The 72,089-nt window shown below is 41.5% G+C and overlaps 1 protein-coding gene across 3 annotated transcripts; it reads left to right on the top strand.

The window, feature by feature from the left end:
• Positions 1-13,834: 13,834 nt before the first annotated feature.
• Positions 13,835-67,027, top strand: Lamp2 (lysosome associated membrane protein 2). 3 transcript variants are annotated; one of them, XM_085684544.2, is made up of 9 exons: positions 13,835-14,042; positions 28,227-28,342; positions 30,296-30,509; positions 38,175-38,333; positions 40,186-40,379; positions 41,585-41,707; positions 47,945-48,008; positions 48,869-49,033; positions 64,635-67,027. In XM_085684544.2, the coding sequence occupies exons 1-9, from the start codon at positions 13,850-13,852 to the stop codon at positions 64,775-64,777; spliced, it is 1,371 nt and encodes a 456-aa protein (XP_085540670.1). In that variant the 5' UTR covers positions 13,835-13,849; the 3' UTR covers positions 64,778-67,027. The 3 variants fall into 3 exon arrangements, with proteins under 3 accessions (XP_085540670.1, XP_048295255.1, XP_048295256.1); XM_048439298.3 differs by lacking the exon at positions 64,635-67,027 and adding an exon at positions 61,316-61,827; XM_048439299.3 differs by lacking the exon at positions 64,635-67,027 and adding an exon at positions 51,530-53,894.
• The last annotated feature ends 5,062 nt before the right edge of the window (positions 67,028-72,089 follow it).

Below are 72,089 nucleotides of genomic sequence, written 5' to 3'. Positions count from 1 at the left end.
ATAACACCACTACCAGGAGTTGTTGTATTTATTCGCTACTAAATACAAATTGAACACATTTAAGGTATATGTCATGATATTTCGATGGCTTCTTTTTTTTCTAATTTTGTTCACATTAACAGTGAAGAGGTTGGCTAGATGAACTGTCTTTCTGTTTTCTTTTCTTTTCTTTTTTGGTTTTTTGAGACAGGCTTTCTCTATAGCTTTGGATCCTGTCCTGGAACTAGCTCTTGTAGACCAGGCTGGCCTTGAACTCACAAAGATGTGCTTGCCTCTGTCTCCCGAGTGTTGGGATTAAAGGTGTGCACCACCGCCCGGCTTGGACTGTTTTTTTAAAAGCCTATTGCAAGTCAATAACCATTTCCATGAGCTTGCACCAGGAAAGCAAAACATCTGCGGAGTGAAGTTGCTAGGAACCTTCTGCATTCGTTTGCTGAGAGTGCTAAGGTGACCATCCACTAAATTCTGCAGCAGAAGTGTGCTGGGCTTTCAGCATTTCCTGCGCCTTTCTCGCTCACATGAAACTTTAATGAAGGGAGCCTTTTAGAGCACGGAGCTAGAGCCAAATGAGAACAGAACAGGGGGCAAGAAGTTCCGAGGTAAGAGTTCTGTTCTCAGCTCTGCTGCCAGCTTGAGTAAGCAACTTGACCTTGGTGAGCAAAGTGGCAGGGTTGACACAGATAAGGGCCCTTTCTGATTTCAAAATATCTGCTATTCTGTAGCAGGAAATCTGCAGCATGTGGCTACCTTCTATGTCAAAGAGCTTGTTGCAGTCATTTCAGTTAGTTCTTTGGTTAGGTGACTATCATCAATGGCGGGGGTGGGGGGCTAAGTCTTTCTCAATCTGATTTCTCGCTCTAAACCGCCACTAAGAAGGAAGGGAACAATATGGCATTATTTCCCAGTGTGCCATTTCAAAACTTGTTAGATTATAATGTCTCAGGATCTATCTCTTCCATAGCCGATTGAGTATAAAGACAAATATTTTTTTTTAAATTTTTTTCATTGGTTAATGAATAAATAAAGACAAATATTAAAGCCAGGCATGGTAGGCTTCACGTGGAATTTCAGCATTTGGGAGCCTAAGGCAAGAGGATCACTTCAAGTTCAAAGCTATCCTGGGTTCTAAAGTAAAACAAAAGCTATGAAAATCACAGAGAAAGGCACGGTAGTACATGCTTGTAATTCTAATACTGGGAAAGAGTGTTCAAGGCCAGCCTAGGCAGCAGCACAAGATGCTTTCTCAAAAGAAAAAAAATTAGAGGCTGGAGCGAAGTGTCAGTGCTTAAAAATGCTTATTAGTTTCCAGAACCCACGTCAGGCAGCTTATAACGACTGGTAACTCTGGTTCCGGGTCATCACCATACATGCATACATATATATTGGAGAGCACACACCTTTCAAAAAAGAAGAAAATCAAAGAGGAGAAAAGACAAAGTCTGTCTGTAAGTGTGTGTGCACGCACACACGCACACAATAGAGGGAAAGACGCAGGAATAGACAGAGAAATAAAGATTCCAAAAGAAAGAGTATGATAAAGTTATGTACAGGTCAGACGTCGTGTCAGATGATAAAGTTATGCTTACGTCAGACACCATCTTTTAGCCTAAAAGACTGAGGTTGGGGAGATATAAACTCAAAGACAGCAGGGTGTGGTGTCCCATGCCTTAAATCCCAGTCCTCAGAAGGCGGAGGCAGGTGGATCTCTATGCATTTTGAGGGCAGCCTAGTCTACATAGCAGAGTCCAGGCCAGGCAAGACTAACCAGTGAAACTCCATTGCAAAACAAAAGAAAACCAAAGCACAACAGAACAAAGCAGTCCATGGCCAGCCTTGGCTGCAGGCCGAGACCCAAACTCAACAACAAAAGGACACATTAGCAAGGAGAAAGTCGTCAAAGTAGGAGTCAGAAGTGTGTTACTGCTGGTTAGTCAACAGGGAAAAAAGAACAAACCCCGCCACTTTCCCTGATATACTCAGCTGGAAAAAAACAGGAAGTAGGCTGAGCTAATTCCTCCAGCTGAGTGCTGACATAGTTGTGCTCTCTGATATTCCTATAGCCTCTGTCTACTTATTAATTCAAGAAACATTTGCTGAGCACAGATTATGAGAACAGATTGTTGACAGATGTGGCCACCTTCTCTGCCCTGAAGCAGCTTTAAAACGGCTTCTTCATCCGGCTAGTGAAGACACACACATCTGTTTTGGGGAAGTCCCGGTTGCTGGGGGAAACACAGGCTCAAGGCCTTCCTTCCTCGCTGGCTTAGGAGGGAAACAGGTCACCTGAAGGAGGAGCAGGAGCCATCCTGGGGAGGCAGAGGTGAGGGAAAGAATGTGCTTGGCCTAAGTTGTGGGCTATAGGTGATTTCAATCTGCTTATGTGCTTAGCAGTGGCTTTATAATGGTCTACATTTAGCTCAATTTGTATAGAATAACTATAAAATAGGAAAGTAAACTTGGATGCAATAATTTATGTGTGAAGAGGAAGAGATGCACAAAGGGACAAAGCGAATTTCTCAGTGTTGCATGATAATTTATGAGTATCATTTTCCCAAATTTAAGGAATTTGTAATTTTCCTTTTTTTGTTGCTGTTATTTGTTTTTTTGAGGCAAGTCTCACTATGTAATCCTGGTTGGCCTGAAACTAGCAGCATATAGACCAGGATGACCTTAAACTAACAGAGATCCACTTGCCTCTGTCTTCTAAGAGCTGGGACTAAAGGTTTGTGCCAGCGCTCCCAGGCCCTTTCATTTCCTTTCTAGTGCTACTTTTAGCATATACTATAGTGGCTCTCAGCCTGTAGGGCTCCACCCCCTTAGCAAACTGCTCTCTCCAAAAATGTTCATGTTACAATTCTTAACAGTAGCAAAATTACAGTTATGAAATAATAAAAAATAATTGTATAGTTGGGGTCGCCAGAACATGAGGAACTGTATTAAAGGTTGCAGCATTAGGGATGTTGAGAATCACTGATACACTACTTAAGAGCCATGGACTGGTGGTCCAAGTATAAAAACCCAGTCATTTGGGATGCTGTGGCAGAAATTATTAGCTTCAGGCCTGCCAGAGCTACAGAGGGAATTTAAGGGCAACCTGAGCAACCTAGTAAGACTGAGTTTCAAAAGTAAAAATATAAAAACAAAAAGGGCTGGGGCTATTGCCCAGTAACAAAGTGCTTGTCCAGAATGCACAGAACCCTATGCCCAACTCCAGTACAAAATAAACGGTCCTATCTAAGCACACATAGATGTATCTTTAAACTGTCCATTCTGTTCCACGGATCGAACTGTCTTTGAAACAATACTGTTCTGGCGATTTTTTCTTTTTTTAGAGACAGGGTTTCCGTGTTTAACAGTACTAACTATTCTGAAACTAACTCCTGTAGACCAGGCTGGCCTCGAATGCACAGGGATTCACCTGCCTCTGCCTCCTGAGTGTTGGGATTAAAGGCGTGCATCACCACAGCCTGGCCTCTGACGGTTTTTTTTTTTTTTTAATGAAAGAGCATGCTCCTTTTTGAGAATCTTTTGATGTGTCAGTGAGGCTAATTCATCAACCTAACACTAGCCTCGTCGTTGCTGTGACAGCATTGTTCATATGCTATTAAAGTTTGTTAATCTGTTGACTTTAAGGAATGGGAGTTATGCCAGATAAACTGTGGTCATAATGAAACTAGTGCAAAGGTATTCAGAGGAGAATGGCTGCAGCTCCCTAAAGAAGAAAGGTGGGCCCGATCCAACTCGTTGACGGCTTTGAGAAGTTGCTGTGATAATCTGAGGCCCAATGGGTTCCAGAAGTCTAGCTTAGCATTGCAACAGTCAGGATCAGCTTTGCTCCCATCTCACCAAGTACGTACCTTGTAACACATTTCCAGATGTCAAAAAATGAACACTAAGTCTAAAGTTGTTGATTAAAATTCCCTGTGAAGTAAAATGGCTACGAGGCAGATGTGATGGCGTATGCTTAGAGCACCTGTTCAGGGCTCTCAGGCAGGAGGATTGCTTGACTTTACCTAATCTTTCAAAACCAGCCTAGATAATGCAGTCAGATCGAGCCTCAGATTCATAAAAAAAAATAAAACAAAATTGTGCTGTCCTGTAATACAATTTTTGGGGTTTTTCCCAAGATAGTGTTTCTCTGTGTAGCCCAGGCTGTCATAGAACTTGCTCTATAGACCAGTCTGTCATCAACCCTCAGAGACCTGTCTCCCAGATGGGCCTCTTGAGTGCTGAAATTAAAGGTGTGCACCACGACTGCCCAGTTGTGATACAATTTTTATACTAACTACATATGAGTTTGGGGAGTGTGGTTTATGCTGGGCATGGTGGCACACACCTTTAACCCACAACTGGGAGGTAGAGGCAGGTGGATCTCTATGAGTTTGAGGCTAGTCTAGTCTACAAAGAGAGTTTCAGGACAGCCAGGGCTGACAGAGAAACCCCGTCTTGAAAAACCAATATATTGCCGGGCGGTGGTGGCACACGCCTTTAATCCCAGCACTCGGGAGTCAGAGGCAGGTGGATCTCTGAGTTTGAGGCCAACCTGGTCTACAAGAGCTAGTTCCAGGACAGGCACCAAAACTACAGAGAAACCCTGTCTCAAAAATCAAAACAAAAAACAAGAAACAAAAAACCAATATACTTATACAGCTTCTTTTCTTATGCAGGGTCTTGCTGTATAGCCCAGACTGATCTTTTTCCTGCTGCGAACTCCTTCATGCTGCGATTACAAACATGTGCCACTATGCCTAGCAAGAATGTTTGTTTGTTTATTTATTGGTTTATTTTGTTTTTGGTTTAGGAGGGTGTTGCTTGCTTGTTTGTTTAAATTTATTTCATGTGCATTGGTGTGAAGGTGTCAGGTACCCCTGAAACTGGAGTTATAGGCAATTGTGAGCTACCAAGTGCTGGGAATGGAACCCAGGTCCTCTAGAAGAGCAGTTGGTGCTCTTAGCCACTGAACCAATCTCTCCGGCCCCTTATTTATTTATTTTTTTAAATAAATCATTGTAAAGCTATGCAAATAAAGTTTACTGAGCCCTTTGTAAATTGGGGTCTCGGGAGGTAGAGGTAGAAAGAATGGCCTCTAATGGTCATCCTCAGTGGCATAGGAAATTCAAGGCTTTGCCTTAAAAGAAAAGAATGAGGAAAAACTATGTGACTTTTTGTTTGTTTGTTTTCAACACAGGATTTCTCTGTGTAGGCCTAGCTATCCTTGAACTCTCTCTGTAGACCAGGCTGGACTCAAATTCAGAGATCTGCCTGCCTTTGCCTCCCAAGTGCTAAGACTTTTAAGGTCTGTGCTATCACCTGCAACATGAGGGCCTGCTTATTGGGGTTTCTGTCCTGCCCAGTTCCCACAGCCAGTAAGCCCCAGAGAAAATCACAAAGATCTCCATAAGTTTTAAACGGATTGGCCCATTAGCTCGGGCTTTGTATTAGCTCTTATAACTTATATTAACCCATTATTCTTGTCTATGCTAGCCACAAGGCTCGGTACCTTTTTCGTCAGGGCAGGTCACATCTTCCTTCTTCCGTATCTGGGCAGGACTGCAGAAAGAGCTTCCTTCTTCCCAGAATACTCCTGTTCTCATTGCCCCACCTCTACTTCCTGTCTGGTTGTCCCGCCTATACTTCCTTCCTGGCTACTGGCCAATCAGGATTTATTTAAAACATGATTGACAGAATGCAGACAATTTTCCCGCACCAAGTACCACCCCGCTCTTTTATTTATTTATTTTTGGTTTTTCGAGACAATGTTTCTCTGTATTTCTGGCTGTCCTGAAACTCACTAGACCAGGATGGCCTCAAACTCTCAGAGATTCCCCTGACTCTGCCTCCTGAGTGCTGGGATTAAAGATATGAGCCACCACTGCCTGGCTTGCAACTTAAAAAAAAATTGAACAAGGTGGTGTCTGACTTCAATACCAGCACTCTAGGAGACAGAGGCAGGTAGTTCAAGGATAGTCTTGTCTAAGTAGCTGAGAGTTCCAAGCTGGTCAGGGCTACATAGTGATATCCTGCCGAAAAAACAAACAAACAAAGAACAATAACAAAAACCCCAAGAGAGATGACAAAGTGGCTCGGTGTGTTGGCAGCACACACCTTTAATCCCTGCAGAGGCAGGTGGATCTCTGCTTCTATAAAAGTCCACCACTACGAACAACAAAAAGATAAGCCAAAGGATGGAAGGAAGGAAGGAAGAAAGAAAGGAAGGAAGGAAGGAGGGAAGGAAAGAAGGAAGGACACATTATTTAATGCCCAATATTAAGGAAATGATTTTCTTTAAACAATTTTTTTAAAAGATTTATTATGGATATAGTGTTCTGCCTGCACATATGTCTGCAGGCCAGAAGAGGGCACCAGATCTCATAATGGATGGTTGTGAGCCACCATGTGGTTGCTGAACTCAGGACCTCTGGAAGAGCAGGTAGTGCTCTTAACCTCTGAGCCATCTCTCCAGCCCAGAAATGTTTTTTTAAATTATCATATAATGTCAGGAAAGTCACTTTCTCTCTTTGTTTATTTTATCATCCTCTCCACACATAAATTATATCACCCAAACTGACTTTCATATTTTATAAATAAGCGTCTAGATCAGTAGATTTCCTTATTGCTTAGTTTTTGGTATTCCTTCCCCTTTTCATCATCCTCTCCCCCTTTAACCTCTTAGAGTTGTGTGTGCTCAGTATCTTCTCTCTCCTTGACCATCTTCTTTTTCTGTAGCAGGCTTTTTATTTTGGGCACCAACCAGCTCCCAAATCATGAAATGGAGACTTACTATTTTTGAATGCTAGGCCTAGTTTAGGCTCATTTCTGGCTAGTTCTTTTGACTTAGCTCATTTCTCTTTATCTACCTTTTGCCTCAGGGTTTATTACGTTTTAAATTTCTGTGTATATACTTTCACTGCTTCTTGAAGTCTGGCTGGCTAGTAGCTGCCTAGCTTCTTTCCCTAGGCATGTCACTCTTTCTTGCCTCCTTTTTTTCTCTCTTGTCCTTCCTTCTCTCTAGCCTAGATTTCTCCTCCTATTCTCTCTGCCCGCCAGCCCCACCTATCCTTTCTCCTGCCCAGCAATTGGCTGTTCAGCTTTTGTTTAGACCAATCAGGTGTCTTAGGCAGGCAAGGTGAAACAAATGCTACACATCTTTACATAATTTAACAAATGCAGCATGAACAAATGTATCACATCTTTGCCAATTTTCCATGCACTCTGAAGACCCATCTCCCTCTCTCCAATGGCCTCTTGCTATCTTTTTCTTTTGGAGTATACCAACTCTCAATGGTAAGCACTTCATATAGGAAAGAACATATGGTGTTTGTCTTTTGGGGCCTGGATTACCTCACTCAATAACGTTTTCTAGAGCCATTCATTTTTCTGCAAATTTCACATTTTCATTCTTTGTACTACTAATTATATATACATATACATACATACACACATGTATATCACACATATACATAATATATACATCACATATATTTATATCACAATATATGCATACACATGTTTTCATTATCCAGTCATTGATGAACATCTAGGCTGATTCTGTTTCTTTGTTACTGTAAATAGAGCAGTGGCTATAGAAGTATTGGCATTGCTATTGTAGGGTGTGGGCTCCTTGGGCCATATGTCGAGATATGGCATACCTGGGTTATATGGCAGTTCGGTTTGAGCTTGTTGAGGAATTTTCAAATTGATACCTTGGAATTGAAATTCCAGGTGACTGTGAGCTGTCTTTTGTGGGTGCTGGGAATTGAACTGGGGTCATCTGGAAGAGCAGTGTATTCTCTTTTCTACTGGGCCATCTTTCCAGATCAGATCAATGTTATAGTTTTAAATATTTATTTATTTAATTTGGCGTTTGGAATGGAGTCCAGGGCTTCACACATGCTAAGCAAGAGTTCTACAAAAGAGCTATACTTGCAGCCCAAGTTTCTTAAATTGTTTTCATTAATTAATTTAAGAAACATCACTATAAACCAACCAACTTTTTTCTACAAATTTGTTGACGTTAATAAAAGTCTTTTCTCGGCCTGGGTGGTGGTGGCACACATCTTTAATACCAGCACTAGGGAGGCAGAGGCAAGTGGAGTTCTGTGAGTTCAATGCCAGCCTGGTTTACAAAAGGTGTTACAGGACAACCAGGACAGTCGGGACTGTTTCACAGAAAAACCCTGTCTCAAAACAAAACAAAACAAAACGTCTTTTCTGTCCTACTCTTGGTCTTAGTTTTTTTTTTTTTAAGACAGGCTTTCGCCAGGCAGTGGTGGCACATGCTTTTAATCCCAGAACTCTGGAGGCAGAGGCAAGGGATCCCTATGAGTTCGAGGCCAGCCTGGGCTGCAAGTTACAGGACAGGCTCCAAAGCTACAGAGATACCCTGTCTCAAAAAACCAAAAAAAAAAAAAAGAAGAAGAAGAAAGAAAGAAAGAAAGAAAGAAAGAAAGAAAGAAAGAAAGAAAGAAAAAAGAAAAGACAGGGTTTCTCTGTGTAGCCCTGGCTGTCCTGGAACTTGCTCTGCAGACCAGGCTAGCATGGAACTCACAGATATCCGCCTGCCTCTGCTTTCCGAATCCTGGGATTAAAGGTGTGCGCCACCACTGCCCGGCCTCTCCTACTTCTTAATTCCTTTCTACAGAGGAAAGAGAAGAACCGTTGATATTCTCTCATGTGCATAACCTAGATTGTACACACACATGCATGCCCGCACATCATATCATAAGATATGGGAGTAGGAAGGACTACTTAGGAAAAGGAAGAGGATTGGTGGGAGACAGGAAGAGAGACAAGACGAGGAAGTATAGATGAAATTCATGATCTATTTTGGAAAGAATGTCAGCATGAAACTCATCACTTTGTAGAATGAACATACACTAATAAAAATACACAGGACAGGGGTAGTGGTGCACAGTTTTAACCCCAGCACTGAGGCAGAAACAGGCAGACTGCTGTGAGTTCAAGGCCAGCCTGAGCTACAGAGGGAGCTCTAGGCCAGCAGAAGCTACCTACATAGTTAGACCCTGTGTAAAAAAAAATAAAAAGTTAGTATTTCTGACTGGAGAGATGGCTCAGATGACTCAGTGTTTAAGAGCCCTTCCTGCTATTCCGGAGATCCTGAGTGCGTTGGGCAGCTCATAACTGCCTGCAACTCCAGCTCTGGGGAATCCAATACCTTTTTATGGCTTCTTTGGGCACCTGGACACACATGGCATACACCCATTCACATGTGAATAAAAATAATAAATGAATAAATAAAAACTCTGTCCAAAGAGTTTGAGATATTATTATTCCGAGTGTGGTCTCCAGTACGACAGTCAGAGAAGTTGCTAGAAAGGCAGATTTTCTCTTAGTCTACCTCAGACCTGCACAAAGTCCAGTGGGGTCCAGGAACTCTGTATTGTGATGAGCCTTCTGGATGATTTTAATGCCCCGTTGGCCTGAAAACCATCGTGTTTTAGCAGATCTTTTCGCAAGGGGACCCGAGGAGAATGCAGCAGGGGAAAACTTAAAACTCAAAATGGCACATCTCCACTCATCCCAAGAACCTCAGCTCAGGGTTTGGCAGCTGTCTGAGCCCACAGTGACTTCTGTGTGGGTTTCAGTGATGGCCATTTGCCACGAATTGTAGGCATTATCCAGAAGAGAGCCAAATTCGAGGAGCGTATGGAAATGAAAATCAGTTTTGGGGAAATGGTTAGGTGGGAAAAGTGCTTATCATGCAAAAATGGGGACCTGAATTAGAATTCCAGCACCCATGGAAAAGCCGGGCACGGTGCATCTGCAACCACAAAACTGGAGATGGCGGCACCGAGACAGGTAGATTCCAGGGTCCCACTGATAAGCTCCATGTTGATTGGAAGTCTCTGTCTCAAAAATTGTAAGATAGAAGAACAATAGAGCAAAACACCCAACATTTACCTCTGGCCTCTCCACACACATGCAACATGTGAGATATGTACATACACATGCATACAAAGGCATCCATTCCACAGGAACAAAGAATAAAAGGAAAATGTAAATAAAAATAGTTAACATGCCAGGCAGTGGTGGCACGCACCTTTAATCCCAGCAGTTGAGAGACAAAGGCAGGTGGATCTCAGTGAGTTCGAGGCCAGCCTGCCTGGTCTATAGAGCCAGTTCCAGGACAACAAGGGTTGTTACACAGAGAAACCCTGTCTCAAAGAACAAAAAATCAACAAACAAACAAACAACTAAACGTGATCATTACAAAAACAGGGATGTGCTATTTTCAGGAAAACAGATAAAAGCGAAAAAAGCCACACTCAAAACACCCAAATATCAAACCGGGAGGTGCATGCCTTTAATCCCAGTACTCAAAGGGGCCAACCTGGTCTACAAGAGCTACTTTCAGGACAGACTCTAGAACTACAGAGAAAAAATAACCAAAACCAAAACCAAAAACCCAAAACACAAATACCACATGAAGATTCTATATCTAAAAATGAAAAAAAATAAAGTAGAGGAGACATGTCTGGGAAGATGAAGGGACCAGCAAGAGACGGTGAGCATGAGCAAAGTACTGTATGTACAGGTATGAAAATGTCATCATAACAAGGCCATTATTTTGAACAATTAGTACATGGTAATAATAGAGATCACATGGTAACAAGTAGATGATAGCAATAGTACTTGTTGATTTCTTTAATTTTTTTGTTTGTTTTTTAATTCCTTTTTTTTCTTTTTTTTTAATTCCTTTTTTTTTCAAGACAGGGTTTCTCTGTGTGGCTTTGGAGCCTGTCCTGGCACTGGCTCTGTAGCTCAGGCTGGCCTTGAACTCCCAGAGATCCGCCTGCCTCTGCCTCCCGAGTTCTGGGATTAAAGGCATGCGTCACTACCATCTGGCTTTAATTCGTCCTTTTAATACATAATTTATTTTATGTTCATTGGTGTTTTGCCTGCATGTATATCTGTATGAGTGTTTCATATTTCCTGGAACTGGAATTACAGACAGGTGTGAGCTTCCCTGTGAGTGCTGGGAATTTAACTCAGGTCCTCTGGAATAACAGCGCTCTTAACCACTGAGCCATCTCTCCAGTCCCTGTTTCTCAATTCTTAATCTCTGTACCTGTAAATTCAGTTCCTTCCTCTAAGGTCTGGATTTCATCCTTTACCAAATCTAGTGTGTTTCTTTCTTTTTGAGACAAAGTTTACCGTTCACTACACAGACCAGGTTGGCCTTGAACTCACTGAGCTCCTCCTGCCTCTGCTTCCTGAGTGCTGGGATTAAAGGCGTGTGTCACCACAGCCCGGCCAGTGTGATCTTTTCATATGTGCATATTGTAAACGTAAAAATAAAATGCTACAGATCATCAAGTGGCTGCAGCAGCAGAAACGCTGTAGGTTCCCCAGTGGCTGCAGGCAGCATCCTGGGCAGGGATGGTGTGTGAGACCATGCTGCAGGTCTCCAAAGGGACACCAATGCAGAATGAGGTTGGATATTTATTTAGTGGGTTATGGAAGTATGGAAGGGAAGGGGGAGAAGGAGAAGAGCAAAGAGAGAGAGAGAGAGAGAGAGAAGAGAGAGGAGAGAGAAGGGATAGATAGAAGCTGCTTCTTCGAGAGGGAGATAGAAAACAAAGAGTTTCAGGCTACAAGCAGGAAAGAAGGTCTGCCTGCCTCAGTTGAGAGGGGGAGGGAGAGGGAGGGGGCATGGCTTGTCTCTTAAAGAGACGGGACAGACCATTACACATTTGACAAACTTTGATGTCTTCCATCATTCGTTGTCCTGATACTGGGGAAAGGGTTTATCAATGATCTTCCAGCCAGGCTGGTTGCACATGCCTTTAATTCCAGCAGTGGAGGCAGAGGCAGGAGGTTCTCTGTGAGTTCCAGGCCAGCCTGGTCTATACAAGGTCCAGGCCAGCCAGGGCCACATTAGTGAGATCCTGTCTCAAAAAACAAAACAACAACCAAAAAAGCAAGCAAACAAACAAACAAACAAAAAAAACAAAAAAGAGAGAGTTGAGGAAATGACAGAGTTCACCAATAAGGATTGGTGGGGCAACTTCTGAGGCCTTGATTCAGCCATGTATTCTCTACAGATCCAGGACACAGCTCTAGCCAGGGAGGGAGAACAGTCAAATGACATTTTGCTAAAGCTAATGACTAATGCTGTCGTGCATGTTAGTCCCATGTTCAGCAAGTCACTTGCTCATGACTTAGTTTCGCCCATGATGGAGAGCACTCGTCAGCTAGTGTTCTGATCTTCAGGAACTAATCTCATTAAAGGGAATAACAGTGAATGCAGATCTATGGCTATTAATATCTGTGCTGTAGTAGGGGCTAGGATGGGTAGTCGTCAGTTCCATTAGAAAATTAACTAAGGCCGGGCGGTGGTGGTGCATGCCTTTAATCCCAGCACTCGGGAGGAAGAGGCAGGAGGATCTCTGTGAGTTCGAAGTCAGCCTGGTCTACAGAGCAAGTGCCAGGACAGGTTCCAAAACTACAGAGAAACCCTGTCTCAAAAAACAAACAAAAAAATCTATAAAGTTCCACAGACAAATCCTCATCAGTGTCTCAGGAGTTTGTGGGATTTCACTTAGCTGACCCCTCAGCTTTTGCTCAAGCTAACTTATGAACAGAACCCTCAGATTAAAGATCTTCTGAACTGTAAGTTTTTGAAGCTATATTTTAGTGTTTGTCAAAGTGTGGTCCATGGACCATAGCGACAGAAGCGCTCTAGGTGTTTAAGAAAGTAGTAAGACAGAACTCGAGGCAAAAGACTGCAGTCCCAGCTTCTTGTCATGTTGAGGCAGGGGAATCATGTGTTCAAGTTCTGCCTGAGCTACAGCTATACTGTGAGTTTAAGGTTAAACTAGGCAACTTAGTGAGATCCTCTCAAAACAACTTTCAAAAAGGACTCAGTGCTTGGTGAGCATTGTGAGCAGACCCTGGGTTCAACCTCTAGTATCGTCAAAAAGAAAAAAATAACAGTAAGTTTGTGGGACAGACATAGGCCATTTATTTCACTGTGAGGTATCAGATAAGAAACAACAAACAACCTTCTAAATCCAAGATGATTTTGTGTGTGTGTGTGTGTGTGTGTGTGTGTAGTGTAGAGTGCATTTTGAAAACCAAACACTGGAGGGTCAATGTTTTATTCCGACTTTAGAATTTTATGTTTGAATGTTTTCTTAGGTTGGTTTAAGTTGTGTCTGTTTACTGTTCATTTGGCAAGTGTACAGAATATGGTTCAGTATGAACTCATTAAACAACATTTGTTATATATGCATAGAAAAATATCTGGAAGCTTATGATGTTTGTAAACAGCGCCTCTGGGTAGTAATGGGGGATGTTCTTTATTTCCTTTTAGCCTTGTTTTATTTCTCTCACTTTTTTCTTCCTTGATTTAAAAATACGCTTTCTCTTTCTGGCTTCAATTTTCTCAATTTGGTAAAGAGAGTTGTAACTTTGTGAACTTCAAGAGCAGGGTCTGATCGGGTGGTCAGTGACTCCACACTAATCCCTAGCTTCTCTGTCCACCAATAGCATAAACTGAATATATAAATAACCATGTTATATTTTTGCATATATTTACCTTGAGATACCCAGCAACCGTTTTGATGCCAGAAAAATGATTCCGTTTGTTCTCAAGGACCGGGAACAGAAATAACCCACTATCTACAAACCTCAAAAGTTCCTCCTCTCCTGTAAGCCTTAAAAAAAAAAAGCCCTCCGCGCATATCTCTTCCTACTGCAATAAGACTGTGAACCAAAAAGTCAGGGCGTGGCCACCCCGTCCTCCCGCCCCGACATCACCGCCCCTCGCATTGTTTTCTCGCATGGTGATTGGCTGAAAGGAAGAAAGAGCCCCGCCCCTGGTCTTATGACTGGAGCCCAAGCGGCGATTTCTGGCTTTCGCGGTGCTGTGGTCGGTGGTCATCTGTGCTTTCGTTTTCCCCGGGTCTGCGAGGGTGTTCGTTGCCATCGCCTGTCAGGTCGTCGCCTGCCCCGCAGGATCATGATGCGCTTCCGCCTCTCTCCGGTTTCGGGGCTCGTCCTGTTCTGTCTGCTCCTGGGTGAGTTTTCGGGCCCTCTCCTTTAGTGTTTTCAACTGGGCCCGGGGGGAAGGGAGGGGGGGTTCAAAGGCCACAACCTGAAAGACTGGTCTGCGGGGAGGCGTTGAGAGACTGAGCAGCTGACACTGGGCGGCGGCGGCAGCCCGATGCGCGGGGCGGAGGGAGGGGGGCGGCGGGGAGCGGGGGGGGGGTGCCTTGAGCAGTGACCTAGAGAAGACCTGGCTAAGGAATGGCCGGCTAGGAGGGCCCTTGAGAGTAAAAATCTTACAAGTAAAGGGATGTGGAGGAGGACGGCATCGGATTAGGCCAGATGAGTGAAGAGTTCCAGACACCTGGCATGGAGGGAACAACTTGGAAAAGAGTCTGGGGGAGCAGGGGAGCAGACACCGAGGAGTCTGGGTTATTTGTCTCAGGGAAGAGTTTTGAAGATGGTGGAAAAACTGTAGCCTGAGAAAGGAAATTTGGAACCGACGGATGACACTGTACCCCAGGGAAATTGTTGGGGGTCAGAGTACAGGGTTCAGATATAGGACAGTAGGGCCTAGGGGGCCAGAGACAGCGTTGGGGGCTTTCTAAGTGAGATCCGAGGCTAGGAGAGACCTGGGTGACAAGATGGGGAACGGTGTGGGGGTTTAAGGATGGTCTTGGAGTTTTGAGAGCAGGGGGATCTAAAGTAGCTGGAGGAACTTAACTGCAAAGAAAATTTATACCTAACCTCTGGAGACAAACAGGATGAGGGAGAACTTTGGGGGGTGGGAGTTAATATCCGACTTATAGGTGTTGAGGATCTTGTGGGTTTTTTTTTCTTTCCCCTGTAACTTTTTGCTACTTCCTCCCCGCCAGACTCCGACAGAGAAATCCCTCCTAGATGCTAAAGCCGGGGGAGCTTCCAAGATGGTAGTTTGTGTATCTGACTTTTGTATCCTACCTACTTTTCTTCAGAGCCTCTTGTTTTTTTTTTCCCCTCTTTTCCCATTGCAATTGGCTTATTTGTGGTAGGTAATAGCCTAAGGATTGGTGGTAAAAGTAAATGGGTTAAGGTTGGTTGTGATCCACCCCAGTAGACTAACATAATAGCCTAAACTTGAACTTTGATCACAGTGTGTTCTCCTGACCTGATTTACTCTGCTTGTTGCTACTCAGTGGCTCTGGCTCTTTGTCCTTTAATAAAGGGATAGAAGGTAAAGACCCAGATTGAAACGGAATAGAGATAGGTACATTTGTAATTCACATTTTGGTGGAATAGAATCCGCCAGAACAGTCTGTTCTCACCCAGTGGGCATTTGGCAATATCATGTAGAGACATTTAAAAAATTTTCCATAGTAGCTTTTAAATTTTTTTTATTTTTGAGATTGTATTGAGATTACATTTTTCTCTTCCCTCATCTCTTCTAAATTCTCCCATATACCTCTCCCTGCTCTCCTTCAAATTCATGACCTCTTTTTAATCTATTCTAATGTCATGCATATATGTATTTGTATATACATCTATACCCTAGAGGCAGTTTTGCATGCCCCTCAGGGCAGTGTCTAGTTAACAGAGGCCCGGGATCCTACTAACCTGCCTGTAAGAACAGCGCCTCTCAGAGTTGTCTCCAGCTTGGTGTGGTGGCACCTCCTTTAATCTCAGCACTTAGGACATAGAGGCAGGCCGATCTCTGAGTCTAGCCTGGTCTACAGAGTGAGTTCCAGCACAACTAGGGATGTTACGCAGAGCAACACCAAAAGAAAAGAAAAGTTACCTCGTTTAACACATTAGTAGTGGCAAGTGTAAGGAGCCCAGCTTTGGAGCATGGCATCAGATGAGTTTATCCAGTAACCAACCATGAAGGACCTTGCGAGGTAGCCTCTGCAATCACAACTTTCCCCAGCAGTACTGAGCTTTTTCTCCTTTTCACTCTCAGCCTTTTGCTTATATACAGTAGAATTTTCCAGAAGCTACATAATACGTGATGATATCACCCCCGCCCCATGACTCCAGTGTTCTTAACTTCCATTTCTAATACAGAAGTGCCAGCAAATATAATTCACCTAAACCAAAACTCTGGGAGGTCTTCCAGAGATGGGTCATTCTGACTCTAAAACATTTGCAGGTCCTTGATCTGGCCTAGCTGACCATATTGTGTAAGCAACTCCTTGTATACTTCTGAAATTGGGCTGTGAGGCTTGGCATGGACACTTCATTCTAACCCTTACATGGGGAGCACTTGCTGCAGGCTGGCTGACCCCACGAGAGGCTTGTTTACAGTGGAAAACACCTTATCAGCAACAAGAACACGTCTGACAAAAGCAGCTATTAACCAGTAATTCCCTGCCAATTGAATCTGCACCAACACAGTGCTGTTATTGTTCAGAGAAAGAAACATAGTTGACCTCCATGTTTGCTTTTGTGCCATTAATTTTTTTTAATGAAACCTTTCGGTTTGTGTTTACAAAAGCAGTCTTTGCTCACTGCAGAAAGTTAACAGGTGAAATAGTACATAGAAGAAATGCTCACACCTAGTGATTTTGGAGTTACTCGATTCATCCTTTTGGGTGGTTTCCAAAGCTGACTCCCTCCCTTCCCAAGTTCAGAAAGAAATCTACAGGAGCAATGTGTAACAACATAGGATTCAAGGGTAAACATTTTCTTGAGTTATCTTTTTTTTATTATTTAATGTAATGTTTTGTCTGCCTGCGTGTCTGTATAGTACAGGTGTGTCTAGCACCCATGGTAATTTGAAGACGGCAGCACTTACGTCCCCTGGAACTGGAGTTTACACAGACGGTTGTAAGCTGCACTGGGAACCAAAACTGGGTTCTCTGGAAGAGTGACCACTAAACCATCTCCAGCCGAGGATCGAGTTTTTAAGTCTAGCTGAAGCCAGGCAGTGGTGGTGCACACCTTTAATCCCAGCATTCGGGAGGCACAGGCAGGCAGATCTCTGTGAGTTCGAGGCCAGCCTGGTCTACAGAGCGAGTTCCAGGACAGCCTGGAATGTGACACAGAGAAATTATGTTTTGAAAAACTAAAAGGAAACAAAAAAAAAAACTACAAGGTTGTGCCAATACCTTGGCTGTAGAACACTTGAACAGAATGTAAGAGGCCCTAGGTTGAATCTGCAGCTTTGTGAAAAAGGCATACCAAAGTCTTTGCTTTAAATAAGTAGAGAAAATATTTTTAGACTTTAAATTGGTGTTTCTCACAGAAATTTATTCATTTATTTGGATTTTTGAGTGCTGGAATTAAAGGCATACACCACCACTGCTCACAGAAAAATTTTCGCTGCCTTTCATTTGAATGACTTATGACCAATGAAAGACTGTGTTGGGAAAAAAGTCTGAATTAGAAATATGAAAAGGGCAACAGGTGAAATTCCTTTCTTAATATCGTTGCTTAATTGTGTTTCCTTAGTGACAGAATTCTGTGGTCATTGATTTTTATAACTAGCTTAGCTTCGGTTTTTGGGTTTTCGAGACTAGACAGGGTTTCTCTTGTGTAGCCCTCACTGTCTTGGAACTCACTCTAGACCAGGCTGACCTTGAACTCACAGAGGTGCACCTGCCTCTGCGCCTCCTGAGTTGCTGGGATTAAAGGTGTGTGTGTTACCATGCCTGGCTTAATTTCTATTTTAAGGGGTCAAATGAGACTTTTAAAAAAGCTTCAAGACCCCTCTTAGAGGTAAGAAAAAGCTTTGATGAACATCCTAAGTGTAGTCCAGGTTGGGGTCGCTCTCTCCCCAGATGTTAATAACTGCCTATTACATTCTAAACACTACAAGCAGATGAAAGGGAGACAGCAATGGACAAGACAGTGGAGGGTCTGCTGTCACAGGATCTCCATTGTAGAGGGGGAAGATAGCCTAACAGGTAAATAATAACATTTTCAAATAGTGACAAGGGCCATAACAAACAGGAAGCAGGTAATGAGGAATGAAAATGACTAGGTGAGATAGTTGGGCGGTAGGGATGCTCTGTGGGTTTAGATTATGTGATCATAGGGCTTTCTAGGATTGAGTGACATTTGGTAGCGACCTTAGTGCTGGAAGGAGGTCCGTCTTACCTGTAACTGTTTGAGGTAATATGGGTGGGGAGGATCTGGAGGAGTTGGGGGAGGGGAAACTATGATCAGAATATATTATTAATTTTCAATAAAAATAAACACATAAAAGAAATTACTTAAGCTAAAAAAAGAATAAAAGAATAAATCTTGTCTCCCAAACTCTTAGGTTACTAGCCTGTTTTCTGTTCTTTACCTTATGGTATTAGTCTCTGAGAGGAGGCAATGACCTTAGCTGCTGGTCTTTCCCATGGCCTTTGTAGCACCAGGCCTAGTGGTTAAAGGTCAGTAAATTTTTGCTAGGGATATTCACTGGGTACTGCAGATAAGATGGTGAATTAGACCACATGTGGGCTTTGTTTTCTGTGGACCACAAAGCCTGTTTTCCAAAAGCTCTTTTGTGTCTTTGGATCAAGAACTTCAAAATTGGTGGTAAGAGTGCAGATCATTATAAGATAATCTCGCATGACAATTCTAGTCTCCCTTACTTGTGCTCCTTCTTGTGGGGTTAGGAGTGACCAGGGTCTTGCTATGTAGCGCTGGAACTCTGAATTCAAACTTAGAGATCCACCAACCTCTGCCTCCTTAGTGCAGGGATTTCAGGGGTGCAGCATCACATTTAGCCCCATTGCTTGGGCATGAGGATTAATGTGGAGAACTAGAAGGACTTGGTGAGAATTAGGTTTTCTCAGCCAGCCAGCATCTGTCTCCTGGAGAGCATCAGAAAGACAAAATGTGAAGCACGGTTTTGTTGTTACTGTTTTTTTCCTACAGCCTTAGCACATTTTGTTTACCTGATAATGTTGAATTCATGGTTCAGTTAAAATTTGTCTCTTTGTAGTAGAGACACTTGAAAGGACAGGCTTGACATTAATCCATTAGTCTTTGGTTGGCATATCTGATAGAGTTATACTATTCAGGTATATTCTGTGTATCTAGCCTTCTTTCCCATTGTCTGTAACCTAGCACTGTTTCACAGCGCTGGAGATGGCTTCAACGACGCGGGTTCAGGAAGGCTGTACTTTCTAATCACAATTTTGTATTAAAGTGGCCAGAGATTCTTCAATTCCAAAAGTGTATTATGAGTACTTGTTGGTACCCCACTGTGAATTGCAAAAGCACTCTGGAGGCCTGCCAAATGCAGCTCAGCAATAGGCACTTTCCATTACTGCAAGAGTCGTCTACCTACTCTCTGACCTTAAAAATAATCAAGGAAGTCATTTCATGGTTTTTAGAATAGTATGTTTCGTTAATTTTAAATGTTGCTTTTTGCATGACCAACATTCATCACTTAAAACCTTATTATTTACTGTCATAGCAGACCTAACAGAAGGAAAAATGAGAGGCACAGTAAACACGAGCAGTTCATTGGATGGAACTTACAAGAAGACCATCCCTAAACAGGGAAGAAGGCATTGGCCTTTATGTCCTACTTTTTTTTTTTAGCGGTCTCATTCCTTAGCCCAAGCTTGCCTGGAACTCACTGTGTAGCCTGAGCTGGCCTAGAATTCATGGCAGTCCTCCTGCCTTAACTTCCTGAGTGCTGGGATTGTAGGCCCTGCCCTGTTTTGTGGAAAACAGAGGACAACTTGCAGGAGTTACTTATCTTTTTTGGTTTTTCGAGACAGGGTTTCTCTGTAGCGTTGGAGCCTGCCCTGGAACTAGCTCCTGTGGACCAGGCTGGACTCCAACTCACAGAGATCCACCTGCCTCTGCCTCCCGAGTGCTGGGATTAAAGGTGTGCGCCACCTCCACCCGACAGGAGTTACTTATCTTGTGTGGGCCCCAGGAATTGAATTTAGGGTGTCAGGTTGGTAGCAAGTACCTTTACCTGCTGAGCTACTTCCCTGGCCCTATGCCTTTTAAGATTTGGTTTATTCTGTAGGTATGTTTTCCTTGCATGTATGTCTGTGTACTACATGCATGTCTGGTGACCTTGGAGTTCAAAGGACAGATTTGGATTCCCTGGGACTGGAGTTGTGAATGGTTGTGAGCACCATATGGGTGCTGAGAATTGAACCCAGGTCTTCTGCAAGAGCAATGCTCTAACCACTGGACAATCTCTCCAGCTCCATATGCCTTCTCTCCTCTCACCGCCCTCCCTCCCAAAAAAACCCCCTTTTGACCAACCTGAAGATAAATGGGTAAAGTTTAGGATAGGGCCTAATATAATGAAAGTAAAGACACAGCTTAAGATGGGAAGGGTCCCTTTCTTGAAGTGCCAGTGTTTACTGAAAGGGAGGCTGTAAACAGGATGTCTAACTTGCTTGGAAAACATCTCTTAGCTCTGAGTGTTTATACCCCATTGAAAAAACCTGTTAGACAAATAGACACTGTAATTCTTGGCAGAGTAACTGGCCCAGAGTCTCACAGCTAGTCAGCGAGGCTTCCTGAGTGGAATTTTAGCTTCGCAGGTCCACAGATGGTTCGCTTCATTGCTTCATTATATTGATTTTGAGGTCACTGTGTCGTATAAATTTTTTATTCTTATTTTCAGTTTTAAAATTTTTATCTGTGTATTTTGCCTGCTTGTATGTCTGTTTATCATATTTATCCTAGTACTTGAGGAGGCCACAAGAGGGTGTTGGATCTCCTGGGACTGGAATTAGAGATTTCTGTAGGCTCTGGGAATCAAACCTGGGTCCTCTGGAAAAGGAACCAGTGCTTTTAACCACCGAGCCATCTCTCCATCCCCTCTTGTAGGGTTTTTTTCACTATCTTCCATCTATATATCTTGTTTATTTGAGGCAGGGTCTCCATGTAGCCCTGGTTGTCCTGAAACTCTGTAGACCAGTCTGGTCTCGAACCCACAGAAATCTACCTGCCTCTGCTTCCTGAGGGCTGGGGTTAAAGGCGTGTGCCAACACTGCCCAGTGGGCCTTTGTTTTAATCTGTGTACTTTTCAGGTACATTTGGGCCAAATAGACTCGAAAAAATCTAGCCACTTTTTTTAATACAATACTTTGTGTTTGGATAACTGTGACTGAGTTCTAAACAAACCTCTAAATGACCTGGTTAGAGCAGTACCAAGAAGATAATTGTGCTCGAATATTGACTTTTGAGGCATGGCCCTTTTCTTTTTTGTGTATGTATGTATATATTTGAGTTTATTTTTGTTTTATTTGCACTGGTGTTTTGTCCACATGTATGTCTCTATGAGCGATTTCCACCCCACAACTGGAGTTACAAACAGTTGTGAGCTGCCATGTGGGCACTGGGAATTGAACCTCAGTCCTCTGGAAGAGCAGCCAGTGCTCTTAACCACTGAGCCATCTCTCCAGCCGTTCTTTTCTTTTGAGAATAAATTTTCAGCTCTATAATCAGATATTCCAGGATATATTTAGCTATGGCTTTTAAAGGCTTTATAGCCTTTAAAATAGTTTGGATATTCTAAAAATCAAGCATAGCAGTTAAATGTGGAATTGGCTTGCTAGAGACATTCTGCTCAAGTGTAACATTTCAAAATTAATCTTTTACTTTATGGGAAAAGCATTATTGCTAGCTTGAAATCTGAGTCACAGTTTATGGAAAGCCTACATGAGGTTTGAGGCAGCATCTACAACATTGCTAAGTTCATGGTTTGGAAGGTCAAAAGAACCGGCTCACCTGTAATTAGACTCAGCTGGGTTTCAGGTCCACGTTGCAGGATAGTTTCATTTTGATTGATTTGTAATCAATCAGTATTTGTTGAAAACCTAATATATATTCCACACTACTAGGAATGATAGGAGATAGAGGATAAGTAATAGATCTTCTCCAATGTGACAGACAAGATAGATGACATTCATAGAAAAGATAGATTTCTAGGGACTGGCTTAGATAGGATCTTATGGTTATAGGTGCAAATTGGAATTCAAACGAGTGATGGAAACACTAGCAAAAGAGAATCTCTTTCCACATATATCACTCAGTCACAGACGTTGGTGTTTTGTTAATAACAAACCGCTTACTGTATTTCAGTTTCCACAGCGTACTAGTTTGTTCAAAGTGACAGTTCAGAAGTGCTGTTTTAGAGCCCTTGCCGGAAGGCGAGACAGGCTTCAGTGATAGAAAATGATTATGCTGAATACTTTTTCAGTGTATTTATTGGCCATTTGTAGATCTTTATTTGAAAATTATCTATCATTTGTCTGTATAATAAAAAATACTGAAAGAACAAAAAAACAAAGGGTAATCAAGATACTGTAAAGTCCACTGAGATGTGCTAATGTGCGCTGTGGACTGCTCTTATATTCACGGGACGTTCTCAGAGAAGTGACTGCTAACTGGAGAGCTGGATAGCATGCAGGCATGGGGTTCAAGGGGTTTTTCGGTTTTATTTGTTTTAGACAGAGGTTGAGGGGGCTTACTATCCTAGACTACAGCCTTGAATCAATCTTTCTGCCTCAGCTTCCCGAGTGCTAGGATTTACGGACGGACGCGCATCACCACACCCAGCTTCAGTCCAGGTTCTCAGTTACAAACAAGCAGGAGAAAGTACCTGTTGGATTTGAAGCAGAAAGGGAATTTACTGAAAACAGCTGGGCAGGGTTAGGGAACACAGACCTGTAATTCTAGGCGGGGAATGGAATTCTTAGCTATCCTGGGAAACTGAGTTCAAGGCCACTCTGAGTTGCTTAGTGAAATTGGCTAACTAGGCCCCTTTTAATCTTGGCACTTGGGAGGCGGAAGCATGTGATCTTGAGTTCAAGGCCATGTTAGTCTACTTAGTGCTTTCCTCCCACTTAAAAAGAAGGGGGAGGAAAGGAAGAAAGACTTAAAACAAGCAAACAAACCAAACACCTCCCACTGCCAGACAGCAACAACAACAAACCCTCAAACTATAATGGGACATTTGCATACTCCCTTGAAACCACAATTCCACTGTTAGATAAATATTCAACACACACAGGTATACCAATATACAAAGAATGTTTACAACAGCATTAGGGATGGGGCAGACTGAGATTGTAAACCTAGTTGTCCATCTACAATACCATATATATATATATACACATACATATACATATATATGTATATATACATATATATTACAACACACACACGATCACCCCATAATCAGAAGCAGTATAATAGAAATAATGAATTAATTACAGTTACACACATCACAGTGAATCTAAAGAAGCCAGACCCAATAGCATAGTAAATTGTTGTTTATATCAAGCTAAAAAACAGGCAGCAGTATCTACCTTGTTACAAGTCAGGGTGGCATTTTACCGTGGAGCTGTAGGAACTTTGAAGGTGGTATAGTCAGCCTTCTTCTCCCTAGGTCGCAAATTCACAAGTTTAATCAGCCATGGATCAAAGTATGAGCAAAGAGCATAGTATTTATGCTTTAAAAGTCATAATATGATTTTTTTTGGTTGCTGCTACCTAGACGACATAGTACAACTATTTACATTCTATTATATGAGTGGTCCAGGGAGGTTTTAAAATATATAGGAGGGTGTGGATGAGCTAAATGCAAATACTTTATATACCATTTTATGTCAGGGACTATAGCGTCTGTGAACTTCGGTATCCTCTCAGATTCCTGGAATCTGTTGAATCTGTTCCCATGGATACTGCGACTGTACTTGGAATGTTCTGCTTCTTGAAGGAGGATTCATTTACTCATGTAATAAAAAAATGAGCTGTACTTAGCACTGAGTACATATTTTCCTTGCCTGTTATGCTGTGTATGTAATATCTTAATAACATATTTTGCTTTTTTAAAGAGAGCAAGGGCTGGCCATGTAGTTGAGTGGTAGCACACTTGCTCCCCAGTTCAATTTTCAGTAACTAAACCACAAAATAAATAAATAATGTATAGAAATAGAAAAAAGTGCATCAATTAATTTACTTAGAAAGAGGAACTCCTTTGGCTGTGTGTACCAAAACTTGGCTCAATACTGGATTGCACTGTTATGGCCAAGTGCAAAACTTCAGCTTCTACCACTCGCTAGTGTCCACCTTTTTCCTGGGCACTTGAACCTGCCAAGCCATTTCCTTAACCATAGAATGCTTTATCTATAGCTGGGGCTCCATTCTCAGTCTTTGTACTTTAAGTCTGGGGTGGAATTCTTGGCTAGGAAGAGTTTAGCTGGAAGGGAGAGTGAGAAAACCAGTGCACACCATTTTCAGTTTGTGTAGCGCAGTGATGTGGGCCAGCCGTTAGAATCAAGCTGAAGGGTACAGCTATTTCACATGTACAGCCTTCCATGAGGATGATTTAAGCCAGTAGAAGAAAGTGGATCTCAAGTGCTAGACACAATAGAAGCTACTCCGAGTGGAGTGAGTGGATGTAGCCTTTGGGCCCATTGGAAACAAGTTCAACCAGATTAAATAAAGGGTGTGTTCTGGGAAAATGGTCTGAGTGATTGAAGCCATAGGGTGGGACAAGATTAAAGATTACTTTGAAAATCAGATAGGAATTAAATTTATTTTGGGACCCAGTAAAAACGTTTAAGCAGGAGTGTTGGAGAAGGAGTGGTATCTAGCAGCGCATTTCAGGGACTCCCGGAGGGGTGGGAAGTAGTGGAAAGATGGAGTGGCAGGCTGGGGATAGAAGTAGGACCAAAATGCCAGGCTTTGCCTTGTATTTCAAGGTACAGGTTGAGGTGACAGCCCATTTGGAGGAGGAAGTGAAAGCGAATCTGGGTTTTGAAATTGCTGAGTGAGCCACTGCCATGCTGGTGGCCTTGGAGAGGTGGCCAGGTATGTCTGGGGCCACAGGACATTCTTGTTTTCGGGCTCCAGGAGGTACATTAGCTACTTTGAGTTCGATTCTAAGTGATAAATGAACTAACCCCAACCTGAACTCCCTTCTTGGAACCTTTACTTTCTCACCTTGGGCAAATTGGTCTTATCACTATCTTCCACAACTTCCTTCCTGTCACTTTAAAGTCTTTGAGAAGAAAATAGTTATCATGAGACACTTTGTTTTTCTTAATTATTTTTTTTCTAGACATGGCTTCTCTGTGTAGTCCTGGCTGTCCTGGAACTTGCTCCGTCTACCAGACTGGCCTCCAACTCATACAGATCCGCCTGCCTGCAGATACTGTTTCATGAGACCATCTTTCTTTGTAGCTTAGGTTAACTTTGAACATGTAATTCACCTACCTCAGCCTCTTTTTACATTTTTAAAATATAATTTTAACTTTATGGGCATAGGTTGTATTTCCCTGAGTGGTGGCAGTGGGCAGTAGATCCCAAGACCACGGCAGGCCACAAAGGCAGCCAGTCCCAGACAGGTAGCCCCCGAGTGGACACGAGGGGCAGAGAGTTCCAGACAGGGAGCTGCATGTCAGGTGAGAGACCGAGACGCGTCATGCAGAGTGAGGTTGGGTATTCTTTTAGTGGGTTATGAAAGGGAAAGGGGGGTAAGGGGAGAAGGCGGAAGATCAGAGAGAGGCAGAGGCAGGGAGAGGGGGGAGGAGAGGAGCCACAGCAGTAGCTACTACCTCTTTGGGAGATGGAAAGGAAGGGATTTGGGCTACAAGGGGAAGGAAGATCTGCCTGCCTCAGTAGAGGACAGGGGAGGGAGTGGGCGGGGTTGTCTCTTAAAGAGGCAGGACAGACTATTACATAGGTACTTTGCCAGCCTATATGTCTGTGCACCACTTGTATTCCTGGCGCTGGCCTAGGCCAGAAGAGGCTATCAGGAGATGCAGTTATTGGTTGTGAGCCACCATATGGTGCTGGGACTCAAACTCAGGTCCTCTGGAACAGCATCTGGTGCTCATAACCACTGAGCTATTTCTCCAGCCCAGCCTTTTTTTTTAAAGTATTTTAGATTTATTTTTATGTATATTAGTGTTTTGCATGTATGTAATTACGTACTCATAGAAGCCAAAAAAGGATATGGGACCCCTGGAACTGGAGTTATAGACTGTGAGCTGCTATGTGAGTACTAGGAATTGAACCCCTGTCCCCTGCAAGAAAGAACAACAGGTGTTCTTAACCGCTCAGCCATCACTGCAGCCTCATGCCTCAGCTTCCTGACTGCTGGGTTTGTAAGTGAGCACTACCATGCCTGACTTCTCAATTATTTTCATAATAGTTTTGAGTGGTTCGTGTAGAACAAGAGTATCCTTTATTTTTAAATTGATTTTAAGTACTACATGAACATAAAATTGTACACAATAAAATGGGGTATTATGATGTTGATACATATGAGTATTGTGTAATTTTAAAGAATCAGGCTAGACATTGATCCCTGGTGCTGCTCATTTCTTCATGGGGAAAACTTTGAAAGACCTGTCTTTTTGAGACATGCAGCACATTGTTGCTGTCTCTAGTCACCCCACTGTGTGGTGCTCTGAAGCACGTCTCTCCTAGCTGTCCTAACTGGAACTTCGTTTCCATTGATTGGCATCTCTCCACCCCTTTTTCTCATCTACTCTGCTCAGCTTCGTATAACCACAATTCTAGCCTCAACTTGTAAGGACTGCCACAGAACAAAGCTCTACACTGATACCAGTAATGAATGTAGATGCAGAACTCGTAATGAAATCATAGCAAATTGATTGCAACAACATATTAAAAGATCTTTTATCATGACCGAGTAGACTTTATACAAGGGATACAAGCTTAGGACTTTATGCCAAGCTGAGAGAGCGAGCACAGACAAAGCAAACTTCCAGGTGCTTAGGAAGATTGTAAGGGTAGACTTAGATCTGTTTGACAGCTAGCTCCATTCCATGTCGATGGAGAAAAGGAAGTGGCAAAAACCTGGTGTTCCTCATCCAAACTCGTTCTGAATCCTTGTCAGTACTTAGTCACTGTCAGCAACCACAAGCTTTCGCATAGTGTTTGGCCTTGCCAAGGCAGCCAGATCTCTGGAGCATGAAAGGCAGGCTTTTGTGTACAGCTCGAAAGCTGTTGCTGACGCGTGCCAGTTTGGTATTCCTCAGGAGTTTTCTCCTTACTCTAATAACATGTCCCTGCCTGTAGATAGATGACACTGGATCGCTCGGATAGCTCTAAAGGGTGTGCAGCTACCTTAACAGGAAACAACCTTCCCCTTGGGTAATGTATGAGACAGGCAAGACAGTTCTCAGATGGTTGCCTGTTATTTATGTTGCAGGTGGATTTGCTGGCATATTTACCCCTTCTCCATTAGGATATTGAGGCGATAGACCCTTGAGTTTAATAGGTAATGTTTCAGTAACCTTTTAAGTATAGAAGATGAGAGATAAGTTAGATGAAAAGTCCCAAAACATTTCTGCCTAAAGTTTCTCCATTTGCAGAAGGAGCAGGCTGAGAATTTAGGAAGTAATTGTAGGTCCATGTGAGAGGTTCATCAGCCTTTTTACTCAGTGCAGTTTTGAAGGGAAATAAATTATAACTCTGCATTTGTAAAGATTGACTTTTCTTATGGATCCAGACTCTAACAGCCCTTTGAGATGTTGCTTCAAGAGCTAACCCTGATCACATCAGAATAAAATCATTTGGGAAGACTTCATGTGCCCTAGGTCATATAATTGGCAACAGAATTCCGAGGAAGAGCCTAAGACATCTGACCTGTCATTATTGTAGAGACGGTTTCACTGACTGGGTTTCAGAGAAGCAGGAATTTAATCCACTTTCCAGACTTCCCCCTACCCTAGTTACCTCAAAAATGAAAAGAAGCAAAGGTTGTAGCTCAGTAGAGCACTTGCCAATATGTGAAGCACTGGTTTGATTCACAGCATTGCAAGAAACAAACAAGAACAGCAAGAAGACAACTGTAGCTGTCTAACACTGGCCTGACAAGGCACAAGTGAATGTGGGAATCAAAGTCACCAGTTTCTGCCATCACCTAAGCATCAAGGATCTAGTAAACATTTATTTCCGGAAGAGAAAATGTTACCTTTATTACTAGTGGCTCACGCCTTTAATCCCAGCACTCAGGAGGCAGAGGCAGGTGGAACTCTGTGAGTTTGAGGCCAGCCTGGTCTACAAGAGCTAGTTCCAGGACAGGCTCCAAAGCTACAGAGAAACCCTGTCTTGAAAGAAATAAAAAAACAAAAACAAAAACAAAAAACCAAAACCAAAAACTACAAAGAAAGTAACCAGCAGGACACCATATACTTGACCATATGGGTTTCATTTTAGAGTTGAACTTCAGCAGTGGCTAGAATTTATTTTTACCTTATATTGTATGATTTATTTTTTTAATCTAGGAGCTGTTCAATCCTCTGCATTGGAACTTAATTTGACAAATTCAAACGGTACTTGCCTTTTTGCAAAATGGGAGATGAATTTCACAATATTTTATGAAACTACAAACAAAACCTTTGTAAGTAAACTTTTTTGTCTTTTTTGAGATTGACTTACTTTTTATGTAGATGGGTGTTTTGCCTGAAGGGGTATCTGTGCATCATGTTCATATAGTGAGTGCCCTTAGAGGTCAATAGAGAGCATTGAATACCATGGAGCCAGAATTACAGATGATGGTGAGCTACCATGTGGGTGCCGGGAATCCTCTGGAAGAGTGACCACTGATGTTAACCACTGAACAATCTTCCTAGTCTTAAAAAGGGTTTTTTTGTTTTATCTATTTATTTATTTATTTATTTATTTATTTATTTATTTATTTATTTTTGGTTTTGGTGGTAGGGTTTGAGCCCAGAGTCTCTTAGGTGGTACTAGGTAAACACTCTGTTATTGTTCTACTTCCCAGTTCCATATTTGTCTTGAGTTTTATAGTAGGGATTTATTTACAGTTGGATTTTGTTTAGTTTGAGACAGGATTTCTCTATGTAGCCCAGGCTGTTCTGGAACTCCAGATCAGGATAGCTAGCCTCATCTGCCTCTTGAGTGCTGAGATTAACATCTGGGTTTACATTTAGACTTTTGTACCCTTTGGTGGCGCACACCTTTAATCCCATCTCTCAGGAGGCAGAGGCAGGAGGATCTCTGTGAGTTTGAGGCCAGCCTCATTTACAAGACTACAAGACCTAGTTCCCAGACAGGCTCCAAAGCTACACAGAGAAACCCTTTCCTGAAAAACCAAAAAAAGAAAGAAAGAAAGAAAGAAATATGCGTACAAATAAGATTTCATGTTAATTACCCTAACCCTTAAAGCCTGTGTTATTTTAAACTATCAAACTCCTAAAAGTACACTGTTTAAGGTTGGAGTGGATACTTCTAATTCATTGATTTTTTTTTTGAGTTTTCTTTCGATATGATTATATGCCAATGAGGAAACTTCATGGTATTTCAGTTTTAACTACTTCTGAAGTAATATACAACATTACTTCTTAAATTTCTTCTTTTTCATCATTAAAACATTTTGATTTATACATACAATATGTGTATGTATAGGTGTGTGGATTTAAAAATCTTTTTCTATGTGTATTTGCGCACCACTTATGCCTGGTGCCAGAGAAGGAGAGAAAAGGGCATTGCCTCCCTCTGTACTGGAGTCAACAGACAGTTGTTAGCCCACAATGTGAATTCTCTGAATCCAACCTGGGTCCTCTGGGTGAGCAGCCAGTGCTCTTAACCATTGAGCCATCTGTCTGGCACCCAACTTCTAAGAACTAGTTTGCTATTTCTGTCTACCTTTTTTGGGAGGGGGGTTTCTATAGCTTTGGAGCCTGTCCTGGAGCTCACTGTGTAGACCAGGCTATACACCACAGAGATCCACCTGCCTGCCTCTCGAGCACTGGGATTAAAGGTGTGTACCACCACCACCCGGCTAAAGATTTTTTAAATTTATTAATTATGTGCACAATGTTTTGCCTCATGTATTCCTGCATGCCAGAAGAGGGCACCAGATCTTTTTACGGATGGTTATGAGACACCATGTGGTTGCTGGGAATTGAAGTCAGGACCTCTCAAAGAGCAGTCAGTGCTCTCAACCTTTGAGCTCTTTCTCCAGCCCTTTATCTACCTTTTTGTTGTTCTTTTTTGGCCCCTTTGCTTTATTTTTGTTTTGTTAAGGCCCTATTTATAGCATCACTTAAAAAAACCAGTCTACAAGCTAGGACAGCGCTCAGTGGTAGAACAGTTGCCCTTTGCGCAGGGGACCATGAATTCCATCTCCAGGTCTGCAGAAGTTAGCACACAGCTAGATAAGAAGCATCCGGGTGCCTTTTCCTGTTTTCTTTAGACATACATGAACTTGTCCAAATACTTGGTGTGTAACTAAAGAATTTGAGAACGGTTTTCACAGTATAACAGGCAAAGGGTAGGACTCACTGCTGTTTTTTCTCACCCACTCCTAAACTTTTCTTTTGTCTTTTAGAAAAATGTAACCAGTTCAGAACTTCCCAGAGTGACATATAATGGAAGCAGCTGTGGGGATGACCAGAATAGTGCCAAAATAGTGCTACAATTTGGATCCGCTGTCTCTTGGAGTGTGAATTTTACCAAGGAAGCATCTGATTATTTTATCGACAGCATCTTGCTTTCCTACAACACTAGTGATAACACAACATTTCCTGGTGCTGTAGATAAAGGTAACCTTAAGAGTTGGATTTGTGTTACATTCTCTTGCTTTCGTTAGTAACAAAAAGATGTAAACAAAATAATCATTAGTGTGCTCGTCTATCTTCTCAATAAGAATGAAAAATCAGTCTTCTACCTATCTCAGTCCTGACTCCATGAGTAGAACAGTGTTGGGCACAAAGTGATAGTGACTGTCATTGCTGGAGTCTCTTACTCTATACCGTTGATTACCCTGGCTGTCACATGCAGTGTTTTACTGAGTGAACAATTGATAGCAATCCTGGGAAGTAAGTAAAGGGATGGAAGCTTGGTGAGTTTCCCAAAGGCTCCAAATTTAGTGAGTGAGTGAAAAGCTAGTGCTTGAAACAAAGTTTACTGAGCTACAGAGTTCATATGTTTATTCATTAGCAGAAGCTCAGCAAATGTTGGATGAATGAGAGAATTCTTTACTGAAGTATACAAGTCTAGTCATTTGAGATTAGAAGAAATACATCAGATCTTTTTACTATTAAGATGAACTTTTACTTGAAAAGTAAATAGTGTAGGGCTGGGGAGATGGCTCGGTGGTTAAGAGCCCTGACATCTCTTCCAGAGGACCCAGGTTCAATTCCCAGCACCCACATAGCAGCTCATAACTGTCTAACTCCAGTTTTGGGAGATCCAACACCCTCACACAGAATATATACAGGCAAAACATCAGTGTACATTAAACAAACAAACAAACAAATCTTAATAAAAATAGAAAAATAAATAGTGATTACAGCTAAAATAACTAAGGTCAGCATTTGCAGTGTATAAACCGGACTTTTCCTGTAGGGCAACCGGATACCTCCCCTCACAACAGGAAGCCATGGTGTGAAAAAGATCCAGTCAAGTCCTTGTTCTCATAGCCAAAACTACATAAAAATTGTCCCCCCCCCCACACACACTTTCTTTATAGACAGTAGTCTCAGATAAGAAAGGAGCCTCATACAGGAGGTAACAGATCTGCTCTAACAGCAGACTCAGGAAGGCGTGATCTACTGGTCTTCTGCTCTGAATTAACAGGCTACTAATATTCTGAATTACCCTTCACCTTGGTTTCAAGTAACATAGGAGCATAACCCAGGAAATTTACAGACTTTCTTTTTTTAAATCTTTCTTTAATAACCTGGCATTAATTCAAAGCATGAAAAACAAAGTTAAGATTGTTCCTTTTACGGGATGTGCCCATTACGATAGACTCAATCATGTGATGAGATAGGATTCCAAACAGTACGGGAAGGCGTCACTGCTCACGGATTGATGCATTTGGTTACTGATAATCGGCCTGGGGGCAGGCAGCAGATGAAATTAACGAACTCAGACCTTGAAGCATTTCTTGATGGTGATTCGGTGTCTTTAGTATTTGTCATCAGGGGAGAACCGAGCAGGACGGTCAGAGCAAGTCTGTTGTCCCATAGGGTCAAATTTCTTTAACGTATAGATGTGATCTCCCTGTTTGTTGAGGTAATACTGGAGAAACATGACTGCACTGCAGCAGGAAGACGCCGACCTGTCTGCAGTCAGTGCCTTTGCCAGGAGTCCCCCACACACTTTCTTTATAGACAGTAGTCTCAGATAAGAAAGGGGCCTCATATAGGAGGTAACATGTCTGCTCCAACAGCAGACTCAGGAAGGCACAATCTTCTGCTCTGACCTAACAGGACTTAACAGGCTACTGATACTCTGTATTACCCTTCACCTTGGTCTCAAGTAACATAGAATCATGACCCAGGAAATTAACTGTTTATACAGGAAAAAGGCCCGAGGCACTAAAACTAGCTTCAGAGAGAAAAATTCTCACCTGGGCACCCTGCTGGAGTCAAAAGCGTGGTCCCCAAAAGAGATTCCTTTTAACTCAACCAGCTAGATGCTAATGCAAATTAAGCCTGCAGGTTAGTATAGCTGCCAAGAATGTGTTCTCAACCACTGGGGAACTTCATAGCCACGCCCCCTCTGAGATAGAAGGTGCCTTCTTGCCAGATCGCTGGTTTCTTATGACTCTGTTAAAATGCATGCTTGATAGCATTGTTACCACCTGTGGGATTGTCAGCTTGTCTGTATGCCTATATAAACTGAAAGCTTTGTGGAGATCACACCTTAGCCTTATGTCTGATGTTTTGCCCTTACGCCTTATGCCCTTATACTCATCTTCCCCTAAGGAATAAAGAAACTTGCAGGAAAAATGTGCTTAAGTCAGTTAGTTTGTTTTACCCCTCAGTCCTACTCTGAACCCTGAGAGAGTGCTGGGGCCGGTCCTCAGCTCCCGATGGGGACACAGTTCTCACCTTTCAGCCCCCTCCAGTGAGATTAGATTAATATGGTGTCTGGAGTAGTTAGCTCCTGTCACTCATAGTATGCCATTCTGACTGCAGGAACACTGACTGATCAATGTCAGGTGCCTAGATCTGGGGTTTAATAATACCTTTGGACTTGTGGATAGAGAAATCATATTTTAAAGACTCAGAAGTGAGCCGGGTGGTGGCAGCACCCGCCTTTAATCCCAGCACTCAAGAGGCAGAGGCAGGTGGATCTCGGAGTTTAACCAGCCTGGTCTACAGAGCAAGTTCCAGGATAGGTAGTGCTATACAGAGAAAGCCTGTCTTGAACCCTGCCCCAAAAGACTCAGGAGTGAATGAATTTCATGTTAAACGAGAGCTAGCACAGATAGAGACTTGAAAATCAAACCTAGGTTTTTTAAATTAATTTTTTTTATAGCCCAACCGCAGTTTTCCCTCCCTTCTTTCCTCCCAGTGTCCCCACCTCCAATCCTTCTCCTCTGCTTCTCTTCAGAAAAGGGGGACCTCCCGTGGCTATCAACCAGCCATGGCATATTAAGTTGCAGTGAGACTAGGGCACCTCCTCTTCTATTAAGGCTGGATGGGGCAATCCTATAGGAGGAAAGGGTCTCCAAAGCAGGAAAAAAAAGTCAGAGACAGTCGCTACTCCCACTGTTAGGAGTATCACAAGAAGACCAAGCTACACAATCAATCATAACATGCACAGAGTGCCTAGGTCAGCCCCATGCAGGCTCCCTGGTTGTCAGTTCAGTCTCTGTGAGCTGCTATGAGCACAGGTTAACTGATTCTGTGGGTTTTCTTGTGCACATCCAAGTTTTAATTCGACTAATCTCTTAATTTGAGAGAATAACTGAGGCAAGATCTTATTGGCTATTTTAGATATTTATCTCTGTGGGTGAGGCATGGTTGCATTATCTTTAATAACTAGGATAAGATTTGTCCTTGACTTTCAAGGGCTGTAGAAATCACTGAGGGAGACAAAGCTTAATTGTGCTCCCAAGTGATAGAGAGAACATTGAGCTCAGTCTGAATCTTTTGTTGTTGTTTCTAGTTTCTGCTTGAGTGGGTAGAGAGTTGGTAAGTCTTTTCTGAGCATGTGAGGGCAGCGCTAGATTCTCTTTTTCAAAGCACACAGTCAATTTAGAAGGTAATGTGCATTTCGCAATTGCGTCTGTGGATCCCTGGACTGAATGCCTACTTTCTGAGTGTTCTCACCAGTAGTCCTGATGAGGAGCAGAGAGAGAAGAGAGATTGGAAAGAGAAAGAGAGGTCAGTTTGTGATAGAGGAGTAAAAGAGCTTGGTGGAGAAGTGGGTCCTGAGTTGCGGCGGCTCGTGGTAGAATGTAAGTGGAAAAATCAGAGCAGGATGTTTCCACCAGGGGGAAGCAGAGGACGCACAGCGGCCATTGGAGAGTTGCCTGACTACAGTCCACGCTGTCTGTATGTGTAACAGGAATTCCGCAAAGACTGTTGGCTCAGTGCAATGGGCCTCATTATAGGGGACCTGGGAAGCCAAGGAAGGGTCTTTAGTATGATGGGATAGGCACTAGGGAAACTGTGGCAGGTTTTCCTAAGCCAGAAAATGATACAAGCATAGCAGAGGGAATGGTTTGTAGAGAATATATACTGCTGGATTAATTTGGAAGTGAGGAGACTACAAGCAGAGAAGCCAGCTTCAGAGGCTGTCATATTAATCAGAAGATGTTGCAATGCATGCCCCAACTACGTGGGCAGCCGTTAAAGGAGGATGGCTTTAGTCTGACACATTAGATAAAGTCAAAGTCACTGACATGCTGACCCCCTTCCTTGTTTTTTTTTAAACAAGTGCTCGATGAAGTTTTCTATGACTATCTTCTGTATAATAAAGTATTTATCAAACACTTTGGAATTTAAAATACTTTCCTTATATGCACTTTAGAGAATTGCCTTTGAAATAATTTAGTATTTTGAAATACTAATTTTTAGGCATTTAATAATTGAAGTAACTTTAAACTGCTATTTAAAAATGTTTTCATGATTAAAATACAAAACAACTACAGACTAATATAGCAGACCTACTGGGATCCATTACTCAGAATTAATTTTTTAAATTTTAGACAGAGTCTTACTGTATAGTCCTGGGTGTTCTGGAACTCCCTTTGTAGACCAGGTTGGTCTCCAATTCACAGAGATCTGTCTGCATCTGCTTCCTGGGTGCTGGGATTAAAGGAGTGTGCCTGGCCTAGTAAATGTAATTTTAAATTGTCTGCTTCATTATTTGAAAGAAATAAAACTTTACAGATACATTTAAGGTACTCCTCGGCTCCACTTTCCTTCCTGCCTGCTAGAAACAACTAGCCTTTTAACTTTAGGGTGTAGCATTCCTGTATGTATATTATCGTTGTTCATGAATAATAGTTGTAATTTTTATATAGTTTAGCATAACCCTAATACATTTAGAACTTGTTTTTCCCCATCATTGTATTTTTGCTTGTTTGATTTATTTGTTTTTGAAACAGGCGCAAACCAAGTAGTTCTCGTTTGCCTGGAACTCAACTATGGAGACTAGGCTGGCCTCAAACATATAGAGAGATCCATCTGCCTCTTGTTTCCTGAGTTCTGGAAGTAAAGGCGTGGACCACAACGCCTGGTTTCCCTTTCATTGTTTTTGAGGTCTGTCTTTATATAGCAAGTTCACATCTGTTCCTTTTTGATAACAAGGAGACAATTTTAGGAAAACATTCAAATTAAAAAAAAAAAAAACCTCTCAAACCTCATCTGTCCACTAGGGGGTGCCAAGACAACATTAAATGGCTACCTTATTATATGCTGGAGAGGCACAGAAGGTAGCTAGGTGGTTTAGAGTGTTTGCTGCTCTTGCAGAGGACCAGAATTTGACTCCAGGTCAGGGAACCAATGTTGTAAATTAAAAATGCTGCACGTGAGAGAAAGATGCATGCGACAGAGTTCAGGTGAAGGTTTTTTTTTTTTTTTTATTGGGGAAAAGTGAATGAGGAAAAGGGGAGGAAAGAGGGAGATTGGCCTCTGGAGACAGGAGTGGCAGGACTGAAGAGAAGGAGAGAGAAAGAGATGGGAGGTGGGCAGGGCCCTTTTAAAAGGGAACGTAGTGAATGTGCGCAGGAGATGCTCTTAGTGGCTGCAACTGAGGGCGTACCCTGTCAGGACCCCAAGGGCAGGCCAATGCAGATGCCTGAATACTAACAATTAATACTTTCTTTTCTGCTTCTCTAAAAGACTAAACCATTTAGATCTGCATGATTTCAGTATTTTGCAGTTTCGCTATAGGCATTACAGTGAAAACTCAGTTCACAGTGGAATAGTAAAAGCTGCTTTTACCTAAAGCTTTTCTGAGATGGAATCGTCTTTATTTTTCTCATTCATTCATTCATTCATTTTTTGTTTTTTGAGACTGTTTCAAAATAGGATTTCTCTGTGTAAACAGCCGTGGCTGTCCTGTCCTGGAACTCACTTTGTAGACCAGGCTGGCCTTGAACTCAGATTTGCCTGCTTCTGCCTCCTGAGTGCTGGGATTAAAAGCAGGTGCCACTGCCGGTTGGAATCATCTTTCAATTCCATCTAGGAAAAAAAGTTCATAAATAAATTACAGTTGATGTAGCATACTTGTGGATAGTAGCATAAAGGTATTTATTACAAAAATCTGTGTTTAATCCCACTCTATCTTTTCTTTGAACAATTATGATTATTATCATCACTGATATGTATGCATGTGTGAGTGTTGTGCTGTGGCATGTGTATGTGGAGGTCCGAAAACTGCTTTGTGGAGTCAGTTCTCTCATCTTTGTGTAGGCCCTGAGAATTAAGCGAAGGTCACTAGTCTGTGCACCAAGTCGCTGAGCCATCTCAGCAGCCCAAGAGAGAGGAAGATCTGTCATTTCTAATGTTGTCCAGGTGGGCCACTAGCCAGCTGAAACCACACATGAGACTGAAGTCAGTCTTCCAGCTTCTAGTGCTGGTGTGACACGGATTTCAGTACTGGCCTGTGTGGCTCTACCACCTCATTGTGCAGTTTACTGGGTATTGAACCTGGGACTTCTGATGTACATGTAGGCCAGCACTCTAACCACTGAGCACATTCTCAGCGCTCTTCCTTTCTTATGGTCTCTAAGCCCTATCTTTAATTTGACCTTTGCTTTCCCTCCTACTCATCAGTCACTGTGTTAGTGTTGGCAGCCCCTTCCCTTCCACTCTCACTTTTCACCTAAGCAGCCCATTGTCCTTTTCCCCTGTTAGTTAAAAGTTAGGGATTTTTTTTGCCCTATTGCTGCATATTTCTTACAGTTCTTAAAATAAATTAGGCCTTATTTCCTCTTTTAAGCCCCATTCCTAACCAAGAAGCTATTTGTAATTGGTACTGCCTGGTAGTTAGCCTGCAAAAAAAAAAAAAAAAAAAAAGGAGAAGAAGAAGAAGAAAAAAAGGACTCCTGTTGTGTGTGTGTGTTTCTTTGTGGACTTTTTGACACTTTTTATCTTACTATGTTTTGTTTGTTTCAATTTTTATTTGCTGTGTTCTTGCTTATTTTGAGAGAGAGGGAAAAGGGAGTGGGAGGAACATGAAGAAGGTGGGGAGGGCCAGGGAAGAGTTGGGAGAAGGAGAACATGATCAAAATATATTGTATGAGAAAAACTGATGTGGGGCTGTCCGGGTGCGTGCTGTGCAAGTCTGACACCTGAGTGGTGACCCTGTGATAGGAGAGAACCATCTCCTGCAGTTCCTCCTCTGACCTCCCCACATGTGTTTATAACCAGCTTGAAATGAATGCACACGCACCCAAACTAATGACAACAGTAGCCGACAAAGTAGAAAACCTGCATGTTTGGCTGCGCATCACATGTGTGCTTGCTGCCTACAGAGGCGAGAAGAGGGTGGCAGATCACATGGAACTGAAATCAGGCAGTTGTGAGCCTCCATGTTGGTGCAGAGAATGGAATTCTGTACCTCTGGAAGAGCTGCCAGTGCTTAACAGCCCTAACTGTTCTGGAATTTGCTTTGTGACCAGGCTGGCCTTGAACTCACAGAAATCTACCTGCCTCTGCCTCCCGAGTACTGGTACTAAAGGCGCTCGCCACCACGCCCAGCACTGCCAGTGCTCTTCACCACTGAACTATCTCCTCCAGTCTTACTGCTTTCATTCTTAACCCTTATGGTCTTCCCTGCTCCCTACAGTGTCAGTCACAGTGAACTTGTCATTCCTGTCACCATGCCCCACATTTTGTCACTTTTGGCATGGGGTGGGGAGGCCTAGAAGAAAAGAAAACCTACATTTGTATGTTAACATAAACATTAACAGTTTCTCATGTCTTCCTGTAAATGCCATTGTTAATTTTGTTTTATAGGAAGTGTTGCTGTTGAAAGTTCTCAGAGATTCAAAATTCCATTGAATGACATCTTTAGGTGCAATAGTTTATTAACTGTCAACATGGGTTCTGTGGTCCAGCAGTACTGGGACATTCAAGTACAAGCTTTTGTTCAAAATGGCACAGTGAGTAAAAATGGTGAGTCCTAAAGTCTGGATTTATATTATATGACTCTTATTTTCAGGTAGCATTCATTGAGGGCATCATCTGAAAACATTTCTTAAAGGCACAGTCTAAATATTTTCAGTATGATAGAAATTCTTCTTTGTTTTATTTTTCTTAAGACAGGTTTTCTCTGTAGTCCTGGCTGTCCTGGAACTCATTCATTTATTCCAAACTGCTCTCCAACTCAGAGATCTTCCCGTCTCTGCCTCCTGAGACTGGAGGTGTGGTCATCATGCATGCCTGACTTAAAAGTGATAGTCATTCTTACTTGTAATTTCAGCTACAAGTTTATGATACACAAGGGATGGCATGTGGGTGTGGGTGTGGCGGGGGGTGGTAGAGCATGCACTCTGGAGGCCAGGGGTCAGTCTTGCTTGGGTGTAATTTCTCATGTATACTCAACACGGGTTTTTGACATAGAGTCTCTCACTGGCCTGGAAAGTAGTCCTGAGTAGGTTAGGCTGGCTGTCCAGTGAGTTGTGGACAGCTACCGGTATTGCAAGTATATGCCTCCATGCTTAGATTTCTAGGTATTATCTCAGGTCTCAGACTTGCAGAGCAAACTTTACCAGCTGAGGTATGTCTCCAGCCTCAGCCTTGGCTGGTTTTTGAGACAGGACTTAGAACTCAAAGAGACCAGGCTAACCTCCAACTTCTAGAGCTACCTGCCTCTTCCTCTTAGACTGCTTGCATTAAAGATGTCTACCACCATGCCTGACTCTGGAATGGTCATTTTTGATGTTTTTTTTAATTTTTTTGTTTGGTTTTTTGAGACAGGGTTTCTCTGTAGCTATGGAGCCTGTCCTGGAACTAGCTTTTGTAGATCAGGCTGGCCTCGAACTCACAGAGATCTGCCTGCCTCTGCCTCCTGAGTGCTGGGATTAAAGGCGTGTACCACCACCGCCCGGCCATGTTTTTAAATTTTTATGGATGTTTTGCTTGCATGTCTGTTTCTGCATCATATGCATGCCTAGTGTCTGATCTCCTGGAAGTGGAGTGACAGACAGTTGTGGGTCACCACGTGGGTTCTGGGACTCGAACTCAGAACCTCTGGAAGAACAGATAGAGCCATTTAACTAGCCCTTGGAATAGTCTTTAAAAAATACTTTCTATGATGTTTTCAGCTTATAAAACCTGACCATTGATCAAATCTTCAAATAGTTGGCCATGTACTCTTAGCAGTTCTGTGCCCAAAGTTTAGAAATTAGATTTCTGTGTTCTAACCCTGACTTTTTAGAAGTTGATTTAAAATAATTTAATATGCCTTTTAATGGAAATGTAATAATTTCATATTCATTATTAGAAAACTACTAACACTTCCTAAGAAGGATTTAAATGCCTGTGATCTGCTGTAGGGGTAATGGAAAGAAAAGATTCCTTTGTATTTAAATCCTTAAATGGTTTACAAACTCTTTTTTTTTAAAGTAGGCAGTATGCTTCCTCACAGTGGTTGTATGTTGGAGGGAAAAGGACATTTTAGCTGGGGGTGGGGTATTTTCAGACATGCTATGAATTTCTCATCAGAGGCAGGTGAAATTCTTTGAAATAAAGACCTTTGTGGGCTGGAAAAAGAAGAGTGTGTGGCCACACTTGAGTAGCTGCAACCTTTTCATGCGTTCTGGTCAAAACTCACAAGAAATGATCTGTATATGAAACAGTAGTTTAAGAACCCTGCTTCATCCGCTTTAAAGATATACCACCAAGGTCTTCATATGCTTGAACTAACACTGTAGACTCTGGGAACCTAACTCTCAGAAGTAGTTTGCTCTCCTCTGGCCTAATAAAGCAAGACAACCACTATGGCTCACGTTATCCTTTGCTTTAGAATATGTGTGTGAGGAAGACAGAACTGGTACCACTGTGGCACCTGTCATTCACACTACTGTGCCGTCTCCTACTGCGACACCCACTCCAACACCTACTCCAACTCCGAAGGTTGGAAACTATTCCGTTACTAATGGCAATGCTACCTGTCTGCTGGCTACCATGGGGCTTCAGCTGAACATCACCGAGGAGAAGGTAGGCTTGTTCTTATCATTAAAAAAAGTTTCATCACAAGTAATGTATAGCTCTTACCACGCACTTCAGCACTGTTATTAGAGTCATTTAAGTTTAAATGCAGATTTGAGTTTTGACTAGTTTGGCATAGCTATAACCATGTGAAGCATGATTAATAAAAACTCAGGGTCTGAAATTGGGGTTCAGTCTAAAGATGTGGAAAACAAAAACAGCCAGCCACTGGCTCTTACCTCCACCTCAGTCTGAAAATGGCAATTCTGCCTCCAGGAGTCTCAGAAGGAGACTGCATTGAGAGCTGTCTTCCTCTCTAGGGCTGGGATTAAGGGTATGTACCACTGTCATTAAAGGCATGCACTGCTCAGTTTCTATGGCAACTAGTGTGGCTACTGAGATTAAAGCTGTGTGTCACTGTGGTTACTGAGATTAAAGGTGTGTGTTACAATAATCTGGTCTGTAAGGCTGACCAGTGGGACTGTTTTACTCTCAGATCTTCTGCCAGTCTTTATTTATTGAAATACAATTCAAATGCCACTACAACCACGAAGAGTTAATGACACCCTCAAGGCATCCTGACCAGTAGAAAACCTGCTGATTTAAAAGACTTCTTCATGCTTTAGATTCCACCAGCTTTCGGTAGCTCAGCATACATAGTTCAGTTGGGAATGTGGGTAGATAGATAGAGTTGTGTAGTGGAGCATTTGCATAACATGCACAAGACCCTGGGTTCTATCCGAACACCACCAAACAATAAAAATAAAACCAAGACTCTTTCACCCTTTTCTTTGAACCACACTGTAGGTTGATGTGCTGGAACAAAGCTATTTGATGAGTCAGAGCCCAGATAGATGCGCAAGTACTCGTTTGGTTTCAGTACCTCAGTGGGGCACCAGGGGGAGTGCCATTGAACAAATTCCATTTTCAAGATCCTGTGATTGAAACAAGCGAGACAGATGGCTCTTGTACTCTGTAAAAATGTGTTTATTTGGCTCATTACGGAGGAAACTTCCCTCTTGTTATTGTTGTTGAAGTTGACTGAGTCAGAGCTTGAGGACTTGTGCCAAGTTTTCTTGAAAGTAAGACACCATGAATTCAAGTATTGAAACAAAGGAGTTTTTGTTGTACATTGAAGTTGGTTTTATCAGAGTATAAGGCTGTGCTATGGACTTTTAGTTAATCATACCTTCTTTCTGCTTATTCTTCTGAAGGTGCCTTTCATTTTTAACATCAATCCTACTACAACTAACTTCACCGGCAGCTGTCATCCTCAAACTGCTCAACTCAGACTGAACAACAGCCAAATTAAGTATCTTGACTTTATCTTCGCTGTGGTGAGTGCCAACTGTTTTCTAAAGTTAAGTTCCTTCTCTGAAAAGTACACCCGAAAGTCTAAACAGCGGTAGGTGTATGTGTGGGGGACATTTGGCTGTTTTCCCTTATAACACTAACTATAGAGTAAAGCTAACTTATTCCTGCTCGTCTCTGAGTCAGTTCAGTTGTCTGTGTGCTGGCCTCATGTATTAATGATCACAGAAAGTTGCCATTCTGCCATTATGAATACTCCAATTTAGGAGCAAGAATGAAGTGACATAAAAAAAACCTAACTGTATAAACATTCCATATGTAATTAGTTGTTTTATTTTATTTTATTTTATTTTGTAGACAGGGCTTCTTTGTGTAGCTGGAACTCTTAGATTGTCAAGCTGGCCTTGAACTCACAATGATGCACCTGCCTCTGCCCTCCTGAGTGCTAGGGTTAAAGGCATGTGGCACCACCTCCCAGTTTAAGATTCCTTTTTAAAAAGGTAAATTTATTATTATGTGCATTGGTGTTTTGCCTGCATGTATGTCTGTGTGAGGGTGCCAGATCCCCTGGAACTAAAGCCCCAAACTGCTGCAAGTCCCTATGTGGGTGCTGGGAATTGAACCTGGGTCCTGGTAGAGCAGCTACTACTCCCAACTGCTGAACCATCTCTCAGTCCTCATTAAGATTTTTTATAATAGTGTCTGTATTAGTAATAGCTAGCAATAATGAGCATAGTCAGCTTTGTTTCTCTAGGTCCTGCATACACAGATTAAACCAACCTTGAATCAATATTAAGTAAAAAGGTCTGAGGTTCAAGACTGGTGGCAGACACTCTTGCCTAGAATGCTCAAGACCCTGTGTTTGGTCCCCAGAACTACAAAAACTTAACATTTATAGTGAAAATGCACAGACTTTTTGTTATTAAAATGTAAATAATACAATATTCCTCTCATTTGTACATGCTTCAGGGTGTGTGTGTGTGTGTAGGTCAGAATATACCTTTGGGGAGTTGTTTTTTAATTTATTTTTATTTTAGGTGCATTGGTGTTTTGCCATGGGTGTTGGGTCCCCAGGAACTGGAGCCACAGACAGATGTGAGCTGCCATGTGGGTGCTGGGAATTGAACCAGGGTCCATCTGAAAGAGCAGTCAGTGCTCTTAACCACTGATACATCTCTCCAGACTCCTACACTATTCCTTTTACATAGCATTTATATTTAAGAATTATAAGTATTGGGGGATGAGTGAAAGTATACAGAAGACATGTGTAAGTCATAAGCAAATAGCACCATTTTGAGAAAGAGCATCCTAGATTTTGGTGGTTGTAGTGGATCCTGGTGCTAATCCTCTGAGAATGTGAGGGACAGTTCTCTTGTTATATACAAGCTCTGTGTTAAGTGCATACATTGACTCATGAAATCAGAATCCTCTATAGTGCCAGCATTCAGACTTTTGTTGCTCATGCTTATGTCAAGAGTTGAACACTGAGCAGTTAGGCATACCTTTTCTTCTTGCTAGCATCCGTTAATAGTTGATCTTAATTTCTAACATCTCAGAAGCAATTACCAGTCTTAATTTTATGTGATTGGTGTATGTACGTGTGCAATAGTAGCAAATGGGAATGAAGAATAGGAGATCGTTATGGGTGAGGGAAGATGGGGAGCCACCACCATTCTCAAGTAGTACTGTCGTATAATTGTATAAAAAACACTTTTGCTTTCAATTCATATTACTATTTGTAGGAATAGGGAATAGAGTCTCAGTATCTGATATATAAGAAGTAGCTATCAGCCAGGCAGTGGTAGCGCACACCTTTAATCCCAGCAGAGATTTAATCGGGAGGCAGAGACAGGCGGATCTCAGTGAGTTCGAGGTCAGCCTTGTCTACAAGAGTGAGTTCCATGACAGGCTGAAAAGCTACAGAGAAACCCTGTCTTGAAAAACCAAAAAAAAAAAAAAAACAACAAAACAAAACACCAGGCAAGGTGGTATACATCTACCTATAGTGAAGCAGGAGGATTAAGAGTCCAAGGCTAACTGGACAGTAGGCACTGTCTCAAAAAATAACACACAAGAACAAATATCAGTATGTCGTTTTCCCAGGCTCTTTAATACCAAAAGGACAGGCCTGGTAAAGGAGATCCTTCTGTCTATGTGTTGCTTTCATTGGTTGAATAAGGAAACTGCCTTGGCTTTTTGATAGGGCAAAACTTAGGTAGGCAGAGTAGACAGAACTGAATAAGAGTCAAGAGAGCCGCCATGAAGCTGCCAGGTCAGACATGCTGAATCTTTCCCAGTAAGCCACGACCTTGTGGTGATATACAGATTATTAAAGATGGGTTAAATCAAGATGAGAGAGTTAGCCAATAAGAAGTTAGACCTAGTTGGCCAGGCAGTGTTTAAATGAATACAGTTTCTGTGTGATTATTTCAAGTGTAGGCTAGCCGGGCATCCGGAACAAAGGGCCACCCTCCTCATACAACACAGGCCTTTGTAGTAGTAGTGGTATGGTGTTAAGCTCTTTGGACTCTCTTGTGGGGCCTGTCACCCAGCTTACAAATGAACCACAAATGGAGGCATATTCTTAGTTATGAATGTCCAGCCTCAGCTTGTCTTGTTTCTTGCCTGCTTTCCTCATCTTATAAATTATCCTGTCTATTTTTTGCCTCTTGGCTTTCCTGTTCTCTTACTTCTATAAATCTTATTCCTACTTCATGGATTGCTGTGTGGCTGAGTGGCTGACACCTGATGTCCTCCAACTTTTCCAGAGCCCCTTTTTCCAGTTCTCTTCCTCTCTTCTTCTCTCTCTCCCTCCCTTTCCCTCCCTCCCTCCTTCCTCCCTCCTTCCTCCCTCCTTCCTCCCTCCCTCTCCCTCTCTCTCTTCAAGATAGAATTTCTCTGTGTAGCTTTAGAACCTGTCCCTTAACTCCCGCTGTAGACCCTGTGGCCTCGAACTCACTGAGATCTGCCTGCTTCTACCTCTCTAGTGCTGGAATTAAAGGTGTGTGTCACCATTGCCTGGCCAGTTTTCTCCTTCTGTTTATACTCTCGGCCTGCCAGCCCTGCCTATCCTTTCTCCTGCCTTGCTATTGGCTGTTCAGATCTTTATTAGACCATTAGGTGTTCTTGATAGGCAAATATTACAGCTTCACAGAGTTAAGCAAATACAACATAAACAAAAGTAACACACGTTAAAATAATATTCCCAGCAGGCCTTCCTTCACTCTGACTTTCAGGCATAGCTTGTGAAGCCTGAGCACAGCAGTATCCAGTCCATATATTTGTAGCCAGACTTTGGCCCAGCTCACTGATTACTAATTGGCAACAGTGGGGGAGTTCACTTAGCAACTCTGCTTGAATGACTCATCTTGAATAATGGACACAATAATGGTATCAGTAGTATAGAGGTGTTGGAGCCAGGGCTGGTGGCATAGGCATTATCCTCCCAGCTACTTGGGAGGCTGAGATAAGAGGATTGCAAATTCAAGGCAAGACTGTGCTATGTGATTTCAATGCTAGTCTGGGCAACTTGTCTCAAAATAGCAAATAAAATGGCTGGGCACATATAGCTTGGTGTCAGGATGCTTGCTTGCCCCACATGTGTAGAATGCTAGGATTAGTCTCCACTATCTCACATACAAAAAGAACAATGGTTGGCACTTAGTTCTCAAATGTGTGATTGTGCTTATTTCTGATTGATTACCTTTGCTTGTGCTATTGCCTTCTCAAATATATTCTTGTCCATTTGTTTTGTAAATAAATTCTGCCCATCTCAAATCCACCATCCCTCCTCAGCTGGCATGACTTTTGCATCTTCCCTCATTGGAAATAATTTCTTCCTGTCAATTTTCTTGCCACTTTCTTTATGTAACAGGATTAGCTTATTTGTATATCTTTTCTTTCAAGTTCAGGGGCCAGTGGGGTTGGTGTGGGGAGCAGAACTCCAGGGCTCATAAATTCTAAGCAAGCCCTTCACTTTATGTTCCTTGGCAGTTTACAAGCAGTAATAGGGCAAGATACAAGTCTGTTTCAACTTGTTTGTTCCATGGAGTGCTTAGATATGTCACTGTGTGTATACTAAGCACTTATATTCTTGGAATGACTGGTTGATCAGTTGAATGTTTCAGAGAGATACAGATGGGGAGGTGGGGCTAAGTAGAGGGATACTGAATAGGATCCATACCACAATGGGATGACTAGTTCAGAGTACCCTATTTTATATTATGTAGATCTAGGAGAGGGAACATCAAAGCTTCAAACATTAACAGTTCGGGTCTGGGAAGATGGCTCAGAGGTTAAGAGCACTGGCTGCTCTTCCAGAGGACCTGGGTTCAATTCCCAGCAATCACATGGTGGCTCATGACCATCTGTAATGAGATCTGGTGTCCTCTTTTGGCCTGCAGGTATACATGCCGACAGCGCACTGTATACATAATGAATAAACTTTAAAGAAGCAACAAAACAAAAAACATATAACAGTTCTAATTCTAAGGTGAGGGGAATGCCAGTTACCCTTATTTGGTTAGTACACATTGTAGGCATGTGTCAGAATATGACATCGAGCCCTATTAATACATATAATTAAGTGTTGGGTGTAGTGGTGCACACCTTTAATCCTAGCAGTTGGGAGGCAGAGGCAGGAGATGTCTGTGAGTTCCAGGCTAGCCTGGTTTACAGAGTGAGTTCCAGGACAGCCCTGGGTATGTAGAGAAAGCTTTAAAAAAATACATATAATTTATCCAACACTTGGGAGGCAGAGGCAGGGAGATTACTGAGTTGAAGCCAGCCTGGTCTACATAATAAGTTTCACCCTATCCAAGGCTACACAGCAAGTCACTGTCTCAAAGTAAAAGTAAGATATATGTTAATTTAAAAAGTGAAACTACCCAGCACTTAGGAGGCAGAGTCAGGGGGATCTGTGAGTTTGAGGCTAGTCTGTCCTCCATAGTGAGTTCCAGGGCAGCTTGAGGATATATAATTGAACCTGTCTTACAAAAACAAATGAGTAAATAAAAATAAAAACTGGGGCAAGGCTGGTCAGTGGATAAAGACACTTGCTGCCAAGTCTGATGATATCTTGAGTTTCATCCCAGAACCAACATGGTGGAGGGAGAGAGCCAAGTGCCATGAGTTGTCCTCTGACTTCCACACATGCCATGCTATGAGTTCGTGCAATCACATATGCACATATAAAATAAATAAGTGCAATAAACATTTTAGTAGGTAAACATTGGCCTGATGATGTCCTCAATGGAATAAGACTTGCATGTTACATGCAGTAAGCTCTGGGTTCCAGCCTCAAACCACAAAGGTTAGAAAACAAAAATAAAATACAAATGTGATAGGATTAAAATCAATATGGTGATAATAGTAATGAAAATAAGGGAACAGAGCAAACACTGTCAAGGCCCAGCACTCAGTAGGTATGGAGGTCACGGGCATGCTGAGGTTACATTCAGAAGCCAAGATCTGGTTTGAAATCCAGTAACAGGTTCAGAGCTAGAACCGAGTGGCCAGCAGGGAACACTGATATGACTTGCTGACATTTCATTGGACAGGACATACCCCAGTGTGGTGCATATGACCAGGCCCCAGCTCCCAGAGAGCCTTGAGTATGGCATTCTAGGTGGACTGTAAAATTCTGTGCTGTTAGCCAGGCTCAACAATTCTTTGTAGGAGTGTCCTGGGCCGCCAAGGGTTAGTAAGCTGTGGGAAAAAAACAAAAGGACAAAACCGAACACTAAAAAAAAAAAATGAATGAATGTATAAAAAAATAAAGGAACAGAACTGGAGGATCTGAAAGAAGGGCAGCCAGCCTGGTGTGGTGGCACATGCTTTTAAGCCCAGAACTCAGAAAACAGAGTTCAAGTCCAGTCCAGTCTGCAGAACGACCAGACAGTCTTGAACTTCCAGGATAGCCGGGACTACACAGAGAAACCCTGTCTCCCCCCACCAAAAAAAGTCACATTGTGACCTAGGCTAGTAGGGACTCAGCAAGTGACAAGAAGAATAAAAGAAAGATGAACCGTCCTGTATTCAGGAATGCTTGAATGCCATGATAAAAGAGTTTAGAAATGAAATGAATTGGAAAATAGTTTTGTACAATTAGTGAGAAGATCTAAATTGTAGTTTATACTGCTGGCTGATGTCTCATGGTTTCCTCATCTGTATAACAGTACTACATTGCTATTCTGCAGATATTTATTGACTGTTTCTTTAGTCAGCTGTCATATGTTATTAACTGGAAGCTCTTTTTCAAACAGAAGAGTGAAAACCGATTCTATCTGAAGGAAGTGAATGTCAGCATGTATTTGCCTGATGGCTCAGGTAAGCACAGCACTGGCCTGGGGGAGAGGAGTGTGGGTTTTGTGGAAGGAGTGGAAATAATTAGCTAATGGCAAGATCATGTCTTTTGAAATAGAAGATGTTATATAAAAAGCATTTCTTGATCACAACTTAAAATCTAATGTAGAACTCTATAGTATACTATCCCTTGCAAGATCATCTCCCTTGCAGGGTCATCTTTTCAAAGTATGTTGGATAATTGTTAAGGAAACAGCTGCATTCTAGACTACAAAACCATTTACAGAAAGATTAGGGAGAAGTGGATGTGATGGTGCATTCCTGGAACTGCAGCCTTGGAAAGCAGAGACAGGATCATAAGTTTGAGGACAATCGGGGATGCATAGTGAACCCTAGGTCAGTCTGGGCTGTATAGTGACATCCTGTTTCAGAAACCAAAGAAAATACAACAAGCAAGGTAAGTGAACTCAGTGATGGCAAGAGTTGCTGTTGAACTGAGTGTTGGTAGAATTGCTGTGTTCTAGTGAAAACCCTCAAGAAAGTGCGAGGGAGATAGCTCAGTTGTTCAAGAGCTTATACGCACAAAACCCAAGAAAAAGAAAGTGTGTGCAATGGTGTGCACTTGAGCGTTCAGTGCTAGGGAGGCAGAGACAGGTGGATCCCTGGAACTTGCTGGCTAGCTTACTTGGCAAACCATAAGCCAGTGAAAGACCCTTTGTCCACTGAAGGATGTCATCTGGCTATCACTGTGTGCTAACACATGCAGATCCAGGTGCATCTACACAGACATACGTGCGCACACACGAGACACAACCCTAACAACTGTTTGATTTTTCTTTTGTTGATAGATTAAGTAGTTAACTTGCCTGTTCTTTTTCCTGCAGTTTTCAGTGTTGCAAATAACAACCTTAGCTTCTGGGATGCCCCTCTGGGAAGTTCTTACATGTGCAACAAAGAGCAGGTGATGTCCGTGTCTAGAACATTTCAGATAAACACCTTTAACCTCAAGGTGCAGCCTTTTAATGTGACGAAAGGAAAGTATTCCACAGGTAAGCGTCAAGCAAACTTTATTTACTATATTCCTCTATTACTCTATAGTGGCCTTTCCTCTGAGTCTGTACATGAACATAGAGAAATATGAATTCCTTTCTTGATTATGATAGAGAGCTCTCACAGCCTGGAAGCCTGTAGCTTCATTTGCTCAAAATAGATGTAATTTTTCAAAATCTGAAAATCATTTAAAGTATTTAAGGGTCCCTTTTAAGAAACAGGTGCAGCCAGTTGTGGCGGCGCACACCTTTAATCCCAGCACTTGGGAGGCAGAGGCAGGTGAATCTCTGAGTTCTAGGCCAGCCTGGTCTCCAGAGTGAGTTCCAGGGCAGCCAAGGCTGCACAGAGAAGCCCTGGCTTAAGAACAACAGCAGGTGCTCGCCTAGGGTTGGATTTGGGTGGGGGTAACACTTGGAGCAACAGCTGTAAGTACGTTACATCTGCCTTCTTGAGACCATCCTCTTGGGAAACATTTTCATACCCAAATGAAAACAGTTTGGTTTGATTTGCTTAAGACACAAGATAAAGAGTGGTCGGTAGATCTCACATCCCATGAATTCTAGTCTTGCTAGCCAAAATGACATACAGTTCTTAAAGCACGTCTTAATTCAAATAAGGCTTTTTGAAGACCTACTTTGGGCTAATGATGGCCTTTATCAGGTTTTTAATGAAATCCTCATGAGGGGTTAATTATATTGTATTTGTGTGAATATGAAAGATGTTTTTGGTATTGCAGATTAAAATTTGCATGACTGAAAGAAAGTACAGCAAATTCCTTAAGTGACTTATGCTTTTAAGCCAATTACTTAAAATTGGGGCTTTGTGGAGCAGATCTTTGCTGAGCAGAGCTATTCCAGTCATCCCCATCCTTTCAAGCACTTAATCTGAAGGTCAATAAGTAAATGGAGAAGCGGTGGACTATTCAGCCGCCTTTGCAATGGGTACCAAAAGCCTAGTGGTCTCGCTTGGGGCCCAAAGACACAAGCCCCGTACCTTCCCATTCTTGGGGGAAGAAAGATTAATCACAGCTTAAAAAATTTCAAGACTCCTTTTTCTTGCCAGGAGTGGTGACAATCAGTACTCAGGTAGTCAAAGCAGGGGTATCTGGAGGTCAAGGTCATCTTGGCTATGTAGTCAGTTTGAGGCTAGCCTGGGGTGTATGAGATCCAGCTTCCAAAAAACTAAACCAGAATCCAATTTCTTCCTGTGTTTATTTTGTCTATTACTTTAATTATTTTGATCGTGCAAATAGATTTATTTTCTAAATCGTCATCTAGCTCCCCTACACTATCCTAATTTGAGATTTTGTATTTAGAATTTAAAATCTGCTGCAGTATTATTTTCAGTTCAGGTCTGTTTATCTAGTTGGCAGTGGCCCGAGATGAGCTATGCTCTTTGCCCAATTTGAACGTTTCGGTGCCAGAGAGATATATAACATTTAATACTGATATTGAATGCATGATCTATTTTTGGAACTAGGTTCTTGGTTGTGCGTAACTATAAATATAGCACCCAGGTAATACTTAAGTGTATTCAGGGAGGAAATAGAATTGCAGTCAGGTTGGAGAGTGTTGATTGGATATTATTAGTTCAGACTACTTGCTATAAATAGAAAAAAATAGCCCCGCTGACCTCCTATTCTGAGCCAGATTGATAAAACACGTAGTAAACACACTCAAATTAGTAAGAGGTCCTAGTTTCTTAATTCTTCCACCCACCCAAATCACATATTTTTAGCCAGGGACATACAAGCTTTTTGAGAAAAAGTCTAAACTGGTCTTTCAAGCTTTGAGGTCATGCGATGTGTGTCACAACTATTCAGCTCTGCCATTGTAGTTTGGAAACCGCCCTAGGCAATTCATACAGCTGAGTGTGGCTGCATTCCAGTAAAACTTTAGGGACATGAAAGTTTGAATTTCATGCAACTCTCTTGTCTCACGAAAGACTGTCTTCTTTTCCAGTCATTTAAAATTATCGATGTTATTTTTAGCTCTTCAGCCACGTTTGGCCCATTGGATGTAGTTTTGACCCCTCCTCCCCCACTGATAAGAATTCCAGAGCCAGCAATTGTTCAGTCCAGTGGTAACCCTGGTGTTCTCTATCACCCCAAAGATGTATATTCTCCCACTCAGAGGTTATACTAGTTCTGTAGATATGGGCTGGGTTAGGTCTCTTCATTTCTGTTAAAGTCATTTTCCCATCTTAGAAGTATAACACAGTGTGTGTATATGATATGTGGTTTTTACGTAGAGCTTTAAATGAGTCTACATTATCCACACATATTTTGTATATCCTCACAAATGAAAGGATAAATACACTTTAGGATTTTAGCTTTAACTGGTCACTACTTTCTATACTTTATCATAAAAATATATACCTGCCTTTGTTAGTTTTAATTTATAAGCATTTCTGACTTTTGAATCAACATCTTTTACTTTTGGACATTTCTTTTTGATTATACTCATTATTTGTTACACACTTTTTCTCACCTACAGCCCAGGAGTGTTCGCTGGATGATGACACCATTCTAATACCAATTATAGTTGGTGCTGGTCTTTCAGGCTTGATTATCGTTATAGTGATTGCTTACCTAATTGGCAGAAGAAAGAGTTATGCTGGATATCAGACTCTGTAACACTAATCCACATGTGATCTCTGTTACAAAATAATAAAGCAAGTACAAGTTCCCGAATGCAATACTATTGAAGGTACATTTACTTACAGTCCTGCTCTTAGATTGGGTTCTATGGTAGATTTCAAATTTAAACAAAAGAATCCCAAACTACCAAGGAGTCATGTGATTTTGGTTTTCTTGACCAAGGAGTTTAAAGCGTCTGTAGCAAAAGACATGTACAGAATTACCTGAACTTCAAGTTCTGTCTCACTGGCTGCAATTTGTGTCGCAGCTTCTGACTTAAATTTTGACAAGAATGGACAGTGTAGGAAAGAGAGCAGAGTTTTCTCTGCCTGCATGAGGTTGACTTTGGACAACATGATCTCCAAAATTTGTACTTGCTCCTTTTGCATCGTTTGTGACTTTTATTTGCAGGTTGACTTAGCTACTTTGGCATTGCTCCATATTTGACCTATGAAAAAGATATCAGTAGATTTGAGCAGAGCCCAGCAGTATCACGCTCTTGCCAGTACAATTCTTTTCTCATGCTTTTTGAATACATTTGTATTTAATGTGGCTGAAAAGACAAAAACACAAAAGCTTTTTAAATTTTAGAATAGATGTTAATCTTTTTATTTAACCTTTTTTTTTTTAAAAAAAACTGGATATTTCAATCTTTTAAATTGCAAGACACAAGGCAATTCCAACTGGGCATTTCAATCTGTTTTTAGGTGCTTTAGAGATAATTGCTAGGCAGTGCCAAATGAGGGCATTAGTGCTTTGTACCCAGAAATTGGCCTCTACATGCAGCACTAAGATGAATGCAGATTTCTCTTGAACCTTCCAGTCTTCCTTGTTGGTGGTAATGTGCTTTGTTCTTTCCTTTTTTCTCCAAGAAGAAATGTCAATATGTCTTAGAACCTAGATAACGAAGTGCACTTACACTCATAAAGTAGCTTGCACCTAATCTGAAAAGTCATGGTCTTGCCTTAGTCCATTAACAACACATTCTTCATTTCCAGTTCACATTGACTGCTACAGCATTTACTAATTTGGCTTCATTTTAAAATGGTTCTGTGGTGATCAAAACTTACATTGTTACAGTCCATTGTGGTGCTTTTGTATTCAGTTTTGTACTCAGAGATGGCACCAGTTGTTCATTTGCTGTGCATCACCTAATGGTTATATGAGGGAGCAAATTATTTCAGCCAGATAGTTAATACATCATGTATTCCTTGCCGCTTCTAGGAGATCTTTCATACATATATGCATGCATACATACATACATATTGGTATGACCAAGCAAACATTTCTTAAAATATTGACCTACAGCCATATACAGAAGGTTCTTATTATTTAGGGAGGGCAGATCATATGCCTTTCATTCACCCAAAAACTGTCTGGATTTCAAAATGCTTATGTTGAATATGTAGTACATATGCATACATATAAAGGCAATTGCATGTTAGCATGTGTATGTCTGTAACTGTCTTTTGAGTTCTATAGGAGTGATAGATGTGTCACTTTAACTTACTGTCCACTTAGCCTGAAAATCTTACTGGTTCAGAATCATATTCCTGACTCTCCGTCTCCTAGAGCAACAGGGAACTGCACGGCCAGCTTAAAACACTTGCTAGAAATGAAACAAATCTGATTTTTAGAATATTTTTCATTTAAACTGTTTTATCATAAGCGTGTTAATCTTAAAAGAAAGAATTTTGCTTTTAAGAACATAGATATTAGAGACATTTGTCATGAGTCAACAAAACAGTTTTTTTTAAAGACTAATTGGCACAAGTGGGTGGCACTGGCTTAATGCTGTTAATGTTTTTAAAAGTTTTTACATTTAGATTATATATTGGATTCATATTAAAATACCTCCAAAGCACTGTTTTATAGAAAGATCTGACTTCAATGAATATTTTTGTATTTTACATGGGCCAGTTTATGTACTGCTATTTACACTATTATTTCTTAGAGACACATAATCTTTGTATCTTTTGTATTTTTGTTTTGTTTTGTTTTTCTGGTTTTGCGCCTTGATGGTAATACTCTATTTGGTTTGGGATGTTTTTCCATGCTTTAGCATTTGTATAAACAACTGGTCCATGTAAGTACTTTTCATGTTTTTTCTTCAAATGTTTAAAGTGCTAGTTGATGTACGATATCTCTTCTCAGATATTTGCCTGTCTGTTTGCCCAACATTGCTTCTAAATCAATAAAGATACTTTTATTTCTTAAGGAAATTTGCTCACATTTTTTCCCATTGATTAAAGTGAAAATTTTGTATATTACGTGATGGCAATTTCAAACAAAAAAATGGCCTTAGAAAGAAGTGCTTAAAAGTAGAACTAGATTGTTTTCAATACATTTCATCTCTGTGCTGCTCTGTCTGGAAAGAAAACCCCATATGTAAGGCTTTACTGGCACAGGATGGCTGCAGAAGAACTACATGAGACATGCATCTTTACCTAGACTGCAGGCAGGTCTGCATGATTTTCGTTTCAAGTCTGTGATACGGTGTGTGTGTGTGTGTGTGTGTGTGTGTGTGTGTCAACATGTGTGCATGTAAGCAACGTTGATGAGTCCGTCACAGCTAGTGAGACAATAGTAACTGAGGATATTTATCTCATAGTTAAAGCTTCAGAGCATCTTTTTGGTACACTTTTGTCAATTCCTAAGCTGAGGCTAGGATTTCATATCCACAACACAGTCTGCCTCTTAGAATATCCCCAAAATCGCCACATAGTTTCTCAGCCCTACTAGTATGCCATGCACGGCAATGGAGCAGCCCAGCTGGCAGCTGTCTCCTAGGTTCCTGAGGTAGGCCTTGGGATTACAGTTAGTTACCACCCTTCTCAACATGATTGTCAGCTACTGGTGAGACTTGGACCCAGTTGCTTGACTCCTCGGAGTTGGTAGCCTCAGTTTCTTCAGCTAAGGGATTGGAGACTTGAAACTTGTGCTGACTCTTACTTCCTCGAGTACTACCTTCCATTTCAGGCAAGGTACCTACATCCTTGAGTATTTTAGAAGAAACCTGGTAAGTCATAAGGTGTATTTCAAGCACATACTCAAACTCAGTGAGTAGTTTACCCTCTTACACTTCCTGCGTGTTGTCAGGGGGAAGTTTTAGAAGATTCATCTATTTTTAAGATTGTAGCCCTTCCAGAAGGAGGGGTAGAAACGGCATAATATAGTGTAACATAGTGTAGCTGTAATGTGGGAAGTCCTTCTGTATGTGTGTTGCTTTTATTGGTTAATAAAGAACCTTCTTTGGCCTGTAGCAGGGCAGAATAGAGCCAGGTGAGGTGAAGGAGGGTGGTGGTGATGGAGAATAACTGAATGCTGGTAGAAAGAAGGCAGAGTCAGTGAGAAGCCATGCAGCTACCATAAGAGCCTGCCATAACTTCCAGCACACCACTGCCTCATGGTGATGCACAGATTAATGGAAATGGGTCAGTTGAGGATATAAGCGCTAGTTATTAATATGCTTAGCTATTGGCCAAACAGTATTGCAAATAACAAAATTTCTGTGTGATTACTTCAGGTCTGAGCAGTTAAGAATGAACAAACAGCCTCCGCCAACATAGTTGTGTGTAAAATTCTTAAGTAACAATTAAAGATGATATTTAAAATGATAAAAAAAGATTGTAGCCCTTCATCTGTTTGTTTAGGTAGAGAAAGTTAAGTTGTCTTGGCTTCTTTTCTCTTCTGTTCATCTCCTTTTATTTTACCATGGTAGTTAAATTCCTGTCTAACCATGATGTCTTTGAAATTGGTGTTGACTTATATAAGTTATACTGAATAGCTTCAAATATTTTGTGCATGTACATGTGTGTGTACTTGTATGTGTGTATATTGTGTGTGTGTGTGTGTGTGTGTGTGTGTGTGTGTGTGTGTGTGTGGTTGTGGTTGTCTGAGTGTAAGCATGTGAAGGCCAGAAGTCTACATTGAGGTCAAGTTTCTTCCTGTGTGCTTTCCACCTTATTTTTTTAGACAGGGTCTTCATTAACCTGAAGTTCACTGTTTCCTCTAGACTTCTTGGCCAGAGTGCTCCTGGATCTCCCATCTCCTCCCCTTGTGCTGACCTGGGGTTGCAGATGAACACAGTGGATGCTAGGCATATTACACAATATGCACTTTACCCACTGAGCCGTCTCTCCTCTTCCAGTATCAAGTATCTGTTCAGCTTCATGTGATGTACTTGAAGTGTTTTGAATATAGATCTAAAAGATACATAAGATGTTATATTAGAAGGTGAGTCACGAAGTGACTCTTTCAAAAAATAATTAGTTTTTAAGAGGAGTTTCATATTGTTATAGATAAGTGTTTTCTAATTCTTAGGCTAAAATTATCTTTGAAAGATCTTTGAGTAGAAAATTGAAGATTAGCAGGGTTTTATTTTTTCTTTATAGGTAACTTCAATGAAATTTTAATGAGCATGAAACTTTTTTAATCTTTAAAAATTTCTATTGCTCCTGTGGTTTGGAAACTTTTTCACAGGATTGGATGTATCTCAGTGATATATCTCAGTGATGTATCTCAGAGTAATTTCTTAGCATGCATCAGGCCGTGAGTTCAAGTCCCAGTGCCGGGGGTGGGGGATTTCAACAGTCACAGTGCTACCCACCGCTTTAATCCCAGCACTTAGGAGAATGAGGCAGGCAGATCCCTGCGAGTTCAAGCCCAGCCTGGTTTACATAGTGAGTTTAAGGTCAAACAAGGTGACACACTAAGACCCTGTCTTAAGAAAATCCTACAAATACAGTTTATTTCCTTTTTCAGAAATATTTCCATTGTACTATTAAGTGTATGTTAAGCAAATAGCTGAGGCTTTTCTTCAGGACACAGTCCTATTGACATGATCTGTGGTAGTGGAGCACGCTCGTAATCTCAGCACTTGGGAGGTGGAGGCAGGAGACCAGGATTTCTAGGTCATCCTTGCTCATATAGTGAATTTGAGACCATTGAGACCAATCTGGACTGCATGAAACCCTGTTTCAAAAACAAAGAACAAAAAGTAAAACAACTTTTTAAATCAAAATTCGTTTCAAGTCCTTCATGCTCTTTTAAAATTGAATTCATAAAATCAGTAGTTATTATAAATTAATATTTCACATACTAATTGAACATTTTAAGTAAGTGACAACATCTACAAAGATCTTTGTATTAGTGGAATTGCCTTTTTGATCTGCTCTGGGAATATTTGTCTTACATGAAAGCCTTATTGGCAGTATTTATGAAAGTCATCTTAGTACTAGGGCAAACACCCAATTTGGGGACAAGAGGACTGTTGAGACTTTTGCCAAAATAAGAAAATAATCTACTAATGAATTTTTAAAAATCCAAGAGTTATTAAATCTAAGGCATAATACTTTATGGTATGTATCACCTAATAGTTTATAGGCTGGTTGGTAATTTGGAAATTGAAGGGGTGAAGCTAACTGGGAACTCCTTAGCACCATCTGTTCACAAGTCAAATTGGCCTTATCAACTCTCTGGATTCTTAGTAGAACCCAGTTTAAAATAATCAAGTTGGCACCCAGAATCCATGTCAGAATGCCTATAAACCCTAGGGTTGCATCTGGTTCCCAGTTACTGCCTTAGAGTCTGGCCGTCAGAAAAGAGCTTGGCACATTTTGTGATGGCAAATCATGATCAGAACTACATTTGATCCTATTCATTTGTGTTTTATGTAAATGAGTGCTTCGCCAAGACATATGTCTGTCTACCACTTGTGTGCCTTTTCAATGTGGAATGAAGAAGAGGGCACCAGATCCCCTGGAACTGGAGTTACGAATGGTTGAGCCATCATGTGGATGCTGGGAATCAAACCTAGGTCCTGGAAGAGCAGCCAGTGCTCTTAACTCCAACCCTGTTTATTCTTATTTGACACAATCCTAGTAAGCTTATTTAACAAAGTGGTTAAAATGTGGTTAATCAACCTCTGGTAGAGTCCAGTCTTTGGAGGCAAACTCCAGACAACACAAGCAGGGGAGTCAGGAGTGCTGATGAGTGGTGTTTTAGTATCTTGACCCTCTGTGAATCTTTGCAAGTGTCTTTTCTCTTCATCCCTCTTCCCTGTACTCATAGTAGGTTTTTCTTTTTTAATCAGTGTTTTCTGGAATCTCATTCCTCCCTATGTCCTAGGAAACAGTCCATTAAACATCTTCAATATGTCATTAGCCTTGCTCTTTTTAAAAATTTACTTGTTTTTTTTTCATTAAATGTAACTATTTCTTCAAACCGAAGACAGTAATTGAAGACACTAAGTTCTTAAAAACTTCAATGTCTTCATAAAGGGGAACTATTACTCCATATCTGCTCTTTAATCTGCTGAGATATTACAGAGAACACACATTCTAGCAAAGAATACTTTGCCTGTGAGACAATGGAGGAGAAACATTAGCCTTGTGCTCTCTCTCTCTCTCCCTCCCTCTCTCTCTCTCTCTCTCTCCAGGGTTTCTCTGTGTAACAGCCCTGGGTGTCCTAGAACTAGCTCTTGTAGACCAGGCTGTTCTCGAACTCACAGAGATTCGCCTGCTTCTGCCTCCTGAGTGCTGGGATCAAGGGCGTGCACCACTACCGCCTGGCCCAGCCTTGTTCTTTTTATGAACATTTTTCTTCCCTCATTTTCTGAACATTTATCTCATCTTACAGATGCATTTTAGATGCCCCCTTTCTTTATGTCCCTACTTAAGTACGTCTGCGCTGTCTTTCTCGGAATCTTAAATTTATGCAAACGATTTCCGTCTCCTTAGTCCTTGGTGTCACTTGCCATTCACTGTCTGCAGTAGTTTGACTCATACTTTATCCTCCACATGGCTAGCTCCAGTATGCGTTGTTCCAGAATTCTGTAAAATATTAAGCTCTTCTCCCATGCTAATTGGAGCACTCCCCTTCCTGAGCTGTGACACCATCTTCTACCTGCCTTCCCTCCTTTTTTATACCTTTGCCTCTGAAATGCTAGTATCCCTAGGGTTTTCTCTATGGACCCTTTTCATTTTACTTGTCCCAGTTTATAGATATTTTGGTTGGTACCTAGACGTCTTTTGTTAGCGTTTTATACAACTATATAGGGGAAGGGTTTTCGTTACCACATTTTCCTAACTACCCATTCTTGCTGATGTTCTTTCCCTCCCCTCCCTCTCCCGCCTTCATGTGACATGTATTGTATCCCACTCTTCCTCCCTGAAAAATAGCTTCCACTTCCGTGGTCTAGTTTCATGACTGTATGTACAAATTAAAATACGGTGTCTGAATACGAAAGAAATGTGGGATTTGTCTTTGAGTCTGGCTTATTTTGCTTAACATGCTAATTTTAAGTTCCATCAAAATTCATTCAGGTGGAATGGTTTCATTTCCATTGTGTATATGTATCGCATTTTCGTTATCTGGTTCCTTTTTCATAGAAAGGTAGGCTGGTTCCTACTATGTATTTGTTTACTACTATGTACAGTGCAGCAATAGATACAGATGTGCAGATGTTTACTGTTGGATAGACCCCTTTATGTGTATGCTGTACCTGGGGACACAGCCATCTTAAATTCGATCCCAAACTGAGTATCTCTCTCTTCTCCAGATCCCCTTTCACTTTCTGTCCCACTCATCCTTAAGAACTTCAAATGCAACAACACTGAAATTCACATTTCTTTCTTTCGGATTATCACGATGGATGACACCAGCATCTCCGTAACCACTCAAGGGAACCCTGTTACTGCAGCCTGTTACACGCTTTACACCCATTTTTGTCAATTTTGCCTTCAGAACGGGTCTGTGGTCTCCCACTTTTGCATCTACACTTCATTCACCCAGTTCAGGAAAATTATATTGGTCTCTTGGATACTAGCAATAGAGGTGGTGGCTCTTAGCTTACTACCTGCAATCTTCCATCTGCAATTCTGAAACAAGTGCCCTGCTGAATTCCTCTTGCTATTTGTTTCCATTGGGATAAGTCAGAACCACCTAAGAGTGTCAAGTACTTTTGTGAGCTGACTTCTATCCAACCCATCCATAGTTTATGTCATCTGCCTTGCATTGCTCCTGGATTTCCATGTTTTCTTACCCTCTGTGCTTTGCTCTGCACTGTTTATTACACTTGCAATGCCTCCCACTACCTGCATGGTTAATTCCTTGTCTTCAAACCCAGCTCAGATGCCTTTCCAAGTTCTTAGATAACTAAAGCGACTTCCATACCTTGTGCTTTGCTTGCCCCACCGTAGCATATCTTGCTTTTCTAATCACTGATTTCTGTGTTTCGCTCTCACATTAGACTACACAGATTATTTTTTAAGTTAGCATACAGTGTTTTGTTGTAGCATTTTCATATATATATTCCATTATATTTTGTTCTCATTTTCTCCTTCCTCACTGTCTTCCCTGTCCTTCATACTTCCTTCTTGACAAATAGCTTCCCCTTCTGCTTTCATGTCATCTATATAGCAGTACATATGTATCTATATCATCCTGCCTCTTCAGAAGCTCCTCTGCCATTCACGGTCTCCTTTGTATTTATATACACATTTAGAATCTGCATATAAAAAGTGGTATTTGTCTGAGTCTGGCTGATTTTGCTTAACATGCTGATTTTAGTTCCATCAATTTCCCTTCAAATGGAATTTCATTTTTTTATGGCTACATAAAATTCCAGTTTGTATATATAGCACACTTTCCTTATTTATTTACTTGCTGGACATCTAAGTTAGGTTTTCACTGCATCTTATAACTAGCGCTGCTGCAATAAATGTGAATATGTAGGTATCTCTGACATGTTGATTTCATTTTTGGATATATACTGAGAAGTGGGATAGCTGCATCGTACAGTAATTCTATTTTTAGGGTGTCTTGTTTTGATATCCTGAATTAATTTTCTGTGGATATATAACTAATAATAGAATTCCTGGATCACTGTATGTATGACATTTCTCTTTAATTTTTCAGATTAATTTTCTTTGACAATTTGATATATCTATATATTGTGTCCTGATTACACTCTCCCTCCCATTCCTATCAGTGTACCCCCTTCCTGACCAGTCCCTTTTCCAGATTCACAATCCCCCACCGTGGAAAGTTGATACTGATTTCCATGGTGGCAAAACCAAATTTACATTCCTACCAGTAGTGAATCAGTATTCCTCTTTCCTTAGGCTACATGCACATCATGAAGCCAACAGGCCAGCAGGGCCAGATTATCTTGCCTCATTACCAAGTGAGCTCACATACTGCGTAGTGAGCTCTCGTGGCAGCCTTAAATAGCTGTTCATTTGGTGAGTTAGTTCAGTGCCTTGTAACGTTCAGAATTCAACATGATAGCTGCCTCTGAAGGCTCAAGACTGATTAGGGAAATCAAATTATATTTATTCATTGTTCTTTTCTGTAAGATCCCTGGGAATATGTGATCACTCTACACATTTCTCCCCCAGTTACTGCGTTTTAAGGAGGGGTGACTGCATAAAAGTGCTGGGTTTTTGTTTGTTTATTTTTTTGGTTTTTTTTTTAAAGGGATCTCTTTTGGGCAACATCTCATTTACTGATACCGAATGCCAATGACTTGCTATTTTGATGTAAAAATATGTATGGTGGAAAGTGCTGTCATTTGAACTTAAAATGGAGACATTGGAAATGTCATTGTTTCTGTTCTCAATTGTCCTTTCTCCACATCCAGCTCAAGACTGCAGTGCAGATGAAGACAACTTCCTTGTGCCCATAGCCGTGGGAGCAGCCCTGGCAGGAGTACTAATTCTAGTGTTGCTGGCTTATTTTATTGGTCTCAAGCGCCATCATACTGGATATGAGCAGTTTTAGAACCTACAGTCTGATTGATTATATTCCAAAGTACATTCAGATAACGAGGTTTTCTTGCCTGTCAGTGTATGAAGCACTTTGCTCCTTAAAAACAGACACCTTGGAACTTTCATTCCTAAATCAGCCCCAGTGTTTTGAGATCAGTCTTTCTCTCATAAAAAATGTTCTCCTCTAATCGACTCAAAATGCAGACTGGCTTTAAAGAAAAAGAACATGTATGACGTATGTGCATTGTTATAAGATCTGTCTTAAAAAGCTTTGACCAAATTGGGATCCTAACCTGAGATGCCTTAAACTTATTAACATGACCATAATAAAAAGATAAATCGAGTTGTATCTTACTGGAATTAATAAATACTGCTTCGCCACTGGTGTTCTGTTTCGGTGTGTAACAGCTGTCCTGATTTAAGCTCGTCACTACTATGCTGAAAATGCCTGTCAGATAGACTCAGACGTGGTTTTCAAGGGTATGAAGTAGAATTAGCATCAGGGCCAGCCACAGTTTTTATAAAGCCCGAAGAGAAGTCAGAGTGTTACATCTCTTTAATGTCATGACTTCCACTGTTGCCTTTGAGTTGCCCTTAAATATGAAATTAGATTCTCAAACTTGTGATTTTTTTCCATAGATTAAAAACAGACTGAGAAGGCTATCACAGAACTCAAACTGGCTCTTTAATTAGAGGATTTTTTTTTGGGGGGGGGTGTTCTTTTTCTTTTCTTTTCTTTTTTTTTTTTTGTTATTTACCTTTTCGAGACAGGGTTTCTCTGTAGCTTTCAAGCCTGTCCTGGAACTAGCTCTTGTAGACCAAGCTGGCCTCGAACTCACAGAGATCTGCCTGCCTCTGTCTCCTGAGTGCTGGGTTTAAAGGTGTGCGCCACCACTGCCTGGCTGGTGGGGGGCTTGCTTTATGAGTCAAGAGTTTCTGTAGCCTTGGCTGGTCTGGTAGTTCAGGCTGGCTTCAAACTCACAGATCCACTTGCCCTGGCTTGCCAAATGCAAAGACCCCAGGCACGTGTTACCATGCCCCACTTGAGCTTTTAACAAAATACTTATTTTTTTTCAGCAGTATAGATGAAAAGATTCAAATATTTAACCACTTGCCTTGTTTCCCTCCCCCTTGGATGCCTGATTAACACTGAAAGATAGAAGATTCTATGAGCTAATTAGGACAGATTGTGTTGTGTTTCTCTACCTCATCTTGTTGATCTCTGGAGCATTAAAATCTATTTAGTGTTGTCATCAGACTGGTACTTATGAAATGTAAGCTAACAGCAATCTCAGAAGGGAGGCAGCGAAGCACAGCAGCTACGCTCTTGCTTCTCCAAGACAGCCACTGAGGGGCACCGTGGGGGGGGCGTAGAAAGGGACTGTCGGCATTAAAATTAGCTAGACAGTCCGCAGTGAAACATGTTCATGGTAAAAGTGAGGTGCTGATGGAATATATAAATAAATCCAGAGATTTAGCAGATGAGACCATGTTCATACTGAGATGATCATTAATTCATTCCAATGTGTATATTGGCTTGTTCAGAGTTTCTGTCACGTACTAATTAGCAGGACAAATGTGTTTAGGTACCCCAGCTGTCAGTGTCTGTTAGGGAGCTTTCAGTAAAACGGTAGCCCTCCAGAAAAAAAAAAAAAGAGGCTAATTGTAGTTACTGAAATTCACATTATGTTTTCCGCACCACGCCAGTGTTTCTGTGGGTGACAACACCGTAAGGAGAGGAAGTCTCAGAGGACACGCGCAGGCTGTTAATGGATCGCAGATCACACAGAACATTATCATTTATTCATTGCGGTAGCCTTGTACTGAAAAGCCCTTAGAGATTATTGACTCTCAAGTCCAGAATTGTATGGACAGGGACACGACTCCACTGACGTTCCCTCTCTGGTGGCAATGAACTCGCTAGTATTTGGTTTAAAATCTCAATAAAACGCAGCCTCTCAATAGTAACATGATGCCTGATTGAAACATGAACTTTTGAGACCAAGGGTAGGCACTTTGCGTGGTCCTTTGTTTTGCTTCAGTCATTTTGAAATAATGAATATAAGCCTTCTCAGTCATCTACCAAGACACACCTGCTAGGATTTCTGTGCTGTCAGGACCCGAGCCTCTGATCCTAAATATAGGAGGGAAAGGGAAGGGAATGAGTGATTGTGGCTCACTTGCAGTGGGTCAGATACTTAAAACTACGTTTAATCTTGAAGTAACTTATAATGTAGGTGTCAATATTCCCTTTTAGTAGTTGAAGGAAGTGAGGCCCAGCTTAAATAACTTGGCAAAGTCCTTAAGTTAGGTAGCACCGCAAAGAGTCTGATTTCCAGTTCTTTAGTCAGTTTAGCATCCACATTGCTCACACCGTGGTCTGGATACCATGGGATGGACTTGTGGGCCTTAGATTCTTCTTCAGCAAGGCCATCAGCTGAAAAGAATTCCATGTAACCTAGGAGCTACCTAGTGCCTATGTTAAAGGAGTGATACTGGAGAGCTTGCTAAGACTATTTGTTGCTCTTGCAGAGGATCTGGGTTTGGTTCCCAGCACCCATACGACAGCTGTCACCCACCTGTAACTTCAGTCCAGGGCACTGAACAGGCGCTATACAGACAGACGTATATGCAAAACCTCCACATACATAAAATACAAAGAAATTAATCTTTAAAAGAACTATAGCACATTATCATGGTTGTTTTATTTACTTACTTTTCTAAATGTGCTTGGACACCTAAGAGCCTAAGAGCCGTAGGGTTGCTAGGCGAGTGAGCACTTTAGCACCGAGCTGGGTCCCCATTCACACTTAACACTTTAAGGCTAGGTGTTGCAAGGGAGAAAGGAAATGGGATGATTCAGAGGCGATCGTTTTCCTAATGCCGTCAGGCAACTCTAAAATCATAGATACTAATAATAGACCTACATTGTAGAAGCTCAATTCTCAATTCGAACCCTTTCCCATTTTCCCCTTGTGTACTGAGAAATTTGTTTAGCTTTACATGAAGTGGTAAGAAACAATGATCTGTGGCTACGGAATGCTTGGGTGGATATTGGGAAAATAAGGGGAACGCGCCACAAAGATTAGCATGTGCCTACACTCTCAGAATGCTTCTTGTTTGCTTCCCCCTGTCTCACTGCACTCCTTACTAATTTCCTTTCTTTGCTGTCTGTCTCTTCTTTTCTAACAGCTGAAGAATGTGCTGCTGACTCTGACCTCAGCTTTCTTATTCCTGTTGCAGTGGGTGTGGCCTTGGGCTTCCTTATAATTGCTGTGTTTGTATCTTACATGATTGGAAGAAGGAAAAGTCGTACTGGTTATCAGTCTGTCTAATCAGCTCTGTCTAGTGCGTCCACTGGCTAACAGCAAAGAATCATGTGATAGCCTCAGATTTCCAGACTGACTACAGTGAGTTACAGGCTGCCTTGGGCATGAGTCGTGTTTGAAAAATGTACTCGGACCAGTCTTGTCGCCCCTTCATTTTCTTCTACATTTGTTAAGCTGTAACTAACTGAAAGAGCACTTACACTTTAGACTACGTCTCTTTAAAGTAAATCATTTTAAGCATCTGGATCCAATTTTTGAAAGCATTTCTACTGAAGTATAATTTTATATGTTGCAGTTAGTTGTATTTTGCTACTTTGATGTTATTTGCAAAATCAAAGCTGATAAGAGAATTTAACTTGCTTCCTCAAATAAAATTTAAAACTTAATTCATCTTCTTTGGCAAACATAAAATTTGACTCATAATGAGTTTCCTCATCTTCTAAAGAGAATTATTTAAACCTGTGTAATTCTTTTACGTAAAGAGGAGGTTTGGGGTATACCCCAGTGGTACTGCATGTATATGTGAAGTGTTGAGTTCTGCCCTTATAACTGCAAAACTTAACGTTTTGAAACAAGAATGCACTCAAAAGAAAACTGCCTGTTCCTCCATTACTGTTAGAGCTATAATATTTCAACAAGGATTTTTCTTTTTTTTTGGGGGGGGGAGCTTCTGCAGTTTGAAATGCATTGGTTATATTTATGCTGCAAGACGAAGCAGCACTCAGCGTTTTCTAAGGTGTTGATTTGGAATGGGCTGTGTGTTTTTTAAGGATATGATTTAGAACTGTTTTTCCAGCTTTTAACTTGTTCAGAACGTTACTTCATCCTGCACAACAAGAGAAAACTGCTTCTGTATACTTTTTGTGCCTCAGTGAATTCAAATTGATATTTCTAATGCATTGACTTTTTCCTCTCACAGAAGCTCCTGCTAACTGTAGAATCTAGTGGGCCCCGGCGCGCCATCCGTCAAGTGGCCGCCAAACAAAACTTGGCTGGGATGCTTTTAGAAATGTATTGATCTTGATAGACGTATATCCCTGTAGGAGCCACTGATGACTCTGGCTTCTGGAGTAGGGCAATAAGAGACTATTCATCCTTATGTTTTCTGGATTGAAGATCTTCAGCTACTGAATTTCTGGAAGTTTAATGCTGTGCATGTTTAGGTTCCAAATGTCAGCTTTGCACGCCTGATATTAGCGCGAGGCAGATGCTGATTTTCTCGAGCTTTTTTCCTCTTGAATAAAAACAAAAGAATCCAGAGATTTTGGTTAAGCCTAAAATATCCATCTTAAGTCTAAGTGATGTCAGTTTGGTAGCAGATCCCAGGATCAAGTCCCAATCTACCTCTCAGCACAGTGCGGCTGCTCAACACTATGCTGCTGTCGTGAATTGATGCCGGCATAGTTTGCCATTAACTGCGGTTATGAAGTTCTGTTAAAAAGAAAGCAAGTTTGTCAGTCTGCTTCCCTACTATCTTACCTCTATGTCCATCCCAAGATCAGAGACTCCCAACTGGGTAGAGTGCCAGATTACTCAATCCCATCTCCTTTAGCAGAGTCAAGTGCTCCATTTGCTCCAGTATATACAGAATGGCTTTTAAAAAGATGTCCTCCAAAGGCTTCTGCTTATTTGTTTTTTAGTAAAAGTCACTTGGTACTATAAACAACAGTGGCTTCATTTTGACATATATTTGGGATGATTATCTAGAAGCCTGATTAAGTAAATGGACTTTTTGGCTTGGTAAATATATGACTTGAATAATCAATAGCTTCCAAAAGTATGGGTTTATTTAAAACCTTTTTACTTTTTGGGCAGGAAACTAATGTGTCTAATTCTTCATTAGGAATCATGGCTTTATCTTAGATAATTAGCAGACATGTCTTTTATTCTCTGAGCATTAAAATACAAAATAATTATGGAAGATTAAAAAGCTGCTTCAACTCCAATCGAATATAGGAAGTTTAAAGGCTGTGAACTGAGTCGAGTGTTCAATTAGCTCTTCTCGGTGAGTTCATTTTCTATCAATGCAACAGTGGATCGGACTAGGACTTTGAACTCATGATTGGCAAATCATTTTCCACCTAAGCCTCTTTGGGAGAACTGATGCTTGCTGCTCTTTAAAGTTTTGGATTTATTCATTTAAGGAACTAATGAATCGTGGAAAAATAAAGTATGCTGTGGTATTCATTTGATCTCCTATGTGTGATTTTGAATTGATACATTAAAGCTAATAAAGGTGATATATATTCCATGCCACCATGGATAACTTCATTTTTATTCTGTGCGCACAGCCGTAAGAGCTTAGATTGATTTGTATCTTTAGATCCTGTTCTTTTGATGTGCCAGCCGGAATCATGATCTCAAAGGTCTTCAACTTGACCAAGTCCCATTGTAAGGAAGACAGACACTAGAACGCTTTTAATAGATAATTCTAATATGGGGGCCTACAGAGTCATGAAAATGTCAAGAAAATACCCAAACCAAAGGAGCTGAAACAAGAAATATTCTATAGAAACCCCCTCCTTCCCCAACCAGTGCCATCAAATACTGTATAGAGCCATTTCCCCAAGCTATTGAAGCTAAATGTATACATCAACAACCCTAAGTTCTTGATAAATGTACTTACATGTTTGTAAGCCCCGATGACCTGTACTTTGCTGAAGTTCATTCTGATCAATAGATGCTGTCCAACGGGCAGGAGAGGAGCTGAAGGGTTCCCTGAATTCCTTTCAACCCTCTGCCCACTCAATTATTAGATGACTAGACTAAATAATAACTATATTTTATGTTTACATAAATTCGGATATTTTGGTGGGAGAAGGAACTTAGCACTGACTCTCAATTTTTCTTAAATGTTTGCATTTCATCTTGTGATAGCTACATGTTTTATGCATCCCCCTTTTCTTTTTTCAAGACAGGGTGTCTCTGTGTAACAGCCCTAATTGTCCAGGTACTTATTTTGGTAGACTAGGTTGGGCTTGAACTCACAGAGATCACCTGGTCTCTGCCTCCCAAGTGCTGGGATTAAGGACTTGTGCCACCACCGTCCAGCTATGCCCCCTTTTCCCCCTGAGACATGATCTCACATAACCAGGCTAAGGCTTTGAACTCCTGAGCCTCCTGTCTCCACCTCTTGGGTGATTGATGTTACAGACTGCACTGCCATACGCAACTTCAATAGCTTGGGAAAATGGCTCTATACAGTATTTGATGGCACTGGTTGGGGGAAGGAGGGGGTTTCTATAGAATATTTCTTGTCTCAGCTCCTTTATTGAATGTGTTCTACAATTCAATACCTTGTTTGAAGTTTACAGCTACCAAGAAGAGTATGCGTATTGCTTTTAAGGGTTTCTATGGCTCTAAGTCAACTTGAACCTTTTACATTTGTTGTATCTAATCCTTGAAAGCTAGTCCTGTCTTTAGAACCCCGAGGAAGCATTTCCTCTTTTCCATTACTTTACTGTTTAAGTATTTCTGAGGCACTGTAAATCCGATTGCTTTGTCTCAAGAGCTATCTATAGCGTACAACAAATTTTGGTACACAATGCATTTTTAATAGCAAATCAGCTCTAGTTTCTTTCCTTCCCTTCCCTTTCCTTTTTTTTTTTTCCTTTTTTGAGACAAGTTCTCAGTTTATAGCCTTGGCTGGCTGTGAGCTTCCCGGAGATCTTCCTGCCTCCCAGGTGCCGATGTTAAAGGTGTGCACCACCATGCCTGGTAGCAAATCTCATTGAAGTGAGCAGCTCCAGTGCTAATGACTTGACACAGCTCACTCCATTCAGGACAGTAATTCTGAGGCTGTATATTACCTCCCAGTTTACAGAGGTAAGGCCACTGGAGCATTGAAGGGAGTGGCTAAACTGACACCCGAACTCAGCTTCGTCTGCCCGCACAGATGATGCCATTTAGCATTGTGCATCTTGCCCTGCTAAGAAATGGTAGGGCTTAGAAAGCGTTTGCCTTATGTTAGTTCCAGAAACCCGACTTTCGTGCTCTCCCAGCTTGCCTGTAATCAATCCACGCATGTTCTGCACTAGTCCGGAGAGCTGAAGGATGGATGACCGTTGCGGCAGTGTGTCTTTTGAGAGTTCATTGCCAGTTTGCAGTGTACCTTATTAATCTGATGTTAAGCTCTGGATGTCATTTTTTTCCAAGCTAGCCTCATTCAGCCATTCTGATCACGTACCATTATCATTCTGCCCTTAAATTCTTCTGCATCATGAATCATTTTGACTGTGCATTAGTGTGTTTAAGAAACTAAATGGAATGCTCTCTGTCCTCTCTTTCCTTAAATTAATGTCACTCCAATCCCCGAGTCATCCCTTGGCTTTAAGTACACTGTAGCTATGACACTTGAAGTTTTAGCCCCGATACAGAGCTCCTACTCCCAAATGTAGAGCAGTTTTGAAAAAGTATTGAGCGATTCTTCCCTTCATATTTAAATGTATTTATCTAGCCATATGGACCCCTCCCAAAACCCAAGGGTGTTCTCATCTCAAGGCCCTTGCACTTTCTGTGCCTTCTAGCTGGGAAGCTTGTTCCCTAGCTCTCTTCATAGCTCGCCCTCTCTCCCCAGTCAAGTCTTTTTAAACCACCATCCTGTCAGTGAAGTATTACCTGCCCAGCCTGCTTAAAATGGCACTCCAAGACCGTAGAGATGGCTCGCTGGGTAAGAGCACTTGTGCAAGCTTAAGGACCCGAATCTGAAGCCCTAGCTGGGTATGGCCGTGCATACTCATAACCTCAACACTAGGAGCAGAGACAGGCAGAGGATGGAAGAGCTCGCTGGCCATCCAGCTGAGCTGAAATGGCAGACTTCAGGCTGCTAAGAAACTCCATGGTTTGGCTGTTGCTATTGGTTATTGTTGTTTTGTGTAGGAAGTAGGGGTGGTTATTCATTTTGTTTTGAATTTTTTTCTTACTGTTTTTTTTGTTCTGATTGAGGTAGGGAGAGGCACAGAGAAAACATGAAGTTGGGTGGGTAGGGAGATGGAGGAGTTAGAGGAGGGGAGCATGCTGAAAATATATTATATGGGGGGTGGAAGAAACCTTGTTTCAAGGAAATAAGGCAGAAAATCATCCATTGTCTTCTGGCCTTTGCATGTGCACGTGGACATGCACCAATGCACACACGCACACACACACACACACATACACACACACGATAACAATAGTCCCATGATGTTCCATTCTTCTTACCTTGTGTCGCTTATCTCGACCAGATATGCGATGTCCCTTACTTGTTAATGTATGTTTCCCTCTAGAAGATGAATTTAGTGAGAACAGGATTTGTTGGTGAATCTTTTATTTTGTCCCAATACCTAAAACAGCGCCTGGCATATAATTTGTGCAGGAGAAAAAGCTTATTGAACGAGTGAGCAATCATCTCCTGCAGTAGCTAAACATTTATTAAGCACCACATGCCTTATTCCGTCAAGTCTACGATCTATCAATTGTAAGATCAATATTACCAATTATAACATAGCCGTAAGAGACCTGCTGATTTCAAAGATGTTAAAAATTGGAATAAAAAGGATTTTGGAATTGATATTTTCTGGGCACCATGGAGAGTGCTGTACATAGATTATATCATTTATCATTCATCATTAGTTAGTAATGAATAGCTAAACACACCATTTTATCCTGGTAATAGATTAAGCCAGGCCTCTTATACACTCTCTCATTACAGCCTTCCTATAGGACAACATACCAGTTCTCTCTTTTTTGAAACTTTCATTTTCAGTTTTATTTGGTGTACATGCATGCACGTATGTGCAGATGTCAGAGGACCACTTTTGGGAGGGAGGTCGGTTCTGCCTCCACCATGGAAATCTCAAGGATCAAGTCCAGGTTATCAGACTGAGCCATCTGATTGATTCTCTTCTTTATTTTTTAACAATTGACATGTGGGGCTGGAGAGATGGCTCAGCAGTTAAGAGCACTTGGCTGCTTTTGCAGAGGACCTAGACTCAATCGCCAGTATCCATGTGACAACTCAAAACCATCTGTAACTCTTCGTCTCAGGGGATCGGCTCTTATGGTCCCCTTTCTAGTTTCGCGACCAGCAACCACACCCACAAAGCCACAAATAGAGAAAGTACAAATGTGTATTTTTATCAGGATCCACCTGAGAGAGAATATGCTCTTTTATGTGTGTGACAATTGCCTGTTATGTCACTTAACATCATTCCTAGTTCCACGTATTTCCCCATAAATGTTATGATTCTCTTTTTTAGAAGACTTATTTTTATTTGTATGTATACATGTGCAGTTGTGTGTATGCACATGAGTGCATGGGTCTACAGAGGCCAGAAGCGGGCGTTAGATTCCCAGGAGCTGAAGCTCCAGGCGGTTGTGAGTTCAGGTCCCCTAGAGGAGAGCAGCAGGCACTCATAGCGCCCCACCTGCTCTCCAGCCTGTGATTTCATTTTTTGAAGGCAGCATAAAAATCCATCGCACACAGTGACTATTTTTTCTTATTCGTTGATGTGATTCAATTTTTTAGTTATTATGAAGAGTATAGCAATAAACACGGGAGAGTAAGTGCCTCTTCATTTCCCAGATGGCTAAGGGAACAACATACTAGTTACTGTGTCCCTTCTAATTTCCAAAACTAGGCTGTATCTGTGGCTGCTGTAATTTTCAATTTTAAGGCAGACAGCATGTCCAGTGTCCTCTTTGCTTTCTTTTCGGTGCTTTGTCTTCTAGTATGCCATATGTGTCAGAACAGATTTTTGAACCTTGACTTTTAAAACCCAAAGTAGCTATGTGGCCCTGAACAATTTCCTTAGCCTCTCCGAGTTAGGCTTCCTCATCTCTAGTAGGACAGTGCATTCAGGGCTGTAGAGTTGAAAAGATTGAAGATAGTGCCACAAGTATATAGTAGGCGATAAATATTTGCTTAATGCTGTCAAGCTGAATCTTTTCCTTAAAGATGATAAATTTAAGATGTTGTGATCATAGGAGGAGGAAGTGGAGAGGGAATAAGGCTGAGATAAAACCTGGAGATGTATAAATAAAACAGATAAAACAAGACGGATACTCCAACAGAGTTAGAAAAAGAAGACTGAATCATGAAGCTGCATAGAGAGTCTCAGAATCCACGTGAAAGATGAACATACGAGACTCAAAGGAATAAATTCTTTGATTTTCAAGCTTCGACTGAGAGAATGCATAGGTGAGGAATACCAAGAAGCCACAGGCAGGAACTACTTCACCACGGAAAGGGCAAAAACTAACAAATCCTGGCAGAGGGTTGAAAACTGTTTCTGTGGACATATATTTGTGCAACAAAATCTGAAGATCCCACACAAGTAGA

Source organism: Myodes glareolus, chromosome X, assembly GCF_982192425.1.
Source record: "Myodes glareolus chromosome X, mMyoGla1.1, whole genome shotgun sequence".
Taxonomy (NCBI): domain Eukaryota; kingdom Metazoa; phylum Chordata; class Mammalia; order Rodentia; family Cricetidae; genus Myodes; species Myodes glareolus.
Note: the sequence above shows the minus strand (reverse complement) of the source record. Positions and strands in the feature narration are given on the sequence as shown.

Excerpts from the sequence above, each read along its gene's own strand:
- Lamp2 (XM_085684544.2), top strand. The coding sequence starts at position 13,850 with ATGACTGGAGCCCAAGCGGCGATTTCTGGCTTTCGCGGTGCTGTGGTC. Across the intron at positions 38,334-40,185 it reads TGGCACAGTGAGTAAAAATG|AATATGTGTGTGAGGAAGAC; the intron begins GTGAGTCCTAAA and ends CCTTTGCTTTAG. Across the intron at positions 49,034-64,634 it reads GAAAGGAAAGTATTCCACAG|CTGAAGAATGTGCTGCTGAC; the intron begins GTAAGCGTCAAG and ends CTTTTCTAACAG.